The sequence below is a fragment of the Ctenocephalides felis genome, unplaced genomic scaffold (genome assembly GCF_003426905.1).
Source record: "Ctenocephalides felis isolate EL2017-DRISC unplaced genomic scaffold, ASM342690v1 CF-g0.4_SCAFFOLD_01170, whole genome shotgun sequence".
Classification (NCBI taxonomy): Eukaryota; Metazoa; Arthropoda; class Insecta; order Siphonaptera; family Pulicidae; genus Ctenocephalides; species Ctenocephalides felis.
In genome coordinates this window covers 15,278,945-15,329,628 of record NW_020537324.1, presented here as the reverse complement: position 1 = coordinate 15,329,628, position 50,684 = coordinate 15,278,945, and the positions used below count along the sequence as shown (strand labels likewise).

At 28.6% G+C, this 50,684-nt stretch overlaps 5 protein-coding genes and 3 non-coding genes across 8 annotated transcripts in view; 1 reads left to right on the top strand and 7 right to left on the bottom strand.

Annotated features, from left to right (window-relative positions):
• Positions 1-973, bottom strand: part of LOC113366895 (LIM homeobox transcription factor 1-beta-like) — a 17,729-nt gene extending 16,756 nt beyond the window's left edge. The window contains exons 1-3 of the mRNA XM_026608541.1: positions 925-973; positions 662-818; positions 252-586 (exon numbers count right to left, since the gene is read on the bottom strand). Coding sequence (XP_026464326.1) covers positions 252-586; positions 662-747 — 421 coding nt within the window. The 5' untranslated portion in view covers positions 748-818; positions 925-973. The remainder of the gene's footprint in view (positions 1-251; positions 587-661; positions 819-924) is intronic.
• An 11,791-nt stretch (positions 974-12,764) lies between these two features.
• On the bottom strand, positions 12,765-13,450 carry LOC113366894 (dual specificity protein phosphatase 19-like). The gene has a single exon (XM_026608540.1). The coding sequence runs from the start codon at positions 13,425-13,427 to the stop codon at positions 12,765-12,767; it is 663 nt and encodes a 220-aa protein (XP_026464325.1). The 5' UTR covers positions 13,428-13,450.
• Positions 13,451-13,460: 10 nt separating this feature from the next.
• On the bottom strand, positions 13,461-14,630 carry LOC113366893 (zinc finger protein 714-like). The gene has a single exon (XM_026608539.1). It carries the CDS (start codon positions 14,628-14,630, stop codon positions 13,461-13,463), a length of 1,170 nt encoding a protein of 389 aa, XP_026464324.1.
• Positions 14,631-16,890: 2,260 nt separating this feature from the next.
• Positions 16,891-21,654, bottom strand: LOC113366240 (zinc finger protein 354A-like). The gene is made up of 15 exons (XM_026607815.1): positions 21,460-21,654; positions 20,934-21,062; positions 20,752-20,872; positions 20,464-20,692; positions 19,857-20,005; positions 19,578-19,705; positions 19,412-19,501; positions 19,254-19,346; positions 18,964-19,107; positions 18,643-18,832; positions 18,252-18,435; positions 17,809-17,952; positions 17,568-17,721; positions 17,265-17,447; positions 16,891-17,172 (listed from the first exon to the last, which is right to left on the bottom strand). The coding sequence occupies exons 1-15, from the start codon at positions 21,580-21,582 to the stop codon at positions 16,969-16,971; spliced, it is 2,265 nt and encodes a 754-aa protein (XP_026463600.1). The 5' UTR covers positions 21,583-21,654; the 3' UTR covers positions 16,891-16,968.
• Positions 21,655-22,063: 409 nt separating this feature from the next.
• Trnag-gcc lies at positions 22,064-22,134 on the top strand. Its single transcript has one exon. It is a non-coding gene; the product is annotated as a tRNA-Gly (tRNA).
• An 812-nt stretch (positions 22,135-22,946) lies between these two features.
• On the bottom strand, positions 22,947-23,108 carry LOC113368515. Its single transcript, XR_003366422.1, has one exon. It is a non-coding gene; the product is annotated as a U1 spliceosomal RNA (small nuclear RNA).
• Positions 23,109-25,663: 2,555 nt separating this feature from the next.
• Positions 25,664-32,682, bottom strand: LOC113366892 (LIM homeobox transcription factor 1-beta-like). The gene is made up of 5 exons (XM_026608538.1): positions 32,574-32,682; positions 29,569-30,002; positions 28,991-29,185; positions 26,486-26,705; positions 25,664-25,893 (listed from the first exon to the last, which is right to left on the bottom strand). The coding sequence occupies exons 1-5, from the start codon at positions 32,680-32,682 to the stop codon at positions 25,664-25,666; spliced, it is 1,188 nt and encodes a 395-aa protein (XP_026464323.1).
• LOC113368516 lies at positions 27,391-27,552 on the bottom strand. The gene has a single exon (XR_003366423.1). It is a non-coding gene; the product is annotated as a U1 spliceosomal RNA (small nuclear RNA).
• Positions 32,683-50,684: the final 18,002 nt, after the last annotated feature.

The following is a 50,684-nucleotide window of genomic DNA, read 5'->3' as shown; positions in this document are numbered from 1 at the left end:
AAATATCATAAATTGTCAAGGGTTGGAAAATAACAACTACAGCAATTTAAACAAGAATAAAATTAAATAAAAAAATTAAATTGTATACTATACAAGTTAGTTTAATCAAACACATAATATTTTTTCACTTATGGTAAAATGATAATACGAGAAAATAAATTTTAAAAATAGCATAACTAAAAATGTATGAAGCTATAAGAAAATAATATTTAAATGCTTTAGAAAAATGAAAAATAAATATAAGCGCTCACCTAAATGTCTGATATCCTGCAGCACTTCAAAGTTAGGGGTAACAAATACAAGTGATTCTTCTTTGGGTTCAATTTTATGATACGTTGCCATATGTTCATCGATAGCTTCCCGAGCTCTACTATGCACCAGCATGATATCAAGTACATCACGTTGTTGGTTCTGTTCAACAGCCTTCGTCATGTCATCAACAGCCATTGCCACACCAGCCAAAGCACCTCGTAACCATTCCATTTGAGCAGCCAAGTCATCCATGCGGCGTTTTTTCAACCGCTCTACGCGTTCTAGTAATTCACGCTCTCTTTCTTCAGTAGATTGGATTAGTTGCTTGAAGAATCTACAAGGATAAATGCAAATGATAAATATTGAACTTTTTATTCGTAATAGGAAAGTCAATAAAATTATAGCGAACCTCCGTATTCTAGTACATGTTTCTGCAGCTTGTCTTTCAGTACTTTTAGCAACTGCTACAGCATCATCAATTCTTCCTTTGATCATTTTTGTCCCTAATCTACCCACATCTATTGATTCTATTAAATGTGAACGAGCGCGTTCAGACACGACAGAAGCTGCAAAAATAAAGTAATCAAAATAGAGTCACGAGTCGTGTTATTAAATAAAGTTCTTCAAATGTTTTAAATGATCATAAGGTTGGTATGACATATAATTTCTCACATGAAACCGGTCGGCAAATATGATCTCTGTGTTCCCATAATGAACATTCTTGGCAACTCTTCTAGAGCAAGTTTCGCAGTAGCATCGCAACTTTTCTCCATGACGTCTACATCTAAAAATAAACAACATTATTAAAGTTTAACTCATTGAATAACAAACTTAAATTTATACTTAAAATTATAAAAATAAATACCTGAATTCATCATCTTCAGAATTATCATCAAATTTTCCATTTGGACTACCAGGTGCAAGAAGTAATAATGAAGAAAGATCTTCACACAGTGATGAGCCAAGTGAAGAACTTCCCACAGAAGTAGTACTTGTATGTGGGGATGATGAGGGTGTACTATTTGATTGAGAATTTGTTGTAGGCGTCAAAGGCGATGATTGTTGATGACTAGACAGTAAAGAATGGGTAAAGTATCCAAGACGCATTGAAGAATCATCGTGTAAACTGGACTCAAGGCTGGAAAAAATAGAACTTTTTGTTTTCCATTATACTGCAACGTCTTTAATTGAATCTAGTTTCGTAAGTATGATTTATCTTACCTGCAAAGATCTCCATAATGTCGTGTCTTCTGGCTAAGGGAGTTGGCATGTGATGGTGGTGCGATGGCTTTGTCGCGCGGCGACAAATATGATGTTGGGGCGACAGAAGTCGAGGACGCGGATGAAGGCGATATCATGAAAGGCATTATAGGGCTAATGGTGTGTAAGTAGATGACTCACTAGGACTCATCAAAATATTGGTTATTCTGAAATAAACTGGTAACAAGGAATAGTTAAAATAAGTTCACATATTGCACTTGCAACCACACCAAATTATGTTATCATGCAATGAAGACCCCAGCATTGTTTCCAAACTTTTTCACCTCCTACATTTGAAAATCAGATAATTTTGATACTGTCTATTCAGTCTCACAACATTGATTTATTCGTAAAAATATGGCGTTATTAGGTTGGATTTACTAATTTCATATCTATTAACAAGTCAATTGATTATGTTATTTTTATAATTTTATTACAGCATTTCAATAATACAAAATTTTAATAGAAACTGTAAAATATAGTTAAATTCAGTAAAAATCTCAAAAATTCTGTAGAAATCTTGAAAATTTTATGGACTGCAACTTCTTCAATTGCTTTAATGGCAAATACAATCGGTTTCATAAGGTTTGTTGATGCCAAATTCGATGATTCCAGAATTTTATATAAAAACCCATCACCCAAGATGATTCCAGAAAGTTGTATATAAAAACCCATCACCCAAGCAAGTAAAATATCTTCAATCTAATTGCGTAACTTTTCCAAATATCATATTCATCTACACTGAAGTGCGAATGGTATTTTCTTCTTGAATTAGACTCGTTAATTCCACTGTTTTCTTTGAAATTAATTTCATTTCAAATAAAAATTAAATAGTGTTCAATCTCAAAAACGACTTACAACGCAAAGCTTGTACATCACCTCTGCAAGAATACTTCAAAATGTCTGTTTCATACAGTAAGTGCATTATAAAATAAAACTAGCTGTAAGTGGAATTCTGTCTTAAGGCAATTAAGGCATCGTGCCTTAAGGCAAATTGCTGGAACTTCCCGTACCAAAAATTATTTTTTTAAAAACGATTAACATTTTTGAAAAAATTTTACTTCGAAAAAATTAGAGAGAAACTATAAATTTGACAAAAAATTACTTTTTTTGAAAAAAAAAATTTTTTTGGAAAAAAAATGTTTTTTTCATTTTGACATACTTTGGAAATTCTGAACTGTTTTTCAAAGCAATCGTACTGCTTTATCTGCATAGAGACAAAATGTCAAAGCGCGCAACTGCCGCGCCGCCGTCTAACGGATAAGCATTGGTACGGAACCCATAAAAATGTAAAAAAAAATTATACTTATTGTTAAAATCTTTATAAAATATCTGATAATTTGATGTGCATATGTCTAATGATCATTTTTGACCGCCAAATGGCATTTTTTTTTTACTTTTATCATTAGATCTCCGAAACCGCTAGACCTGCCTTCATGAAAATTTGATCAATTCTTCATCTTGTCAATACAAGTAAAATGTTTTTTGAATTATTAAAATCGGACGCTCCGTTCTCTTAAAAACTGAGTTACCGTTTTCGGCACTTTTTGCCCCGTATCTTTGGAACGGCTGGACCTGCCTTCGCCAAAAACTAATCAGCACGTCTCCTTATCAATACGAATCGAATTCTTTTTGAATTATTCAAATCGGTTGATCTGTGTTCCCAAAATCGTCGACGAAAATTTGTATCCGCACATACATACACACACGCACATACATACATACACACACACACACACACACACACACACACACACACATACATCCATTTTTTCTAAGGTATGCCAAAATGTTCAGAAACCTCTGAAACGTAAAGATATATAAAAATTTTCATTTTCGATTTTTTTGCGATTACTATAACTTGCCCTACGGGAAGTTAAAAAATCTCGCAAGAAATCTCACAAGAAGTCAAACATGATTTTAAATTGTATACATTATTGCTTTTGCTTATTGGTAGGTACCTGACCAGTTTGGTAAATACCCCATATTCATAAAATTTTCACGAAGTTTACTCAGGTAGAAAAATAAACTTGTACAGATTTTGTACAACTAATCCTCAAAAACCGTGACAATGTATTTTGCAAGCATTTCTAGGGTTGAGTTGAAAATGAATACTGGCGTTCGTAAAATCATAAATTATAGAATATTATATATAGAGATGTAAGGTTTTGATAATAAGATATAACATTGAATCCATAGCATTTGAAATAGAATATTTGTTTAGAATATTTTTGCAATAGTGGAAATCTTTCCAGCAGAAAAAGAAAGCTGGTTTGTTTCGCATTTGCAGAACAAACAATTTTTATATGTCCTCAAAACATAATTAACAACGATGAATAACAATTTTTAGAAGATAAATATTTCGAAAAAAAAATAAGTTTGTGAAATTTAAAATGTGAACTAAGTTAACAGCAGAACTAAGTTCATCATCATCAGAATTATACCTTGTAAAATTTAGAACGCATATATAAAAGTAGTATAAAATTACGTGCTATAAATAAATAAATTGTATGCTACAATAAATTTAGTTTCTTTAGATAGAAACAAAAGAAATTGAGATTACCTAAGTAAGATTTTGATAATAAGATATAACATTTAACCCATATAGAAATTTTGTAAGAAGTATAGTGGAAATCTTTCCAACACAAAAGAAAACTGGTTTGTTTCGCATTTGCACCAAAAAACAATTTTCTTAAGTCCTCGGAACATAACAACTAACTACAATAATAAGATAGAATAGTAAGATGAATAACAATTTTTGAGAGATAAATATTTTGAGAAAAATAAGTTTGTAAAATTTAAAACATGAACTAAGTTAACAGCAGAACTAAATTCATCATCATCAGAATTATTTCTTGTAAAATTTAGAACGCAGTAGTATAAATAAAATTTAACGTGCCACTAAAAATTTAGTTTCTCTTGAAAGAAACAAAGGTAATCGAATGTAAATGCATTCAATAAATAAAATGATAAATAATAATGGAATATGAGTTAAAATTGATTAATCCTTACATGAAAAATTTAAAAACGATTACAAAAAATCGTATTTTTAACTTCCCGTAAGGTAAGTTACAGTAATCGCAAAAAAATCGAAAATTAAATTTTTTATATATCTTTACGTTTCAAAGGTTTCTGAATATTTTGGCATACCTTAGAAAAATGGATGTATATGTGGGTGTGCGGATACAAAATTTCGTCCACGGTTTCAGGAACACCGATCAACCGATTTGAATAATTCAAAAAACATTCGATTCGTATTGAGAAGGAGACGTGCTGATTAGTTTTTGGAAAAAGCAGGTCTAGCCGTTTCGAAGATACGGGTAAAAAGTGCCAAATACGGTAACTCAGTTTTTAAGAGAATGGAGCATCCGATTTTCATAATCCAAAAAAAGAATGAAGAACTGATTAATTTTTTGGGAAGGCAGGTCCAGCGGTTACGGACTCTCAATAAAAATAAGATAAAAAAATGTCAATTGGCGGTCCAAAGTGTTTATTGGACATATGTACGTCAAATTATCAGATATTTTATAGAGATTTTACTAATGTGTACACATTTTGTGCAAATTTTTTTGGGTTCCATACCAAGATTTTTAATTACGGTACGGGAACTTCCAGCAATTTGCCTTAAGGCACAACGCCATGCACCCATACTATATATAGATACTATATAGCATTGGTACAAGAGAACTTTCGATTGAAATTGTTTTGTTCACATATAGAAACAATCATATGCTGCAGGAGATATTTAGGCATCAAATTTTGTATTTCGATATACCTACAAATTAAATTTTAAAATCATTCTGTTTGTGAACCAAATTCTATAGGTCGCCAAGATCGGTGGTTGCTTGAGGCATTGACAGTCGTAGTTCAATATTATAGAAAATCTTAAATTTTGTTTCAATGTGAAATATATTTTTCATAAACTAGTTTAATATTTATATGAAATATTTAAAAACGATTGCAAAAAATCGTATTTTTCAGGTTCTTTTCAAATTAACAATATCTCTGCTAGATTATAGAAGAAAAGAAAGTAATCTCTCAAGGATCAACAATACTATCAAATTTCACATTTCGTCCTTCGGTGTTGAAAAAAACACGCCTCTCCTAACAGTGGGGCTTAGTAAAGGTTGATCACGGAAGGGAGAGCGAATATTCCTTCCGAATGTTTGGTATGCCAAGGGGAATATTTCCCCAAAAACAGGATCAATACCAAAAATTCTGTTACTTTTTCAGAAACGATTAGAGGAAGAAGATAATTATAAAACTGGTATAATATAAAGCAATTTCTTCTTAAGGTTCTTCTTAAAATTTAAAACAATCTCATGAGATTGATTAAATTAAATATGAATAATCCTAATCATGAATATCTACCTCAATTCAGTAACAACAGCATCAAACAAAAGAATTTTTTATCCAAATAAATTTTCCAAATATATTTGTCCTTTGAGCACAAAAATTAATATTTCGAAACTGCCTTTATTAATATCAAATATATACTAACTGAATTTTATTAAAATTATTTTAATAATATTGGCTAGAAAAATTCTACTGCTATCTGGATTTGATATAAAAAGTATGTCTCTATTTTGAGACATGTGACTCCGGAACTTCAAGTATCTTAAAATTTTGAATATTCGGAGATAAAGAAATTTTTTTGATAAGAAAGAAAATAATATAAATATGAGAGCGGTATATATATATATATATATATATATATATATATGTATATATATATATATGTGTGTGTGTGTATTGAATAATATTATTTTTTATGTCAAATAGAACAAGAACCAGTTATTGACAGACTAACCTAAAATTACTTATATTTGTTAGTTTTTATATTAGGATTAGTTTTATCATATAAAAACGAAAATAATTGTTAAAAATATTTTCCGCCATTTAAATAAATCTTACAAGTCCAAATCATTTTTTTATATGTTCTCTATAAACGTATGAAAAAATGTCATCCTCAAGCATGCATATTGTCAGATTTTATTGAATAAATTAAAAATGATTATTGGAACTAAATTATATACTAAGCATTCAACTAATATATAATACTCATTTATAAAATATATTAAACAGAAATAACGAAAGATATGTCAGGATAATATGGTTTCATAACTATTGCATTCTATGCCGAGTAATCAGCCATTACTCGGCTTTTTGATATACTTTTAGAACAAAATAACCTCTAAATTGAATTTTACTCGCATAAATATTTAAGCAAATGCTATAATCATAACCATCAATTATCATCCAAATAAATAAATAAATAATTTTCTCTACTTACAAATTTGACAATTAAGCTGTTTCTCTCCATGCAATCCAGCTGCATATACTGTCTTCCACAACACTTAAAACGCATTTATTTACATTTAAAACAATAACAAAATAATATCCGACATTTATTTATTTACATTTCATTATTTATTCGTAATAATTTACATTATAACTACACTACTTCGTTTAGGTTATGTTGTGATGTTTATTGACTAGTTCGCAAGGCTTGCCCTTGAAGCCATTATTGATAATGGCGACGGCTCGGCCGTTGACTATGTACTGCCTGCATGGATAGAACGGGAGTAATTCGTTTTCTTTTATGCGATGTTTTTCCGGTGCAATTTCCGGTTGGTTATAACAAAAAAATTACATTGCTGACAACATAATAAAAATAATTAATATTAAAATTATATTACTGACAATATAATAAAAATAAATAATTTTTTATTTGTTTATAAAATTCATATAAACAAATTAATCAATAAATTAAAAAAAATAGTGATTGATTAATTAATTACACATATGGTATCTATAATTATAAAAAAAAACATTATTTATATCGACAATAATATTGTAATTTAGTTGTTTATTTTAGTTTATTGAATTTGACTCTGTGATCAATGTAAATAACATACAAAAATACAACACCAAGAATTATTTATAATATTTTAATAAATTAGAATAAATTATATATCTGCCATATGTTTTACACACATTTAAATCTTTTATAAAATTATATATGTGAAATATATTTTTAATATGCTGAGGCATAATTTTAGAAAAAAAATTCTTCATTTGGGGTTTTAATTTTGCAATTTGGGAACATTATAAATCATACGCAGAAATACGAAAATATATAAGTATCTTATCAAATCATGTAAAAAATGATAAGCCCATCTTATACTCTTCTTTCGTCTATATATATTATATGCCTGTAATATATTTTACATACAAATGTTTCAATAATAAAAATCAATAACAAAATCATTAATAAAGTTATGTATAATAAACTTTTTAACTTATTGAAACATAATTTTAAAATTTTCTCTGTCGCGAACTGTTCAGAGCCTGGATATTAAGATAAAATATATTAGAATGCTAGCATTTCCAAGGACCTATTTTAGCCTTTCAAAAAAATATTCTGGACATTATATATTTTACAATGTAATATTCAATAATGTATATATACACATTTTTGAGTCCAAAAGCTTATAGAACCTGTAAGACTGTTGTGATTTTAATAAAATTTAGAATATGATACTCAGATTTTCTAAAAGTAAAGTGAATTCAATAGTTATTACACGTGAAACACATGATCGAGCAACATATAGCAAAACATTAAAAAATCTAAATTCTTAATATTTATGTGTAAATATTAAATATTAAAATTGTAGAGTAATTCTTCTTTGAGAAATTTATAATACTAACATAGTATTATTAGAATAAGGTACTCCTGTTTATTGCTATATGAAAGGTTTAATATTTTGTGATAAATAGTAAAAATGATGCCTTTTTTAAGTTATATAATATTTATCAAAATACTAGTGATATAGCTAAGAATTTTTGGTATCATTAATTTAAACCAATAAACAAAAAAGATTTTTTATAAGTATTATTACTATTTTTATAAGTTTAAGTTCTCATATAAAATTTTGTGTAAAGGTTATCGCCAATTAAATCCCTTGTTATAAATGATTTAGTCCTAAATATAATTTTATCCTCTTCGAGAAACTTGTATTACCAAGACAGAATAGGGATCTCCTGTTTTTTGTTCTATCAAAGGTTTAATATTTTGTGATGAATAGTAAAAGTGATGCATTTTTTTAAAAATTATATTATATTTATCAAGATACTAGTGATATAGCTAAGAATATTTTGTATTTTAAAAGATTTATTTTTTAGTTTATATGCTCACATTTGTTTAGAGGTCTTCTCCATTTAGAAGATCCTTTTGTTAGAAATGATCTAGTCCTAAGTATAATTTTATGTTGATAAAGCTTGTTGGGCGTGAAGATTTTATAGTGATTTCTAACCAGATTTTATTTTATTTCCATATAAATTACAATCGGTCTTCAAGAGACATTCAGTAATTAGATAGTTGGTAGTAAAAATGGATGCTTAAAAAGTTACTCAGTAGTAAACCTTTTAGTTATGATATGTAACAATTATGGCAAAATATTTACAAATATAGATACTAAAACCTATTGTAAGTCTAAACATGCATAAATAATATATGACTATAAATACATATACATATAAATAATTTCTACATAAACTAATTTTACTTATTCTGTTAATTCGAGTAATGATTGTCTTTTTAATCTGTGATTATATGTGGTATTGTAAAGTTCGTTTGCTAAGACGTTGGAGTGACTGCTTATTTTTGTCTACCAAGAATTAAAATTAGATTTTTTTCATGAAAAATAGTTGTATTATATTCTGCTTTTTTTAAGTTAAGAAGTGATACATAGATAAGGATATGATACTTCTTAATCCACGTGAGGTACATAGTCTGATGCCGGTTATTCGCCCAATCGGCAGTTTTAAAACCATGGCCAGGCTCAACACAAAACTGAATCTTGTGTATTTGTGTATGTATGCGCACGCAGCACGCATCTTTTCCTTTTCATGTGCAACCAACTTGGATCTCATCCACAAGAGGCGAGATGCAGCACCCGAAGCACAAGGTTAAGGACATTGATCTTGTATAGCTTCGACTATACTTTACCTGATTTCATAAAATATTCTCAAAAAAATATTATTCATCTTTAAAATCCTTAAAGTTTTGATTGACAAAAAAAGAAAAATAGTTAAAAAATTATAGTTGCGCAAAATTGATAGTTATTTATTCGGATTTTTTTAAATTTTTAAATTATTCATTTGTTGCAATTTTAAAGTCACTTTTTTATTGATAAATTTAATAGCAATCAGAATCTTATTATTCTATAAGCTATTGAGATGTATTTGAACTGAGTTCGCAAATGTGTCTTGTTTAGGAAACTCTTCAATGAGAGCCCTTAGAAGTCACATATTTGCTTGCTGCACCAAAAATAAATCACATGTTTTCACTATTAGAAATATTCTATAATAAAATATAACAGATATAGATAAGGCCAACCGTTGGGTTCCTTATAAAAATAAATGCCAATTTATTAGAAAATCATCATAACAATCTTAGAAAACTGTTCAACTTTTTGATTGTTGGGTAAAAAAAGAGATAAATTATGTATTAGAATTCTATACTCAATATCTCAAAACTTTATCGATTGATACCGAAAGTAAAAGGATATGAAATAAATATAACACAGTGAGACCAAAATCAAAGAAAAACTGTTTCAAAGCTAGTTTACAACATTTATAATTAATAAATAAATTATAAATAAAAACAAAAAATGATTATAAATAATATTAATAATTTATTTAATTAGTGTTTCAATTTCTTGCTAAATATAGCTCGATTATGTGTTTCACATGTAATAAGGAATGAATTCATTTTACTTTTAGAAAAAGTGTGTATTACATTCTAAATTTTATTAAAATCAGAACAGTCTTGCAATGAACACTTAATATTTTTGCAAAAATACTTTTAAACTTCTTACAAAATATGAATTAATAAAATCTATTTTTAACGTTTAATATTATCTCTAATATTGATTTTATTTAATTAATTATTAATAGATTTATGCAGTTTTAATGTATATTTTACCTTAAAAGTTGTATTAAAATTATTATTAAACGCAGTGAAATGGTATGTTCATTATCAACGATTATGAAGATAAAAATAAAAACTATTTTCTTATTATTAATTCATTTTATTTTTTTATTATACATTTTTACTATAGTAAAATCATATTAGAAAGTATTGTTATTTGTTCAGTTGTTAAGTTTTTAATAACTAATGATAAAATTTATTTAAAAATTTATTTTAATATTGATATAAAATGAATAATAATAATAATTAGATTTTTGTCAAATAGTTTTTAAGTGTAGTATTTTACAGCTATCCTAAATCATATTAGAAAATGTCATCAAAAAATATGTTATTTGTTCAGTTATTAAGATTTTAATAACTAATAATAAAACTTATTTAAAAATTTAATAAAATATTAATATAAAATAAATAATAATAATAATTAGATTTTAGAAAATAAATTTTAAGTGTAGTATTTTACAGCTGTCCTAAATCTAGTCCCTCAAGTAAGGACATAAGAAAACATGAGCACATGCGTCTCTTTTGAAAAGGATGAAAAAAATCCGTACAATAAAGTAATACGGATTTTGGGGTGCGTTTGAGGTAGGTAGTAGAATTTTAACATCCAATACCAAGGACCAAGGACTGCACGTCCGATTGCTTGCAAACACACAAATATCCAAATAAAAGGAGAGCTTCGAGGATAAATATTCGCAAAATATCGAAAACACAACCTAGACTCAAATCTAAAGATAAAAATCTTTCATGTAGCAGTATTAATTGCAATAAAAGTTTAACAGTTTCAAAATGTGCAATAATTTACTACCCTTAACCCTTAAGTGTTCAGAATTCTTTCATATTCACAATAAGTGGAATTTTGTCTGATAATTTACAGTAAGTGGAATTACCGCAAAAACATGAATAACAATTTTCCAAAATAATTTGCGAGAAAGGAATTTTTTGCCTGAAAGATTATTTTTAAGAAAACGTTCCTAATGCATCCAAAACCTATAAATAATTGTTATATTAATTTTCTGCTGTACATGATTTAGAAAACAAGCAATTTAGACTTGTTTCAAAAAATAAAATAAAATTCGAGTTCTATTATAAAATATTAATTCCATTGTATAAATAAAATGTCTTAAATAAACAAATAATAATAATAAACAGTATAAAAAAATTTAGAAATAAATTAAATGATGTCTGACTGCTTCCTGAATTCCCTTCGGATAACATTGTCAATTTTTATACTTCGTCCTTCAAATAATCAGTAATATTTAAGTAATTTTAATACGAAAATCTGGCGATGGAGGTATGAAAAGGCGTATATGCTTTGAAATGCTAAATAATATTCTTAAATTTTACATCTAAAAAAAAGTTGACCATGGCCAGTAATCCCTCTCCTGCCAATGCATTTTTTAAAAAAAAAAATCAATCTTTTAATGTGTATAAATATTATTATTCTCAAAGCGCCCGTCCTAAATTCTAGATTTCAAGGATACTAAAGTGGGAGTATGAAATAAGTAGTCTTTTCTCTCAAATTCCAACATGTGTGCAAAGAATGTTATTGATTGACGGAAACCGATGCTGAACATAAAACTTTTGGGATTTGGGAATTGAGAATAGATGAAAATGTTTCAGAAATCGATATTTTATGAAACAATGTTTAATATATAATTAAAATTTAATTATATAATTGATATAATTAAATCAAATGGTATTGTTTTTATAATTTTATATGATAAAATGGCACTAATTAAAATATTAAAGCTTAATTACAATAATAATATCGTATTATTTTCTTTATAGTCAATATAAATTTAAACTATACACTAGTAATAAAATCAAAAGTTTGGCGCAGAAAATATGAATTTACATACAAAAATGAAAAAATTATTTAACTAATGAAAAATATGATATAAAAATTTGAAGGATTTTTCTGAATAAATTATAGACAATTAGTACTAAATAATGTTATATAGATAATAGCAATATTAGAAACAATATGATATAAATAATTGCAATTGGTTTTGAAGAAAATAATAAAGAAAATAATTTAATTAATATTTAATTTATAATTTATATAATTTTTCAATAAAAAATTATAATTATAACGATTATAATTTGCACATGATTACTTCCAGAACTTATACAAAATAAGAAAAGTAACTTGATCAAACTTAATAAAACAATCAAAATTTTCATCAAGAATTATATTTCATAAATAAAATATTCTTAACACTAAATTCATTAGCTTAAATATTATAACTAATTACCATTATTTCAACAATTTCAGCTGCTGAATGAAACCAGGATTAGGTTGACTACAAGGCCTAACAGCCTTAATTAATTTATAAGCATCCTCAAAACTATAATTTAATTCCAGCATAATATATCCAATAATTACAGAAACAGATCTTGATACTCCAGCATTGCAATGAACTAAAATTCCACCATCATTATTCTTCAGGCAAGTTTTTAAAAATAAATTTGATTCTTCACAAACGTCTAATAATCTTGTTTCCGGCAAATCTAAGCATGGTACAAACTTTGAAGATATTTTGTACGACAGATCATTCCAATTTATATTCGGTAACGGAATTCCAACACTCAGAATATATTTTATATTATGATTTTGTAATACTTTTACATCCACACAATCTTGTGATCCCACGAACAAATTGTTCACCACTTCTGCCGGAGTTGTGTCAGGTTTTGTATCGACCACGAAACCATATTCGGATTTGAGAAATGTTTTATCTCCTTCAGAATTTTCTATGTAACTTGTACCATCAGCTTGTGTAACTTTTGTTTGAGAATGTTTTAAATTTTGTTTGGATTTTTTTAAACCTTCTAATAAACTCATTTTAAATAAAATAAAGTAGGATTTAAGATTGAAATACATATGTATCCCAAGCCCAATAGTAGTATTATGGCGCATCTCAGGGATGAGCAACGTATCTACTTCGTATAATTATTGTTTTTTATGTTGTCTATCAAAATGTTCTTTTAAGCCATCAGCTCGTTTAAACGTAGCAGGGCATTTGGGACATTTGTGTTTTCTTTCATCAGAATGAACTAAAAGATGTTTCCGCAATGTACTTTGAGAAATATAATTTTTTTCGCAGATTTGGCATTTAAAAGGGCGTTCGCCGGTATGAGATCGTACATGAAGATCAAGATCATATTGTACATAAAATCTTCTATCACAAATTTTACATTCATACAAACCTTCACCAGTATGACGACTTAAATGTACTTTATGAGCATACGGAGTTTTAAATTTTTTGTGACAGATATTACACTCAAATGAATACGAATAGCCTGTGTGAATTTTCTTATGTCTATTGAAATTGCTAGGATCATTAAATACTTTATTGCAGAAAGGACATTTGTATTCTTTCTTAACCTTTGATTTATTTTTCTTATTTTTATTTTTCTTAATTTTCTTAGAAGGTTCTGAATTAAGGCACACATTCTCGTCACATATATCGCAGTTACTTATTTCTGGTTCTTCAATCTTTATCTCGTCTTTGATAAAGATTAAATTGTCTTCCTCTTCCGGATCTTGTTTGATAACGGGATCTTCAAAAGCCTTTTCAAATTCACCATGCAAAAAATCTTTACTTCTGGTTTCTGAATTAAGGCACACATTTTCGTCACATATATCGCAGTTACTTATTTCTGGTTCTTCAATCTTTATCTCGTCTTTGATAAGGATTAAATTGTCTTCTTCTTCTGGATCTTCAAAAGCTTCTTCAAATTCATCATGCAAAAATTCTTTACTTCTGGTTTCTGAATTAAGGCACCCATTTTCGTCACACATATCACAATTATTTATTTCTGGTTCTTCAATCTTTATCTCGTCTTTGATAAAGATTAAGTTGTCTTCTTCTTCTGGATCTTCAAAATCATCATGCAGAAAATCTTTACCTCTGGTTTCTGAATTAAGGCACACATTTTCGTCACACATATCACAATTATTTATTTCTGGTTCTTCAATCTTTATCTCGTCTTTGATAAAGATGAAATTGTCTTTCTCTTCTGGATCTTTCTGGATAACAGGATCTTCAAAAGCCTTCTCAAAATTACCTTGCAGATAATGTTTACTTTTTTCTTGTCTTTGGGTTATTATATTACTCATATTTAAATAAGTTCTAGTAATTATCATTCAATAAAAGAAATTTATTCTCAAATCACCAATAACAAATATTTCAAAACAAAATTGAAATGTCAAACAATTAGCAAAGATGATGTGTACACTACTAACAAAGATGATTGACTACTATCAATTTTGTTATAAAACTATTATATAATTTTATAAAATCTTCCTTCGTAATATTCTAGAATAAATTTACAATGATAATGATTGGGTGCAATGCTATCTGTCGAATTATTTTCTACCTAAGTTAGTCTAGTCAATAACAAACTACCTGAACGTTTTTTGTCCGTATGGGATAGGCTGCCAGGTAATGAATTGGTATTGTTGGATCTAATGCCATTTTATGAGCAAATAATTTATTTTGTTTATAAAATATTATCAAACGACTATCTATAATTTAATAATCAGGAAGTGAGAACCAACCACTATGAATCGTCTTCTAAAATATGAGATTAAAGAATAACTCATACAACACTAGTTTTAACCCTTCCGATTCGGATGCCGCCGCTTCGGCGGCAAAATTCATATAAATCTCGGAATTCGCGAGTGGAAAGTGTTAACAGCTGTTCAAATATATATAAAACATATTACCGAGTACTAATATTTAACTTAAATTCTATTATTTCATTATATTTTATTTATCAGCACTCAACACTTTCTTCACTAAAATATTTCATGCGGCACGACCGAAAACACGCATTAAAAATGAAATGTTTTAAACATATTTGTTTATACAATAAATATTTTAACACAAACCAGTCAAAATAATTTTATCAATCCGCATAAGATAAGAATTTCCTATAAATGATAACAAACTCCAATACCGCTAATATATTTCCTAGCTGCAACGCGTTATATTAGACACATTATATTATTTTTTTTTATATAAAACATAATTTTTTAATAATTCTTTATTTTTTAATTATATACAAGAGGTCTATTTATTGCACTTACAATCAATCAATGCTCTTAAATAGAATGCGTAATAAAAAATCTGTGATGTGTTCCTTTGATAACCATAAGTACATATTTACAAGTTTTGAAAAAAAAAATTAGTAATCTTTAAAAGATAAAAATACTTAAAGTATAATATTTATTTGGTAATTTTTGACCATAACTGGTTTAAATTATTTTTTAAAATAAAAATTTAATTTTTTTTTTAATATCCTTAAATCAAAATTTGTTTATAATCATGATATGTAAGATCATAAATGCTGATGACAACAATATGTTAAAATGTTATTGAAATTTATTTTTTATTATTCAGTAAAATTGCCACTTAGCATAAAAAGGACAAATATTATGATGCATTTAATTTACGTTCTGCTATAGTTTAAGTTAAAAAATGTTCTTTTAAAGAATAATAATTAAAAATGTTGTATTATGTTTTTCCTTTAAATTTAAAACTGAAAGGTTTGTTTATATAAATCTATCATTAGTATAAAAACTATTAATATCTTTTTATAATTAATTTATATATATGTATATCTAGATTCATAATCATGTATATTATATTAACTATATTTCTTCAAATATAAATACTACAATCAAAATTATTCTATAATTTTTTTTTACTTTACTTTTATTCGTAAAATTAATTTATTTATTATTTACAATTAAATTTTTTTAAAGTTATATGTATGTTAAATAATTTTTTTAAGTATTAATCGAATGGGCTATTCCAGCCACAATGAATTAATAAAATTATTTAAAAAATATTCGATAGGTCAATTATCAATTTGTTCAATATAAAAAGAATAATTAAAAGTGTAGTTTACAGAAAAATCACAATCAGCTTCATCATAAACGTGAGGTTACAATTACAAAATTATGCAAATTATTAGAACAATACAGGAATGTGCAATATTTATAAAAAAAATGCAAACTTTATGGTTTTCTTTGCGGGAAACAATATTAATTATTGCCTATAATTTTAAGTGGTCATGATATATATTTATTTAAACGTGATTTATAAGAAACATTATTATTTTAAATGCAATTGAAAAAAAATTAAAATAGCCTTTTATTAATTCTATTAAATTTTACTTATTTCTTTTTATGTGAAATACAATGTATTTCAAGTGGTCAAAATATAAATATCTAGAATTTGTTTTAGTCAATTAAAATATATATTATTTTATTAAAGAGAATAGTACAAATTGCTCAAAGCAATTGTTTAAAGCATATATAAAAGAGAAAGAAGATATAAAAAAAAACAACAAACAAACCTTTTTCTCCCTGTCCAGTGCATATATTACAACTCTTAACGTATTTCTCACCTGTCTCAAATAATATATTATTCTATTATGTAAGAAAAATCCTACTGTTGCTGTTGCCATAAAATAGGTTGTCCATTTGACTGCAGTATTATTCGATGTGTTAATTGTCCGAGTTGATCTGGTTGTATTTGTAGTAATTGTCCGCCAGCTGTTGATAAGTGAACTAAAGGCGGTGGACTTGAAAGGGAGGGTAAACTCGACAACTGCTGAATTGTTTGCATATGAAGGGGATGTTGTAGTGAAACCTAAAACATAAAAATTAACAACGAAATTATTATATATTAAACAGAAACTAAGCATGGAAATAAACTGTATTTATTAGTTATTTATATCTGACCTGGCCAAGTACGGTATCAGGAGATGCTTGCCTAATTTGATGCATTGTTACAGTTTGTGGCTGGGCTTGAATTATCGTTTGTTGTTGAGTTTGTGGTTGTTGCTGTTGTTGTTGTTGTTGCTGAACTTGCTGATTTTGTTGATCTTGTTGATGAGTCATCATATGTTTTTTAAGGTTTTGAGACTAAAAACAAAAAATAATTACTTTTTTAAAATTATTAGCTTAATATTGCTAAATACTTTAAATATAATTAAACAAAAATACATGTTATTGTAGGAACAACACATAGGTTCTCATAATTACCTGTGTATAAGATTTGTTACACAAAGTGCAGGAAAATGTCTTAGCATTATTAGCCGTTTCATGTGTCTTTATATGTTTTTTATAGGAGCCAGACTCCACATAGCCCTTCCCACACGTTTCACAAACATATTTTTTCTCTCCTGTATGGTGACGCCTAAATAGAAAATATTACATCATTACTCAAATGTTTCTAATAAAACTTTTGAGTGAATGTTAAAAATAATCATGTATATTAATATACCTATGAACAGCAAGATAACTAGCAGTAGAAAATTTCTGATCACAAAATTCACAAGGAAACAATTTTTCTCCTGTATGTTTTGTCATATGAATTTTAAGTTCAGTCCTATTCGTGCATCCTTTTCCACAATCAGAACAAGCAAATCTAAATGGATAAACAAAAGAATAATAATTATTTTTATCAAAGAAAAACATAAACTTTTATTTAATTTAGAGAAATTAGACTAGATGAAGATATATTGAGCTGATATTTTAACAGGTATTAACCATATCATTTTTATTAAAGCTTTTATATCATTAGTTTTCAAAGAATAACATTTTTGAATATTAAAATATTAAAATTTTAATTTATATTTAAATATTATTTAATAAAATTCTCAATTTGATCATCTATATTTTATATATATTAGTATGAGCGTTTCTTTCAATTTCGCTAATATTTACTTTTTAAATCCAGTGTGTGTAGCCATATGATTATTTCGAGCTGAGCTGGTTGCAAATTTCATATCACATCCTGGTGATTCACAAGCATACGGTCTTTCACCAGTATGCGTTCTTCGATGATAAATCAAAGCTGATTGTTGAGTAAATCTACGAGAACAGTACTGGCATTCAAACGGTTTTTCACCTAGAAATAGATTATGAGCAATGAAATATAGTTGTATAAAGTTTCATCAATTGCAATATTAAAAAAAGTTTTTTAGCAATGGTAATATTTAATGCTTTATAGATCACATATTAATGTAGAAACTTTGTGAATTTAATTATTGTTGTATAGTAGTATATAGCAAAATAAAACAAATATAAAAAAGTATTAAATTTGCAAGTAGTATACCTGTATGAACACGCATATGGGCATTAAGTTTAGAAATCTCAAAGAAAGCTTTTCCACAAGTTGCACAAACATGATCCCTTACACCTCGATGTTTCTTAGCATGCTGGCATAAGGTACTATGACGTCTAAAGGCTTTTCCACAGTCTGGACAATTTAAAGGTTTTTCTCCAGTATGAAGCCTCATGTGAACCTAAAAATTTCATTTGCAAATGCCTATGGTAATTTCTGTATAGTAGATAATAAATTCTGTATATTTCAGTAGATAATAGATAATTTATGTATTATTTACATATAAATATATAAGATTTATTATATATTTACCTTTAAATCTGTAGGATTATAAAAACTTTTCTCGCAATTGTAGCATTTATATGGTTTTTCTCCACGGTGTCGGGCAAGATGGGCTTGCAGAGCATAGTTGGAAATAAAGCTTTTTTCACAAACTGTACAAGGATACAGCTTTTTCTGTAATAATAATAAGAATATAAGACAACAGGTTCAAACATTTCCAAATTTATAAAATAATATTTTAAATATACCAAAAATAAAGCATAATAACTTATGAATTAAATATAAAAAATGTAACTAAATATGAGCCATTATGTATTCACCTCAAAATGTGTTTGCCTATGCCGATATAATATAGTTTTTGATTTAAATTCCTTATGACACACTGTACACGTAGGTGGTTTTTCTGGTTTTGCCTAATAAACATTTGTTGTTAGTACATATTTTATATAATTTATTATTTATTATCTACATTGAATACCTCATGTGTTTTCATATGCATTTTCAGCATCCCTGGACCTTTAAAACTTCGGTTGCATATTGTACAAATTGGGGGCTTTTTGCAATTTGCCTTTAAGTAATTAAGAGAACATTAGTGCTTACGTATTACAATAACAGTAGATGAAAAGTTATGTAGTTATATTAACCTTTATCCAATTTGAATGTGATCTCATGTGTGCTTTCAACCACTTCGAGTGTTTGAATTCTTTACAACACAGGTTACATATATGCCTTCCAGGTGTTACTGAAGCAGCTGCTTGAAAGGTGACTAATTCTGAAAAATAAAATTAAAAAAATAAATAAATATAAATTCTATTAATTCTTGTATAACTTTATCTATCTATCTTACTTCTACTTTATCTTTATCTATATATTTTACTTCTATTTTATCTAATTTAAGACCAAATCAAAAAAATGTATACTACCTAAATAACTTTTATCTTCTTCAGGATCATCAAAATTAATCTCGTTCTGTTCGGTTGATACATTCTTCTGTGATTCTTCTAATTGTTGAATTTCTTGCTGCAATGTGATTATGTTTTGTTGTTTTATTTCTTCCTGTTGCTGCTGAATACTATAAAAACAATACAAACATTTTGTTTAATAACATATATACATTGAAAGTTTATAGTTTAATTAGAATATAATTTAAATTAGAAGATTTCAAACAACCTAACACAAAGCTTGACACCGTAGTGTATATGTTAACCTGTGTGTAGAAATTTTTAAATAAGCACAGGTACAAAATACCAAAGAATAGATATGATTATAATGTAAAAAATAATATGTAATGTGAGGTAAAAAGCTGAAGCAAAAGCTTTCAACCATAATTTCAACAAATATGAATAGAAATAAAACAATGTAAGAATATATAATAGTCAGACAATGATTTGAATTGTTAGATTCATATATGGATCATGCAAAATATTTGTATTCTTGAATTTACAGTTTTGTTAAACCTGATAATGAAATTGACCTTTCACAATAGATGTGTCTATTAATCTAAACCCACAAAATATAAATTTATTTTACCTAGCTATTTGTTGAGTCTGTAATTCACTACTATTAACAATATTCTGAATAATTTCATGTTGCTGAGCATTTTGCTCTAAAAGTTGCGAATCAGTCAAAGCATGTTGTTGCAAAACATGTACTTGAATCTGCTGCGAGCATCCACTACTTTCATTGATCTGGTCGTAAAGTTCAATAACTTTAAAATTTGTACCATCAGTATTCGTAATATGTGTATTTCCGCTTTGATCTAAAACATAATTAATGAGTAAAATGCATTTACAACTATTTCTGTATGAATATATTTACTGTTTGTGTAAAAATTATGTCCATTTTGGTCTGATATTAAATCGGGTACCACCATTTCACAATCTTCTCCTGAAACTGTTAAAAGTACTTGTCTGTTTTGTTGGGTTTGATTAGCTTGTTGCTAGAAAAAAAAAATACAATATAATATATATAAAACTAGAGATGATAAATTGTTGTTATACCATTTGTTGTACATAATCTCTAAGAGTAACATCTGATCGTTCAACTTGGGATTTAAATGAATGACATCGACTTATTTGGTGGACACATTGCACACAAATCTGTCCAGGCAAGCCATCCGTTTGGGACACCTAGAAGAGAATAGAAATATAAAATATATATTGATTTAAACTAAATATCAAGGTACTAAAGATTAATATAACATACATAGGGTTTCGTTAACATGAGCATGTCTATTATTGAAAAATTGATACTACGGCTACAAATTAGTGGATCTAAGCAAATTCTTGATCGATAAAGGTTCACTTGATATAAATAATGTTATTTGTATCAATTTTATAAGTAAATAGTGCCTTGAAGGCTTAAATTAATTGTACAAAATAATATTTTGCAGTGTGTGCTTTTAACAAATGCTGGTAAGGAAGGTTTTTGTCATAATCCAGTTGATGACACTGGTAACTAATATAATAATATTTCTTTAATCTAAATAAGCTTAAAATGAATCTAAATCTTGTTATAGTCATTTACCTTGATATTTGTGCATTCCATAAGTAAAGTAGCAATTAATTCCTCAAATAATGGTCTCATATCTTTTTTAATTGACAAGCACGTTCTGCACACCTTATCGAAATCTATCACCTTTTTATCCATTATTAATTATAAACATTTATTTTGAAAAAAGAATAATTTTATTTATATTTACTAGCTGTCATATGTTTCTCATTGGTTATGTTTTGAAAAGTCTTTTGTAATATGATAAATTTAACTTTTTTCCATATTATTGACACTCAGAACACTGTTCATGCAATAATAACTATTTAAATCAGCATTGCATATTGAGATCTATTTGAAATGCATTATTTATTAATTATATGTCAACACTTTGAAAGGAACAATGCATAAATGTTAAGTAAGTGCAACATCTTGATTGGTGTTGGTGAAGAAATATGAAACAATCGATTGTACTTTTGTAGTTATTTTATAAAGAAAATGATGACCAAATTAATAACAATATTAAATAGTATAATTAAATTAAAATATATGCATTTATTAATAAATGAAAATACTTAAAAATAATTAAAATAACATTTATATGCTGTATATTAACGCGATATAGTACAATTTTACACAAGCATCGGTGGTTCAGTGGTAGAATGCTCGCCTGCCACGCGGGCGGCCCGGGTTCGATTCCCGGCCGATGCAATTCTTTTTTTTTTAAATATTTTATTTTATTTCTTATATATACATTTTTAAATATAATATTATTACTAATATTTTAATTTTTAAATAATATTAAACTTAAATTTAATTAAATTAAATTATCAACATACCTAGACAATATATAAGAGAATTGAGAATATAATATACTCATACATGTGTGCTTACCTAATCTTTTAATATACTCAAGATGTTTATCGGACATCCAAGAAGAGACTATCCTCCACTAATAAAATCGTCTAAAAAATAATAATTCTGCAGGTAAATATTTCTAATTCTATAAAAAAAATTAGCCCAGGTACATATCATACCAATGATAACACCATACCAAAATATCATGGTAATCTTGACTATTTTTCTTCATCTTTCATCTTTCTTGACTATTTTTCAGGCAGAATACAGAATATTCTTGTATACTATATATATTAAATAAAGGCACATTATGTATAACATTAAAAATTTAACACAATACTATATGGCATTTACTACACTAGTGAAATATTATCTTCCATTAAAAATTGAAGGTTAAAAGCTCTTCGATACAACCAAATTTACTTTAAAAATTGAAGGTTAAAAGCTCTTGAAAAAGCTCTTCGATACAACCAAATTTACTTCATTAGATAAAAAATTGAGAGTTTAGTACCGTCACAGAGCATGGTTACCTTAGAGTAGTGTGGGCAAGGTATATGGTACCACCGTACCAACTACTAATACCGTGGGGAGTACTTGAACATTTCAGCTCAGAATATTCTTGTATACTATATATGTATACTTATTTTTAATATGAGAGTTAGTTACCGGGACAGCGCGTACGCAGTCCCGACTACCAAAAATTACGCGCCCGAGTTATCCACATTAGGGACAATCGCAGGGGTCAGCCCAACCGAGGTGCAATGGAAGGGCCTCACCCTGGGGGAACCGCCTTAGTGATCACGGTAGCCCCCACGCCAGGTAAGTATGCTTCAGCGGAAAAAGCAGTTTGCTAAGCTTGGGACGTTCTATGTTTCGCGGTGTGTGTAAGCTGAGAAATGCGCAGCGGCGTTATCTATGGAGAGTACTTCGAACAAGAACTTTAGAAGAGCAACTAACCCGAAGAAGTATTTATCTTGAATAATAATATATTTGTGATAATTGTAATATTATACAAGTATCGTCAAGTTATATTAGAATATTATTAAAATTATATTGTAATGATGTATTCTATAATTTGAAATTTACCTTAAAACAAATTGCATGAACTTCCCAATATGTATACAGAATCAACTTTATCAATAAGAATTGAACTTGAGCTATTTAGATAAAATCATATACTTTTCATTTATGGATAAAATATTCAACTGTTTTCTTCGAAAATAATATTTTTCTTTTTACTGAAAAATAATCAATACGATATCCAAATGATGACTTTCATATATATAATTGAATTTATTGCATACTCGTACATTAAATTAATTTATTTAACACATTTTATTTTCTAAATAAAAAAATACATTTCGTATTCTAAAAGTGTATTTTTTCAAGTGTGGACGTCAACTGTGATCAGTAGCTAGCTACAGCTCATGGCGAAATTCTAAACTTAGATGAATTTTTATAAATCAACCGCTTATCATAGGTCTATAAGAGTGGAACCGGGGTAAATTACTCCAAATTGAGTAAAAGAGGTATTTTTGGGGGTAAAATGTATATATTTGAGAAGCACTGAATCAACTTCAGTAAAACCTACTATCGGAAAGAATTTCTGCATTAGCTGAAAATGTGAAGAAATAAGTAGTTTTCGCACTAAAACAAATTAAATATCTCGCTTGTTTTAAATCAGCTTCAGTGTCACAACTGGGTGCGGAAAGTACCAGCAATTTGCCTTAAGGCATGATGCCATACACCACTAGTTTGTTCATGTATTAGTAGGATTTTCATGAAAAATATATGTATTCATAAAGAATATAATTTTTACTTATTGTTTCCTTCAAACCATTTATTTCAGTCTTTTTCAAGGTTTGGAAGTAACAAACAATGTAGCAATCTGCGGGTTATGGGAGGTTATACAGAAGTATGCAAACAGATTCCAATTATAGACTCTGTGGGGTAATGAGAGGTTGCACAAAAACATTTTGGGATAATGGTTCCAAAAGTTCCCCGACTACTGGTCTATAATATTTTAGTATCTTGTTATAGACTACAAAGATCTCTTAAGATCTCATAAACAACTAATTAATACGATTCTTATCTATTATATTTCGAATAGTTTTTTAATTTTCAAAATCGATTCAAGATCGTGGACTAAAATGTGGACGAAAAATTCTATACTTTTCTGATAATTATGAAGAAACGGTTTAGCCGATCGTCGCACAAAACTGACAAAAGGTAATTTTTATCGAGCTTCACCGAAGGGTCTTTAATTATTTAAAATTGGCCCAACCATTTTTGATACAACATCGATCAAAAATTGGTGTACATCAGCACACACTTTTTCCAAATTTGGTCTCAGTCGATTCAGATTCACTTGAAACCTAAAATTAGCAAATCAAATTTTTTTCGCGAAAACATACGCTTCTCCTTAGTGAAGTTAAATAATAATTTCCCACGTTGTTTTTAATAATTTATTTCATTGTAACTAAAGCCAGCCTAAACGGCAAGTCCATTAATTACATAGGTACATAATCTTTTAATGACTAGATACAAATGTATTCATATTTACAATATATTAAATAGTTAATCTCATATACTTACATTAAAATTAATAATATTTTTTTCACAGCAATAGTACATTTTTTAATGGTGTGTTGTTACTTCGTACAATTTTTACAGTTTAAAGTAATATGTAAATTGTTAAAATGTGGACGAAGGATAAACTTTATTCTATAAATATATAAACAACATATATATTAATATTAACAATAAATATAAATGATTCTAGTAATATCTTTCTTAATAGAAATTATGTTGCAGTACACAGTTAACATTTTGGACAATAACTAATAATTAATATCTTTGGATTAATTTTTAGTAACCATAAATATAAATCATAAATCGTATTTTTTATAGAAAAAAAAACTATAAAATATTTGAGATTTAGTATTATTATAATTCTGTGATAATTAATGAACGCAGAATGACCATCATTAAATTAAAAGTTTGAGTCTGTTAATACTTGTTAATCTTTCAGATAATTCTTTTATATTTTCTATATGTATTATGTTTTCAAAAGCTATATTCAAATGTTATTTTTATTTACAAATATTATACTCAAATATTTATATGTTTATGTACACTTGGATCGAACTAATGATTAATTAAATTAAATTTAGCTTAAACATACTAATTCGGACTCAAATGCTGTGTCTACAAATTCGACACAGCAATGTTGTAACTGCCAAAAATTCAGATCAATCAAACAGCAAAGTAAACGATCCAATAGTTGCTGTTTCTTGCATTATACTTAAATTTTTGTTTAGCTAAGCTTACCATAATCTAAATTTCACCACAATTGCATTTCAATTATATTGATGCTTCCAAACTATTGTTCTCCACTAAAGTATGAATTTTGCATTAGGTACAATTTATCAATAGGATTTACCAGTAAGCCTGTGTGTGACATAGATGACGGTTCTTGGTTGCCTGGACCAACTACATCCTGGTGCAATGATGGTATTCCATCTGATGTTCCATCGTCCAGAGCATCGAATGTACTTCCATCCAAAGATAATTCGGAACTACAGTAACTATCACCAGAATGGGCAGGGTAATCTGGTAATAGAAACATTAATTGTAATATTTAAAAATAATGGATAATTTCCAAAAAAATAGTATGGAAATTTGTGGAAAATATGTGTATTTCACTCAAAATTACTTATCTGATAATACTAATATGCAAGATATGAGAAATATTATAAAACAATAAATTCAATATTTGTAAAGGTAATTAATTGTGAAAAATGTCTAATGCTCGTATAATTTTTTACAATTTAAAACATATATTTCAATAATTATAAATGCATACATAACACTTCCAATTTCGATCGGATTTCTACCCGTAGGTACATCATCCCTCATATCTGTTCTATCAATACCATAATAAGTATTTCAAATATAAAAGGTATGATACAATTGTGTGACAAAAAAGGGGGAAAGAAAAATTTTCTATACGTATATCGCGTATTTTTAGTATTCTGCACAAATATACTTCTTGTAAAAAATGACTAAAAGGCAATTTACTTAAGCATAAAAGTCAGTTTCATTTTCATATTCAATAGTCCAAATTTGTATATTGATGTAATTTGCATAGTGATGTGCTAATAATGTGGATGAAATTCATATAAATATTACAAATAATTATTACCATCTGGCGAATAAGGCATGTTCGGATTCAAAGGTCTACTTGAGGCTGAAAAAGAGCCATCCATACACAAAGATTCTTGCTTGACTGCAGCTTCTCCATCAGTGCCATCATCTGCATTTCCTGATCCAGAATCTTTCCGCTTGTCGCCTCCTGAACCGCCGTCTTGTTTTGCTTTACGTTGAAGTTTCTTCATTTTTGCACGTTGATTTTGGAACCACACCTGGAAGGAATAAAATAGTTATATTAAATAAAGGTACCTTAGGTACATTATGGATAACATTAAAAATTTTATACAATACTATATTAGTATACGTATCATGGCATTTACCACACTAGTGAAATATTATCTTCCATTAAAAATTGAAGGTTAAAAGCTCTTCGATACAACCAAATTTACTTTAAAAATTGAAGGTGAAAAGCTCTTAAAAAAGCTCTTCGATACAACCAAATTTACATGGCATTTACTACACTAGTGAAATATTATCTTCCATTAAAAATTGAAGGTTAAAAGCTCTTCGATACAACCAAATTTACTTTAAAAATTGAAGGTGAAAAGCTCTTATAAAAGCTCTTCGATACAACCAAATTTACATGGCATTTACTACACTAGTGAAATATTATCTTCCATTAAAAATTGAAGGTTAAAAACTCTTCGATACAACCAAATTTACTTTAAAAATTAAGAAGGTTAAAAGCTCTTAAGAAAGCTCTTCGATACAATCAAATTTACTTCATTACATTATAAATTGAGAGTCTAGTACCGTCACAGGGCCTGGCATGGTTACCTTAGAGTAGTGTGGGCAAGGTATATGGTACCAATACCGTGGGGAGTATTTGAACATTTCAGCTCAGAATATCCTTGTATACTATATATGTATACGTATTTTTAATATGAGAGTTTGTTACCGGGACAGCGCGTACGCAGTCCCGACTACCAAAAATTACGCGCCCGAGTTATCCACATTAGGGACAATCGCAGGGGTCAGCCCAACCGAGGTGCAATGGAAGGGCCTCGCCCTGGGGGAACCGCCTTAGTGATCACGGTAGCCCCCACGCCAGGTAAGTATGCTTCAGCGGAAAAAGCAGTTAGCTAAGCCGAAAACGTTCTATGTTCCGCGGTGTGCTTGAGCAGAGCAATGCGCTATAGCGTCACCTATTGGGATACATTGAGCGCCGAAACGTTTCGTCGATTCATTTCATCATATTCACATTTTAAGTGATATTTTATTTTAATTATAAATGTGAGGCTTTAATGAATTGCATTTTGTTTATTGAATTTGAAAAATGTATAATCTAAACATAATATTAACACGTTAATTACCACAATAATAAAAAAAAATTACATGGGCCATGGTAACTTTATTAGATTATTTAGTTAAAAATGTATCATGAAAACTCAATGACAAAGTAATCAAAAAATATATATATTTTTGCCAAAATTCCTGAAAAACACTATTTTTTATATCACATCTATATGATTAACATGGCCCTACAGTAAAATTTTTCTCTGTAGATCTTATATATAAGTCAAAAAATTTTCAGGTTTTGTTTTCCTGGCTTTCGAAACATACTGAAAATGTATCGATTGCATTGGGCATGTGTAATTGACCTGTACGACATATATGTAAAACTTCTCAGTATCAGACACAAATGACTGATATGGCATTTAAAGTGTTATAGCAATAGGAATATTAACGAATCATTTAAATTATTATGCTTTGCAGTTTTTTATAGTATAAGATACATTCATATGTTTAGTAATAATAATTACAGTATAATATTAACACGTTAATTACCACAATAATATAAAAAAAAATACATGGACCATGGTAACTTTATTAGATTATTTAGTTAAAAATGTATCATGAAAACTTAATGTCAAAGTAATAAAATATATATATATATATATATATATGTATATATATATATATATATATATATATATATTTGCCAAATTAACCTCGATTAACCGGATTAATTGTTCTCGATGGGCATTTGGATAATCGAAAATCCTGAGAATCGAATGTATGAAGAATAATGCTGTGTATTTATTTAAAATAACAATTGCATACATAGATATCAACAAAAATCAATGTTTATTAAGAAATTAACACTTCCTTATGTATGTACATACATATTTTCTTCGATTACATTACATACATGTACTAAATTGTAGCAAAAATCGTGCAAAAATTCGAATTGTAGGTATGTACATACATATAAATTCGACTTGGAAGTCCGGATAATCGCAAATCGAGGTTATACTCTATATAGATAGTTTCAATTGGTAATGCAAAGTTTTATTTATAACTTAAACATTTGACCTTAGTTATGAAAATAAAATTATAATCAGATTGATTTATTTACTATTAAACTACTTTAAATAATTATTCTTTGACTTATCTAATATAAATCATCATCGATCGAAGAGCAAATTATATCTGCTTTTAAGATGATTTAAAATTATTTTAAGATATCTTAAAGAAGTATTTTTATCAATTCTACCTGAACAACCCGCACGCTTAGTCCAGTTTCCTTCGCCAAAGCTTCTCTGACTTTTCTGCAGGGTTTAGGACTAAGTTCGAATGATGCTTTGAATTGTCTTCTTTGGGCTGATGTCAGTATCGTTCGAGGCCTTTTGGGGCCTCTTCTTCCATCACGAGGTCTTGATGAATCATCTACAATCATATCGTCATCTACCTATAGGACAAACATAAAATATTAAAAAAAAATTTAAAGCAAACTTAAAGAGAATATTATATATTTAGGAAAAGATAATATATGTTGAAATACACAATTAGTGAAATATTTCTTAAACACAAAAATTGATTTATATTAAAAAGTCTCTAATAGAAGACCTGCTAAAACAAGTACCTACGAGAAGATTAAAAAGAAATTGGCCGCAAGATTTAATAAATTAATAATCAATTCAATCATTTTATCATTTAATCAATTTATTTATCAAAAAGTAATTTTATGTTTTATAAGAACTAAAGCAAAAAGTTGTAATTGTGAATTAACTAAAAACACATTGAAGTTTCTATAAGCTATTTAAGTATTTATTAAGTATTTATTATTATTACCCCTAAAAAAAACATCTCCTTTTCAAAGTCTCGCCTGCAGAACAGTCTTCCAGCTCTTATAACAAACTGTTCTCCTTTCTGCAGAGGTCTTTCACAAACGGCGCAAGAAAAGCAAGCCACATGATAAACATGCTGTTGAGCTCTCATCACTAAATCCCTCGGGAGCAATCGTTCGCAGCAGCGGGAACATTTGGCGGCGAAAGCACGTTCGTAGTCCGCCCTGCAGTAAAGGCGTAAATCGCGTGCGAAGCAGGACCTGGATAACGTGTCGCCGCAAGCACAACATCTTAAACAATGTTCGTGCCAGGATGCGTCCGCCACTCGGAGCAGGAATCGGTCCAGGATCAGACGACCGCAGCCTGTGCAGGATGAAGCGCCAGTGGCTTGAGGTTCGAGTTTTATGCTCGGTGCTATAGGTGGTGGAGGCTCACATTCTGGAAAATGGAAAAATAAGAATTTGGAAAAATCAATCACACTAATAATCTCAGAATTTTAATTAAGAACTTAATACAGAATAATTTTTAAATTGAATGAAGTCGTATATTGAATCATTTCATATTTATATACAGCAGATTCATATTTTATCAAGTATAATAGAATAGTAATAATAGTTTGTTTTAGTATAGCAATAGCTATGTAGTTTTTTTCGGTTTCCAAATTAAATTTATAATTACTATTATTAATTAAATTTATAATGATTATTATTACAACTTTTCTCCTTTTTTTGTCCTTGTTTAATGTATAAAATATTGTATAAATATAAATTATAAATTTTTGGGTAGATTACTCTAGGGTAGAAAACTCATATTTAATTCACTGTATTTACATAAAATGTAACCAAAATATTAAATAAATTTTTATTTCTATCTGTCTGTTATTATTACAATAAGATCTTATCAATATTTTGGATTTATACATTTTTCTTTAAATTTCACTGATTTATTGCTTATTGATAATAATTTAATCTATAAGTTTCACACATTTGGATACATTAATTCAATAAAAATTAATCATTATTAAATATTTTATCAACATTTTGATATTTATCTAAAAACAAATGCATTTCATTTCACATCTCACCTACTGTCAAACTTTAATTATTAAACTTTGATTATCTTTATTTATTGTTAATACCCGTTATTTAATATTTGATTAAATTGAAGAATTATTTTCTAATAACTGATTGAGATTGAAAGCCTTTTCATTCGTAAAACCAAATATAAAGATGAAAGAAATAATGACTGTAAAATAGTGAAAACACTACACGTCTACATGTGTAGTCTTTTGTTTTTTTCTGCAAATGTCCAAATTAAATCGATAATTGCAATTATCGATTGCAATGATCTTTTATATACGAGGTCTGTTCAAAAAGTACCCGGAATTTTCGTTTTTTCAAAAAAATATTTATTTATTCGTCTACATTAATGTGGTCCCCTTCAAAGTAGTCCCCCCCAGATATAATACACTTATGCCAGCGTTTTTTCCAATTTTCGAAGCACCCTTGATATTCACTTTTTGATATGTCCTTGAGCACTCTCAGCGATTTTCTTCAATCGAGGAAAACCGCCGTCCTTTCATGGGTCTCTTCAACTTGGGAATAGGAAAAAGTCACACGGAGCCATATCTGGTGAATTTTTGCACCTTTGCAACACTTTATTTCATTTTTTACGCAAAAATTTAATACAAATTCTTTGACTTTTCAATTCTTCCATTGTAAAAATCGCCGAGCTCAGAAAAACACGTCGAACCTTAGCGACACCACAGACAAAGTAAACAGTGAATATAGCTGAAAATTTCATCATACTTAGGGGCATGTATACCAACACAATAAAAAAAAATTTGACAATCAGACCACTCCAGACCCGCGAAATTTAATTATTAGTATTTTATATTCTATTTCATATTTACAAATAACAATTAATATTTACAATTTATCATAATAATTTTAGAAATTAAAATTTATTCATTGTTTATTCTATCATATAAATTAAATGTTTATTTTAATATTAATAATATCGATTATGGATATATGTGCAAAAACTTTATTTTTTCGTTTTAATTGTAATTGTAATTGTTGGAACTTTTTGTGATGTTTTTATTCTGCAATCTGCTCATACAAAACAATGAACATATTTTATAGAATATATATGAAAATAAAAAAAATATGGTTAGATATTAGCAGATACGATAGCAGATTAGATATTGAAATTCAAAAGATTTCAGTCAAATTTTTTTATAAAAGTTTATTTTAAATTTTATTTTAAAGTCTAGTTTTAATATATATGTTAAAGTATTGATTAAAGATTATCAATTCACAGTATACAGCAAAGATTATTATAATATGCTACTTTACTTAAGCATCATTCATTATTTGAAAATAATGAATTTTATATTTATAAAAAACAGTTTTTGGGTAATTTATGAAATAAAGGATTTTATATAAATATATAGAATAACAAATACACAAATACAATATGTACTATGCAGGTGAGCACTTCAGGAAATGTCGATAAAATCATTGACAATAAAGGAAGAACAACTTTTTCAAAAGCTTTTTGAGAAGTTTCTTCCGGCCTCTTCGAAAAAAACTTTCTTTTAATACGGCATTATAAAGAGTTTTATAACACAATTTTGACTTAAATTATGTATTTTAAATTATATTGATTTTTGAGAATTTATGAAAGACAATAATTTAATTCAGATTTATTTTAATTATTTTAACAATAATATTGATAGCATTAAATTGCACCTGAGATATAATATACTCGTATAAGATATTTTGTAAGCTTTTAGAATAATTTTTTATTGTCTTTTATAATATCAAATATAAATATTTTAGATGGGTATAATAAAACTATATATAATAAATATTAAAAAAAAATAGTTTTTGAAGATTTTTACTCACAACTCCAGTTTAAAATATTTTATAAATTAGACATGAAAGCCATATAAGACTATTTTTATTATTTTTATATCATGAGTCCAATTACAATTTTTTGTCTAACCTGGTCTATCAGCACAAGGTAAATTGCCCCTAAGGGCTTCGTCTTCTGGGCCTCTCATGGGTCCCATGGCGCCACCTAATGCAGTCAAATTAGAATAAAATTCTAACATATTCCAAGTCCACCCCTGATCGCACCCCTGCGAACCAAATACGCCCCGCATGCGCGGTCGGCAATCACTTTACAAAATTAATATATTTTCACTAAATTATTTGAAACTCATGTCACTGTAGAAATTTTAATAACACTTGTGTATTGAATATGCACTTTTTTGCACAGTTCACGAATAAATTTATAGAAATATTTTTAAATTGGGAGGTGTGAATTGTAAAGTTGTGAGATTTGTGTAAGTACTATGTTTATACCAATTTTAAGAAAAAAATGTTGATGGAAATGATTAAAAATCATAGAAGAGAAGAAACACAACTGGCCTGTCAGGCTTTTGAGATCGTACTGTCAGGCTTTGATATCAACCTCAGTGCGCATGCATCCCTTCGGTATTACGTTGAATAAGGGCGGGTTCCCTACAAACTCCACCTTTTATTCATAATTTATCCGAAACACCGCCTGTCCTCCACCGCGATCGAAGCACGCCTTCGAATTGATACCATGAAGGGGAATCATGATCGCGTCGTATGCGGACTTTCCGTCGGAGCTTCGAGCTTTGCAATAAGCTCGCTGTGTGCTTTTCTATACACTAGCTGTGTGAGATTTACAAGGCTCCTTATGAGTTCCTTAGCGATTATAAGATGAGCTTTTTTCTTTGTGCTGCTGCGAAGAGTAGGTAATATTACCGTATATTTTAATTTAGCATCTTCAGCATCCTCACTAATGCGAGACTTTTTATGTCAAAGTTAGTGCAGCATGAAGAGTTATTAGATCCTAGATCCTAGTATAATGTAGATTCAATATTGTAATCGAAAATTTTTGAGGAAAATGACGATGGTTAATTCAAATATTATTTAGTAGTTACCATCACAACAAAATATAGGTTATATGTATTTTTATTGCAAAAAGCAACTCATAATCATCTTTTATCATTATTCATACACATTTGCCAGGTAGGTGATCTGCAGTACAAAAAGTAGATAAAACTAACAAATTTTGTGTCTTACGACAGCATCTTATAGAATTTCAGTATCTATTTTATTACAAATTTGTAATATCAAAGAACTATATCAAAATTTCAAACTCTTATAGGATTTGGTTGACTATTTGATCAGAATTTAGCGATATCACAAAACAATACCAAAAGTAAAAGATCTTTAGGGTTTGGATGACTATTTGATCAGAATTTTGTAATATCAAAAAACTACATCAAAAGTATAAATGATATTTTAGGATTTGAATGACTACTTGATCTGAATTTTGTATTATCATTGGGGATTTAAATGACTAATCAATTAGAATTTTGTAATATTGAATAATATATAAGATATATATATATATATATATATATATATATATATATATTATTGCAAAGAGCAACTGCTGATCATCTTCTATTATTATTTCTGACATTTGTGAAGTAAATGATACAAAAAGTAGATAAAACTAATAAACTTTGTGTATCATAACAGCATATTAAAAAATTTGTATTCGCACACATACACACACATCCATTTTTCTAAAGTATGCCAAAATGTTCAGGTGGTTTTGAAACGTAAAGATATATAAACAATTTTATTTTCAATTTTTCTGCGATTACTATAACTTGCCTACGGGAAGTTATTTACTCATTTGATATCAAATACAAATCATTTGATATAAACACAAATATCATAAATACTACATGAATTTACTTGAAACAAATGAAATTAGCATTGTTTTTTTAATTTTATTATTGGCATTTGGTCACTCAAATTATTTTTTAATTTTAAATTTTCTTATTCTACGATTATAAGTCTCCACAATTTATTCGAGCCTATATAAATTTTATATATATGTTTTTTATTCACACTACTCAAACTGAAATCGATCTGATTGTGAGTTTAACTAGCACAGTTTTATTACACAATTTTAATATCATTTTTAATGCAAATATTATATCATTGTGTTATATTATATTACCAGATATATAACATTAATTTTTCATATTTAGCTCTTGCTTTAGATGATTTTTTTCATATGAGGGTGAATAAACAAATAAACTTTTATTATTTATTCAAAAACATACAGAAATACAAAAATAACAAAAAGTAACGGAAATGCATTCTAATATATAATATTAATATTTTCTGTAATATAAACGTATTCATACCATGAATAAATTTCAGTAATATCTGATTTCAAATGCAATATGAATCATCATCTGCAAAACGATGTATGAATAAAGCCGTTCCCTCTTGTTTATTGTTTTGCATATAATAGTTACTACATCCCTATGTATAAACTTTAGCGTGATCTTCACGGGTAAACATCAAACAGAGTATTCTTGGCAAACATCCCCCGTGAGGCTTTTGGACCCCCAACAAAGCCAACATGGCATTAGCATATTCGGTACTGGAACTAACAAACGATGATGAAAAGCAGACATTGTAATGTGAATTTAATTTTCACATTATTTCTTTTAAATATAAAAATAAGTAAATCTATCAAGAGACTATAACATTTTTATTATATTGCTTCAGGTAGCAAATGATTTTGGTAGAAATGAATATCTATAACGTAATGAAACAAATGCATGCCATAAATCGAAAATAATAATTAGGTTTCAGTAGTAGTAATAAATAGTTCTATGATGGATTGCTCTACAGGTCAAACCCATTATTCATAATTTATTATAGAAAATTATAAAATAAATTTTATGTTTTTCTAACTATTCTCTCTATTTTATTGCAAAGGTATATTTATTTTTATATTTACATTTTGGATGCAGGATAAAATTTAGTAATTACAGAAAATAAATTATTTTAATTGAATTAAATCAGTAGAATACAACACTAAAACAATATTAAGCCTAACATTACTATTATGTAATGCAACAAGTTGAAGAAAAAAATGTTACGATATTAAAATACATAGTTTATTTAAGGCATGTAGTTCTTGAGATTCTTCTAATTGTGAAAAAAACCTTTAAATATTCGTTTCGAAATTTTCATTTAAGTCTCAAATCTGGAAAATAATAATTAAGGGCAGTATCAAAAAAATAGTATGAAAATAATCATAATGATAAGATACTTAGGGTAGAAAAATGTTAAAATAATTTGAAATAAAAATTTGAAAAAATATGGAAAAAATATATCCAAAAAAAGAATCTCCGTTCTGGATACTTTAGAAATTTCAGTAATATTTACCCCAGCCACATGTAAGTTTCTAGAGGTAATATATGAAAAACTGTAGAAGCTGTAGCAAAATTAACAATATACTTAAAAATTATATTAGGGTCCTGTAAACTAAACAACAGTGCTCATAACTAAAAAATAACTAATAACAAAAAAATACTTTTGCTATAGATTTTCAAGCATTGGCCCTATTTGGTCGTAAGAATCAAGATGATCGCTGGATATACATCTTTTACTCTCTACTTTCAAATATTGTTGTTGAAAAATTTACTTGTTTTTGATATATCGTTGGTGGACCTTTTTACCCGCGGACCTTTAAGATCCGCTCTACCCTATAAATATATATTTGTTTATATTTATTTATATTTTAATAGATTTGTCAATGATGAAACATATTTGGAAAAAAATTTTAAACATTCGTTGAAATAAAAAAGTAGTTGAAATAAAATAATTTTCTTTATTGCTATCCGTTTTGATACCTGATGTGTGTCATCATTCAGTAGTCAAATGTATGATGTATTATTTTTATGCTTTTAATCTGATGATTACTGCATGATGACACAAATCGGTGTCGAAACATATGGCAAGAAAATTATATTTTCTTCCGTTATATATATTTAAATTCTAATACTTTTTGCTAAGTTTGTGATATCTAGGTAGACATTTGCTATTCCCTTACGATCGCGGTTCAAAGGTACATCGGGCGAAACGGGATGTACCTTTCCCCTCCACAAGACATGCGCAGACCGCGGCCAAACATTGATGACTCCCAACGGAATCGATCTGGTGCAAGAATTCGGTGTATTTTTGGGAATATATTGTTAAGCCGACATTGATAAATCAACAGAAAAGGAGAAATATTCGAAAACTGTCTACAAGTATGCATTCAGAACGAAGCGAACGTTATTTGATAAACTTTACACAATCGGCAATTCTTAGAGACTGAGTTATTAGTATATTTATTAGATATTAAGAAGGTATTATGTTTATTGGAATACTTCTAAAACTTTTAAACCTAAAATTTATGGATTAAATTGATTAAGAACATATAATATATTATAATTTTATATTTATTATTATAAACAAAAGTTTGCTAACATAGTGTTTCATGAACATCTTTAGAATAATAGAATAATAATAATTTTGAGTTTTGGATGACTATTTGATCAGAATCTTGTAGGATTTTGATAGCTGTGAGATCATAATTTAGAAAGATCAAAAGCTATATTCGAAGGTTAAACGATTTTTCTGGATTTGGATGACTATTTGATCAGAATTTTGCAGGATTTTGATAAAAATTGTGTAATATCACAAAACTATATCAGAAGTTCAAACAATCTTTTTAGATCTAAATGACTATTTGATCAGAATATTATATGATTTGGATGGCTATATGATCAGAATTTTGTAATATCACAAAACTGTATCAGAAATTTAAAAACGATGTTTTTGTATTTGGATGACTATTCGATCAGAATTTTGTTGGATTCTGATGGCTATGAGATCAGAATGTTGTCACAAAATTATATCAGAAGTTTAAACAATCTTTTTGGATCTGGATGACTATTTGATCAGAATTGTGTACGATTTTGACGGCTATGAGATCAGACTTTTGTAATATCACAAAACTATATCAAGCGTTTGAAACTCTTTAGATTTGAATTACTATATAATCAGAATTTTGTAGCATTTTGATGACTATGAAGTCAGGATTCTGTAATATTACAAATCTAAATCAAAAGTTTGAACAAACTTCTTGAATTTAGGTGATTTGATCAGAATTTTGTAGAATTTTAAAAGCAATCAGATCAGAATCTCGTAATAGCACAAAATTGTATCAGTAGTTTCAACGATCTGTTTGGATTTGGATGACTATGAGGTCAAAATTTAGTAATATCACAAAATTAAATCAGAAGTTTAAAGGATCTTTTTAGACTTAGGTGGCGATTTGATCAGAATTATATAATATCAGAAATATATCATTCAAATATATCAGAAGGCAGAAGTATAATCGATCTTCAAGGATTCAGATTACTCTTTGATCAGAATTTTGAAATATCAGAAAATTATATCAAACGCTTAAAGATTCTTTAGAATTTGAATGACTTTTCCATAAAAAATTGTAATGAAAAAAATTTATAAAAATAATAGGAAATATTATATTAAATTATATATTTTTACTTTCAGATTTTTTATTTCAGAATCAAAACGATGCTGCAACTAGAATAAATATTATTATAAAATTTTTTTTTACAGATACTTATCTGTATATTCTACTACTCTAATCTAATACTATATAATCGATATTCATTATATATATATATTAAAATCATATAAGGTACAAACAAATATGTACAAAAAAACCACAATATAAAATGTATTCTAAATTAATGCAATAAATACTTTTGTCTGTCTGTCTGTTCTGAAAAACATCATTTGTTTTGTTTATCCTTCTCAAAATCAACTTCTCCCTCCGGTGGAAATTTCACACTAATGCGATATTTGTTCCTGGTTGTGTTTTTCTGAAAATTGATATTTTATTGCGCGGAAATGACGGTCGCCTTGAAAAGAAAGGAAGAACAAATACGAAAAAATAGCAGAGCGATTAGGATCACGATGTGGTAACATCGAGAGATCGTTTTGCGGAGATGATCAGTTTATAATGATACACCTAGGGGCGCTCGGTCGTTAGTGCCAGCGCTAACGGGCCCAGAAAAGCGCTATTGATGTCTTTATCGATGAAGACGGAGGAATAACCAGAATTTAATATGAATTTTGAGCTGCTTTGGTAAATGACATTTAAATTAAATTTAAAATAATAATAAATAAATAAAACTTGTACATATGCACAAGAACTATATTAAACTTTACTGCGAAAATTAATGTATTAATGAGCATTAAAAGTAAATTTATTATCAAATTAGAATCATTCATTTAATCGAGCAATAAATGCTAATTATTGTATCTGTGATTTTTTAAATCACAATTAATAATTTTAATTGAAAATAATTTATTAACTTCTTGAAGGAGAAGTTTATGTTTTCATCAAAATTCCGAATCGCTAATTTTATGTTTTCTCGACGTTTCAAGCCATTCTGAGTCGAATGAGACGAAATTTAGAAAAAGTATGTGTGTGTATGTGTATGTGAACAGATTTTTTGCCGTAAATCGACGTTTTCTCAGAAACGGCTGGACCGATTTCAAAAATTTAAAAGCCATTCGATGTATCTCGATGAGGAATACGATTGGCCGAGCCGTTTCTTTGTAAATCGCAGAAAAGTGAAAAATTTTCGTCCACGTTTTAGCCCGCAATTCTGAATCGATTATGAAAATTAAAAAACCGTTCGAAATATATTGGTTGGGAATCGTGGTGATTAGATTTTGGTGGAGATCGGCCGGGCCGTTTACTTGCAATAAAGTGTTAAAAAATTTTTTTTCAACAATTATTATTATTATTTTTTTGACGGTAGATACCATAGTCTTGTAGATCATACTAAAATGGGCCCTACGACAACTCGCTTAACTCTAAAAATTCGTCAAAGTTTGCAAAATTTGGTTTCGTTTTTCTGAAATTTGTCAAAATTAAACCTTTAATCGACGTTTTCTCAAAAACGCCTGAACCGATTTCAGAAATTTAAAATCCAATTGATGTATCTCGATGAGGATTATCGTTTGTCAGTTTTGTGCGACGATCAGCCAAGCCGTTTCTTTGACATTTGGAAAAAAAGTGTTAAACGTTTCGTCCAAATTTAAGCTCATACTACCGAATCGATTTTGAAATATCAAAAACTGTTCGAAATATATTAGTTGAGAATGGTACTGATTAGTTTTAGGAGAAAATCTACCGAGCCGTTTACTTGTAATTTGTTGAAAAAAAAATTGAACCGATTTTTATGGAACTTTTTTGGCGACTTATATCATGGTCTTATAGAACTTACTGAATTATTGCGGCCTTACGACAAGTAGTTTAATTTAAAAGAATCATCAAAGTTTGAGAAAATGAGTAGTTATTTTGAAGCTTGTTAAAATGAAAATTAGACGATTTACTTGGTATAACGATAGAATACTTGGTCTTAATGAACATACTAAACCATTGAAGTCCTACGGAAACTGGTTCAATTATAAAAATATCAATATCAATATTTGAAAATTTGCTTTTAGAAAATACTCCGAGTTAACGTGATCGTTCGTGTTCAATAATGTGTAATAAATCCACTCGGAATACTTTTAATCACTCACTTATTTACACATATCGGAAAGTTTATGTAACCTGCCTCAAGGCAAAAAACCTATACCAACTAGTTTATTTATTTATTTATAAGAAACTCATTAAGTGATCGATGCTATCAAGGGTAAAAAAATCCTATGAATATAAAGTTCTGCAAACATTAATATCTCTTCAATTACTTTTGAAATATAATACCGCCACTACTAAAGTTGTATATTATATATTATAAACGTATAACACAATAAAATTTTTCGTTATCCCATGCATAAAATATTTGTATTTTAATTATATTATTTTCAGTATGATATTACAAAGTGCTCTATGATGCCTGTTGTGCCTGTGCCGATGCACAGAAATGACATGAAAGCGATTTAATATATTTCGCAGTACGATGCTTGTTAAATATATGGAGTACGTATGTTCTGTTTAATGAGGAATTTATTTTAATCTATTTCAGGCTACTGCCGCTCGCTTTGTGTTATCATTTGTTATCGGCGTGGGATTGTAAAGCCAAACGCAATATCGATCGACTTTGGCTTACAACACCTCGGTATTATATATGTTTCGAACACAATGTACAATAGATAGGTATAACGATATGCAACTTTTGAATTGTCTGATAGAAGTTTGCAATAGTGAACGAATCATGCAAATCATCTATTTGCTGATGTTATTATTGTGGATACTTTGAATTTTTTTATGGACCAGCACCAACGAATCTCAGGTTCGATAGTTCGATTTCCACCAAAGCCAAAGTCAGGCAGCTTTGATGTCAAATTCCCACTTAGTGTTATAGATCTCAATATAATTTCAAGTGGAAATCGTCTTTCGTAGGCATAGCTGCAATATTCAATATAGTTCATATTATGACTATTAGACGTAAGAACTAATGTAAACCCCACACATAAGAGATTGGTAAACCGATGGGTTGCCTCTCATGAAAATATAGGTAAAGTTTTCCACAAATTTCTTTATTTATTTATTTATTTATTTTTTTATTTATTCATAAGCTAGCCGTAATCAATAATAGATATTATTTCAGGCTCTTGTCAAGCTTATTCATAATTAATATTAAACGGATAATAATTTTATAATAATCATAATAGCTGCACGAATTTCGCTTCTGAAAAAAACACTCGAACATAAAATGCAATGTTCATCATCAAGTTCATCATATCAAAGTCTATTTGACCACCAGTCAAGCTCAAAATTCTTGCACAAGGTTGAAAGTTATACTCATTTAAAACCGTAAAAATTTAAATTAATAAAATAGCAATAAAAAAACACATGGTTGTACAGGCAATCAAATGGTACAGACATAGATGAATGGTAAGGATTATGCAAGAAAATAGTTATTGAAATCAAATTGAGAAAATTCAGTAATGTCATAAAAAGCTAATTCTTAAAAAGTTTGACTAGGGAAGCAAAAAATTTTTTGCTGTCTAAGTCTAAGCTTAAATTACATGTAATAGCAGCTCTTATTGCTGTTGAATCAATAAACTAATAAAAAAATTAACAGCACTTAGAACATTGATATCCTAAGAGCTGGTGTGAATAGTTTAACTGCAGTATGATAATTATTAAACTTTTATGGGTGGCTGTTTTAGAAGACAACCCAATAGCTGGTTTGTATTTGATATATTTAAGAACTAACCATGATAATTATTTACCATGCGGCTTTTTTAGAAAACAACCCAATGTTTGATTCATATTAGATATATTTTTCAATAGAAATTTTCTAATAAATTTTCAATTAGATGACGAGAAGAGCTATTTTCACTTGGAAATATATAGAATTTGCATCTACATTTTTAAGTAAAACTAGATATTAGGTAGTACAAAACGCAGGATTGAACTTGGAAATCATTTTTTGAAGCCAAACCATGTTTTTATCACAGCTTAAGTTAGTTTATTTTTTCATGTTAAGTTCTTAGATTTATTTTAGATCTAGATAGATAGAATTGTAAAAATTATTTTTTCTATTTGCTCGATATTCCAATGTCCATGTTGATTCAATGTCAGATAGAGCTCCTCTTACAATATGCACCAATATGTATTTAAATTCCTCAAACTACATATTCATTCTTACTCGTCTTTTACATGTAATCTTAATATAAAATGTTTATTATAATTAAAATATTGCAAATTACATGATTTTGGATCAGTGTCAATTTTTTTCTTATGAAACAGCATATTTCTGATGGAGAACTCACTAAAAGAAAATAAAAACAACTTACTCTTATATAATAAAACTTTTAGAGTATTTTTGAGTGCCAGGACGATGATTCAACTCCCAATATTGTTTAAAAAATTCAATTCAATTACACTATTCAATACGATCACATAAAAGTAGTCTAAACTATATTTTACACGCATAGCTTTTATCTAAAAACTAATCTGAATTTAATATCTTTGAAGTTAAATATTTGCTCAATCAAGTGTTTGGTATATGACGTTATTGATTACAGTTATGTAAAGTTTACCACATATTAAATTTTTTTATCAATATTTACATAATACAAGTATGTGAAGCCTGTATCAGTAATTAGAACATGGTGTTACAGAAATAAGTAATATGAGGGTGTAATAACAATATTCTTTAGAAAAACATTAAAAGATTTCAATATATAGATAGTAGGTAATATGTTTTCAAGTGAAAATTGTACTTCCCCGAAATTGTAAAATAAAATTCCGTACAGAAAGGCAACTATTGGGTTGCCTTCTGAAAAGCGAATTGAAATCATTATAACGCTTGTAAGTTATAAAGCTTGTAGGATCTTTAAGCTCTATCTGAAAGATCGTTGTTGAAATAAATAAAAACATGTCCAGTAAAATTTTACTTCATATGGAGAATATTGAAATTGTATCTCTTTCCTAACTTTACTCTCATCAGTTAGAGCTCAGTTAGTACCCAGTCCATTAAAGTGTATCAATGTATTTCCATTGTAACTTTTGACGGATTTAATAAATAATTTTCTATCAACCCTTTGTTACTGTGTGAAAATTTTTTGTTTCCGACTCTATTCCGTCTACTCAAAATCTGTAGTTAAAGTAAAGCAAATATCAGACTTGAATATTGGCTTGTTTTGGTGAAAATCCGTGCGATTCGAGGGAGGAAATAAACAGAGCAAGTGGCCCGTGTTGACATTGCTGCATACGTTCCGTTCTACAACCGCGCGAACGTTTCTGCCAAGGTTCATACAAACAACCCCGAGGTCGAAAAGAAAAATAAACACAGATTTGTGCCCGTAAACCTATGCGTAGTGTCAATGTTATCGCTGTCCTGGGATCGGCTACAAAACTAATTCACATCACTTTTATATAAACACTTTTATATGCAGTATCTGATTTAGGGTCGGTGTGATACACCAGTTGAAAACGGGTGGACAGAAAACAATTGAAAACTATAGATTGGTAATGGATGGTTTGCCTCGAAAATATAAGTAAAGTTTTTCACAAACTGCTTATAGTACATGTAAGGTTAGGTAGTTCTAATTGCTGTTGAAACAATAAATAAATTTAAAAAAATATTGAACAGCACTTAGAACTTTTGGAGATTCTTTGAGTGCCCAGATGATGATTCGGCTTCCAATACTGATTAAAATGGATTTTTATGAACTGTAGAAATATTTCATGTTACAAATTTTGGAATATATGATCTCAAATATAAAAGACTCCAAATCATATTTTTAAAAACCAAAATTTAGTAGAGCATCGTAGGGCAAATAGGACCAATTTGACTCAGAGCAATTAAATTGTGAAAACCAAACCAATTATTTCAAGACAAATAATACATACCAAACAAACAACTATCTGACTATGTTTAGTAAAACTCCCACCTAATTCGCCATTGCAGAAATGTGTAGTTTTCTGTTTTTCAAAAATTTTAACTTGGTCTTTTTTACCCCATGGGCGGGGCAACATAGGACAGCCAATGGGCAAACAGATTCAATGCCTTATATTTACTTTTGAAGGGATTTCACGAAATACTAGCTACATTATTCAACCAAAATATAAATATCATGGTTACATTTTTTACAAATACAACACTGTATATAGAATAGACTAAAATTATGGAAAGAAATAATAAGACTGAAAATCTTTCTTCCAACCAATTTTACACTATTGTTGGTGGATGAAGGAAGATATGGATTCCTGTATAAATTTATTAAATCTAGTAACATAAAATTATAAATATTGCATAATAATGATTGTAATTGAAAATGGCTAATGTACTTGTCTACAAAGTCAATAATAATAACAATAAAACAAAGCACTGTATATAACCTTGATCTGATATTTCATCAGAAATATTTAACAGCACAGTTGGAATAACTATTTATTTTATTTTATAAATTGTTTTTTTTTAACTTAATTTACTTTACTAATTTACTAAATTTTTATTGTTTGCACCTTTGCCAGAGTGAAGGTTCTGTTGACGTTTTTACTTCACCCTCATGTAAGCTTTTATAGAGGTTATATAAACAAAACTGTTGAATCTAACTAAAAATTAACAATACATCTTGTAAAACAATTAAAGTACGTATACTTAAACATTATATTGAGGTCTTGTAAACTAAACAACAGTGCTCACGACCAAAAAACTGACATCGAAAGACAATAATTTTGTTTCATGGGTACTTGGTTTACAAATTAAAACTGTATATACTTTGATCTGGTATTTTATCAGAAATATTAAACAGTTGGAATAACTAATTATTAAATTTATCTCCTGTAAAATAGCTTTTTTTAAATTAACTTACTTTTTTATTTACTATTTTTTATTGTTTGCATCTTTGCCAGGGTGAAGGTTTATTTAACCTTTTTACTTCATCCACGTGTAAGCTTTTATAGAAGTTATATTAAAAAACTGTTGAATCTAACTCAAAATTAACAATACAACTGATAAAGCAACCAAATAACGTATGCTTAAAAATTATTTTCAGGTCTTTAGTTTACGACAACAGTGCTCACAACCAAAAAAATATAACATCAAAATCAAATAGTTTTGTTATGCATTTTCCAACTATCAACTTTTCACTTAAGGGATGAAACAGTACAATAAAATTCATCGAGTTGAAAATTTTTCCCAAAGCGATCTCTATTTGATAATCAGGATTAAAACAGACGATTGAAGCTTAAGTACCTGTACATCATCTGTGGAAACAATTCGGCAATTGAGATAAAATTTGTATTTCAATGGACAAGATCAGAACACGCGATTAGCAATCCCTATGACGCGTGCAGACTAGAATTGTCTGCACGGCAGGTGGGCTGCGTTCCCACGTAGTCCGAACGCGAATCGACCGGGGACCCTCGTAGTAGAATGATAGATAATAAGGATTATATCGTCCAAATAAAGGCAACAGGTCGTTATTGATAAATTTCTGTGAGAAAATATCGTGATAATATCAATAATATTTTGGTTTTAAAGCACTATAAACTATAGGTTTAGGTTAATGTTAACTTTACTTTACAAAAGTATCATGAGAATAGACATTATCATTATTATTATTACTTTATCGTTCACTAATAGTCTGAAAATATATTTAATATCAATTATGGCTCGCTTATGAAAAAAATTGAAATATTTTTGATATTTATTACTTCATTAGCTACGTTATTACCTTTTTAAATTATTAATCTCAAAATAATGATTTATTTTTATTTGAAATAGACATTTTTGTAGAAAAAATAACATATTTTCGATATGAAGCACTGTAAATTAAAGTTAAGGTAAATGTAACATTACAGATATACCTGTAGAATAACTTCTAGTAATCACAAAAAAATCCAAAATATAATTTTTTGTATAATTTTACGTTTCATAAGTTTCCCAACATTTTGGAATACTTTAGAAAAAAATTATGTATATGTGTGTGTATGTATGTATGGGTACAATTTTTTGTCCACGATTTCGAGCGCACGGATCAAATAGCATTCGATTCTTATTGTTGGGTAAACTTGCTGATTAGTTTGCTGAAAAAGTGCTAAAAATAACAATTCACTTTTCGAGAGAACGGGGCATCCGATTTGAATGAATCAAAAACATTTTACTTGTACTGATGAAATGAAGAATTGGTTATATTATTGGAAAATCATAATTCGGTGGTTTCGGAGAACCAGAAGAAAAAGTTAAGAAAAACGCAATTTGGCGGTTAAAAATGATTACTATATACATAAACACATCAAATTATCAGATAATTTATAAAGATTTTAAGAATAAGTACAAATTTTGTTTACATTTCTATGGGTTCTGTACCAAGATTTATAATGTTTAATTGTTAGACTGCAACGCGGCGCTTACACGCTTCGATATTTTGAAAAAAAATTCTCAAAGAAATGTTCTTTTAGAGTTAAAAAAATTTATAACAAAATTTAAAGCTTTTAATATTTTGAAATTAGGTTATAAAAAGTTCTATTTAAGTGGAAATATATTCACAATGATAATACAGCAATATGTTTTAAGGCAATTTGTTTTAATTAAAATCCAGTTGATAAATTGGTAGAACATTTTATGTTAAACTTAAAATTTATACCAAAATGAAAACTAAATTAAGGGCACACCTAGTGTGACAAACTAAAAAAAGGTCATTTATGGGAATTAAAAAATAATAAAAACTAGTGAATCGATCTATTTAAAATTTTGAGAGTATATTTATACATGTATTGAGAATACACAGTAAAATTTTTGAAATATAATATTGAATATTTTTGAAATGACATGCAATCTCCGGCGGCGCCAAAAAAAAAAAAAGATCCTCCACTGCTGCAGTGATTGCAGCCTTCTCCGTTGACATAATAAAAAAAATCTCGTTAAACTAGATAATATTGTCTGTACAATGACCTACGATAAAAATAAAAAATCAAAAATTGACAATATGGCGGCGTTTTGAAAAAGATTCAAAAAAGACCGAATTTTACCCAAAATTTTGATCGTTTTTGGCCTGCCAAAATTCGATTTTTGATTCGATCGAAAAATCGATATGTTATTGTACGAAGAACTACATATAGAACATGTAAAAAAATTCGATAGTGATCGGATCTTTTGTTTTTGAGTAATCACTGCAGCAAATTCGGAAAATGCTGTTTCGAGAAAAACGCGTTTAAAGATAAAATGATCGTTATACTATATACTATATATGTACTCTTTAAATGGATGTGACTCAAAAACTATTTAAGATATAAATTTAAAATTTTGGAATGTTATTTTTTAAGGTATAAATTATCGAAATTGAAAATTCGTTTTTTTGAAAATTTCACACTAGGTGTGCCCCTTGATAAATATATTATACTTTACCATGTCTCATCATCCTGCATATGATACTAAGCTCCCTCATTCCAAACTCTACTCGTCATATTTAATAAAGCGTTATCAAGTCGGATTTATTCCATTTTTATCATTATTAAAATTCATGCGCGTATTCTTCTCCGCAAGGCACATTGTATCTTTCGTCCGACCACCCCAGGACACGCGCGCGACGCCGCCTGGAGCACGGGCGCGCGTGGGTACCCGTGGGCACCCGGCGACAAGTGAATCGCCCGCACGTGCCTCTGTATCGGATGCACGGTGCATCAGATTAAAGGAATGGAAATAGTGTCTATTTTAACTATCCCACGGTTAATATTGGAGAACTATTTATTGTGTTCTTCGGTGAGATAGATGAGTTTATTTCGAATATGGTGTAAATTGTGAAGTAATGAAATAGGAAAGGAATTCTCACCCAATGGATACGATTCTGCAGTTAGAGTTACAGTTTGAATTGTGTGGGATATGATATAAAATATATAATTATGTACATGGTTTTCTACTCTAAGGGTATTTTACAATTTCCAATTTTTCCAATTTCAATGAATGAATATAATTAAAAACTAGTGGGGTGTATGGCATCGTGTCTTAAGGCAAATTGCTGGAACTTCCCGTACCGTAACGAAATGTTCAAGAAATGTTGAATATTTTCAAATAGATTATTATAAATATTGTAATATTAAATATTTATAAGAATTATATAAACTGAATTGCAAAGTTGAAATTATTTGTTTGAAGTATATTAGAACTATAGTCTGAATTAAAAATAAAATCTGAATTATTTTCGATATACAAAAAAAAAATTTTTAAGTTGAAACAAAAAATTTATTTTTTCTAAAATCAATTATTTTGTTAAGACAAGCAGAAAGTTCTTTGAATCCACTTAGCTCCGTATCTTTGAAATGGCGGGACCTGCCTTTGCCAAAAACTAATAAACACTTGTCCCAATCATTACTAATTGAATGTTTTTCATCATTCAAATCGAATGCTCCGTTCTCTCAAAAACTCGATTTCTATTTTCTGCACTCTTTGCTCTTTATCTCCGTAACTGCTGGACCTGCCTTTGCCAAAAACTAATCAGCTCATCTCCATATCAAGAGGAATCGAATGCTTTTTGAACCATTCAAATCGGTTGATCCGTGCGCCCGAAAACGTGCCTGAAAATTACATACACACGCATCCATTTTTTCTGAGGTATGCCAAAATGTTCAAAAACCTTCAAAACGTCGGGAAATGTAAAAATTTTCAATTTCGATTTTCGGTCCATTACAATAACTAACCCTACGGGAAGTAGGATCTATATGTAACAAAAACGCATACTTTTGGGTGAAAAAAATCAGCAGAAGTTACTATTTTTTTCTTCATTTTTGTTGATCTGTACTTAATTTTGTTAGTCTAATATAAAATAGGCCACATACAAGTCCCCTGATAAAATTTATAAAAATATTTTTTGCAAAGATTACATTGAAAATAACCCCCATAAATAAAAGTTGGTATTTCGATAAAAATATTCATTAGCAGGGGTGGAACAACTATTAATTTGATTCATTTCTTGTGATTTTTTTATAATTTAATTTACTGTATATTTACTATTTCTTTTTGCTTACACCTTTGAGTTTAGTAAGCTTTTTTAGAGGATATAAAAAACTATTGAATATAACTTAAAAATAAAAACACAAGTTACAATGCAATTGCATAAGGTATACCTAAAATTTATTTTCAGGTATCATATACAAAATACAAAAGTTTAAAACAAAAACTACCAACGAAATAAAATACTCACGATATGAACAAAGTTTTCTATCGTCCATCAATACTACAAAGCAATCTCCGATCTTTTACTCTCAACCATTTACAAATATTTACAACTATCGCCTCCACCCCGAGGCGAATATATATCGAGAAGGATCAAATAAGCCTACGGGTCTACGGCCAGTGGCTTATCTGTATCAAAGTCCTCTGACACGGTTCCATACATCGCTCCCAAAGGAGGCCACGCGCAACCATAAACAGAGCCACGCGACCGCGATTTCCAATAAATACGACGATGGCCGCGGGGGACGACGCGATGACACGTGATCGCTTAGGACGGTGTAAACAACGGATATCAGTAGGGATTGATAATAAAATACTGGTCCATATAGACGTGCGCAGGTCTTCCTTGACACAAAACAGTACATTGTCTTTTTATTTGAGGGTGATCGAGCAAATAATATCGCCGGAGGATTGATTTGACCTCTTTTTATGAGGAAAGCTAAGCAAGTGCCAGCGATTTTTTATAACAAATTCAAGAGGCATAGAAGGAAAACTATTTATATACTGATAATATTATTTGTTTACTTATAAAATAATCTTCTATATATATAAAAATAAGTCGGGTTTTTCTTCCTGACGAAATAACTCCAGAACGCACGAACCGATTTCGACAATTCATTCGTTGGAAGGTTTCGGGCTCCGCAAGGTTTATAGCTAAGAAAATTAGTTGTGCATAGCATCGTGCCCTAATGCAAGCTGCTGGAACTTCACGCACCGTAATTAAAAATTCGAGTAATGACATTAGTGAGAATAATCAGAATTATGCTTGGTTAATTCTTGCCGCAAAGAATAATGATGTACACGCACTGAATTTCACCATTAAATCAAAAATTGCTGGCGATTTGGTGATATACCAATGATTTCAACTGGTCTTCCGTTTGACTTCAAACGATTGCAATTTCCAGTTCGCCTTGCGTTCGCAATAACAAGTCGCAAGGCCAATCGCTTAGTGTTTGCGGGATAAATTTCAAATAGATTATTTAGAAAATTATTGTTTTTCACATGGGCAGTTATACGTTGCCTGTTCACGAGTTGGAAAACCATCCGCTTTCTTTGTGTTAACGTCAGACCAAAAAACAAAAAATGTGGTTTACCAAAGAGCACTTCAATGAAACGGATAATTTGCGGATTCACTTTCATTTACTTAGAGAAGTTCAACTAAAAAACATTCATTTTTGTAATCGAAATAAATTCATTACTGTTGTATAATAAAATCACATTTTTCCTTTTCAAATAAAAACAAACAAAAAGTTTCTTCATCTTTATCACGAAACCATCTGGTGGCGAAACGGAGTTCGTCGGATTTGCTAGTTATATTATATTTTTAAAGTTTATTCAAATTTAAATTTTATGCTTTTAAATATAGTAGCAGAACATTCTTTGGCTGTGTATCTGACAAATTTTTGCCTACTAACTTTAAATTTTGTATACCTTAATTTGCTTCAATTTTATTAGTTTTTGTGATTGCTAAATTGTTT

Excerpts from the sequence above, each read along its gene's own strand:
- LOC113366240 (XM_026607815.1), bottom strand. The coding sequence starts at position 21,582 with ATGGATAAAAAGGTGATAGATTTCGATAAGGTGTGCAGAACGTGCTTG. Across the intron at positions 19,108-19,253 it reads ATAGGCAAACACATTTTGAG|AAAAAGCTGTATCCTTGTAC; the intron begins GTGAATACATAA and ends TTATTATTACAG. Across the intron at positions 18,436-18,642 it reads CCATATGCGTGTTCATACAG|GTGAAAAACCGTTTGAATGC; the intron begins GTATACTACTTG and ends ATCTATTTCTAG.
- LOC113366892 (XM_026608538.1), bottom strand. The coding sequence starts at position 32,682 with ATGTTAGAATTTTATTCTAATTTGACTGCATTAGGTGGCGCCATGGGA. Across the intron at positions 29,186-29,568 it reads AGGAGATGTTTTTTTTAGGG|GTAGATGACGATATGATTGT; the intron begins GTAATAATAATA and ends TTTGTCCTATAG. Across the intron at positions 26,706-28,990 it reads TAAGCGTGCGGGTTGTTCAG|GTGTGGTTCCAAAATCAACG; the intron begins GTAGAATTGATA and ends TATTCCTTCCAG.
- LOC113366894 (XM_026608540.1), bottom strand. The coding sequence starts at position 13,427 with ATGCGCCATAATACTACTATTGGGCTTGGGATACATATGTATTTCAAT.
- LOC113366893 (XM_026608539.1), bottom strand. The coding sequence starts at position 14,630 with ATGAGTAATATAATAACCCAAAGACAAGAAAAAAGTAAACATTATCTG.